The sequence below is a fragment of the Triticum aestivum genome, chromosome 4A, assembly GCF_018294505.1.
Source record: "Triticum aestivum cultivar Chinese Spring chromosome 4A, IWGSC CS RefSeq v2.1, whole genome shotgun sequence".
In the NCBI taxonomy this organism is placed as follows: domain Eukaryota; kingdom Viridiplantae; phylum Streptophyta; class Magnoliopsida; order Poales; family Poaceae; genus Triticum; species Triticum aestivum.
Window position 1 is genome coordinate 510204510 of NC_057803.1, and position 72089 is coordinate 510276598.

The 72089-nt window shown below is 46.2% G+C and overlaps 1 protein-coding gene and 1 long non-coding RNA gene across 7 annotated transcripts; one reads left to right on the plus strand and one right to left on the minus strand.

Annotated features, from left to right (window-relative positions):
• Window positions 1-35193: 35193 nt before the first annotated feature.
• LOC123086634 (F-box/LRR-repeat protein At3g26922) lies at window positions 35194-41064 on the plus strand. Of its 6 annotated transcripts, none has more exons than XM_044508400.1 (5): window positions 35194-35473; window positions 35572-36512; window positions 36997-37152; window positions 37239-37437; window positions 40802-41064. In XM_044508400.1, exons 2-5 carry the CDS (start codon window positions 35607-35609, stop codon window positions 40879-40881), a joined length of 1341 nt encoding a protein of 446 aa, XP_044364335.1. In that variant the 5' UTR covers window positions 35194-35473; window positions 35572-35606; the 3' UTR covers window positions 40882-41064. The 6 variants fall into 6 exon arrangements, with proteins under 6 accessions (XP_044364335.1, XP_044364338.1, XP_044364336.1 ...); XM_044508403.1 differs by lacking the exon at window positions 40802-41064 and adding an exon at window positions 37793-40018; XM_044508401.1 differs by lacking the exon at window positions 40802-41064 and adding an exon at window positions 39892-40018.
• Window positions 37639-40526, minus strand: LOC123086635 (uncharacterized). The gene is made up of 7 exons (XR_006441025.1): window positions 40251-40526; window positions 39869-40077; window positions 39508-39764; window positions 39324-39416; window positions 39088-39237; window positions 38747-38948; window positions 37639-38575 (listed from the first exon to the last, which is right to left on the minus strand). It is a non-coding gene; the product is annotated as an uncharacterized lncRNA (long non-coding RNA).
• Window positions 41065-72089: the final 31025 nt, after the last annotated feature.

The window sequence follows — 72089 nt, forward strand, 5'->3', positions numbered from 1 at the left end:
GTTTGTGTCAAATTTGGTCTTTCGATTTGCTATTGTCACTGTCTCTGTGTCACCTAGGCAGAGTTCGTCCTATAGCCCCACTGATTTTTCTTTTAGTTGGTCTTGCTGTCGTGTGGTCATGTCGTTGTGTTTGGTTCAGCTCTAGGCTAGATGGAGAGCAGTGCGGCTGGTCATGTTTGGCACTGTCGGAAGCGCGCTGGTATACATGATTGTGGCCATAAGGCCTTTTATGTTTCATCCCTTTGTATTCCTGTCAATAAAAAAGGTGAAGCCACACCTTAAATTGTCGTGGTTGTTTCAGGGAAGGAGATTGAACCACACTTGATTCAGTGATCTCAGGCATACATATAGCGTTACAGAGGGAGAGGCACGAGGCCACGATGATGATCGTGGGCTGGCCATGATCGTGAAGGAGGACGTGTGTGCTCAGTGGGAAAACTGCACACACGCTCACTACACTACTCTACCTTATACGTACAGAATACAGTAGTCTAACAATCCCCCCCCCACCCCCCACCCCCGCAGTCTTGGCGTCGATGCTCGAGACGCAAAGGCTGGAACGAAAGTCGTGGAAGACATCAGAGGGCAGCCCCTTCGTCATGACGTCGGCGAGCTGCTGGCGCGTGGGAACGTGCAGGACGCGGAAGTTGCCAAGCGCCACACGTTCGCGCACGAAATGAATGTCCAATTCGATGTGCTTGGTGCGCCGGTGATGCACGGGGTTGCTGGAGAGATACACCGCCGAGATGTTGTCGCAGTAGACGAGCGACGCCGTGTTGACGGTGCAATGAAGCTCGCGAAGAAGTTGGCGCTGCCAGACACACTCCGCGTCGGCATTGGCGTCGGCACGATATTCGGCCTCCGCGCTAGAGCGCGAGACGGTGGCCTGGCGTTTGGGCGACCAGGACACGAGTGCGTCGCCGAGGAAGATGCAGAAGCCGGAAGTAGAGCGGCGGGTGTCCGGGCAGCCAGCCCAGTCCGCGTCGGTGTACGCACGGAGCTCCAGAGTCGACGAAGCACGCAGGGCGAGGCCGAGGGTGACCGTGCCGCGGACGTAGCGGAGCACGCGCTTGAGGAGAGCGCGATGACACTCGCGCGGGTCGTGCATATGGAGGCGGACTTGCTGGACGGCGTAGGCGAGCTCGGGACGGGTGATGGTGAGGTATTGCAGCGCTCCGGCGAGGCTTTTGTAGGAGGTGGGGTCGGAGACGCGGGGCCCGTTGGACGACGGGAGCTTGGCCTTGGTGTCAACTGGTGTAGGCGCAACCTTGCAAGTGTCCATGCCCGCACGCTCGAGGATGTCCTCGGCGTACTGGGCCTGCGAGAGGAAGAAGCCAGCAGCGGTGCGCGTCACCCGTATGCCAAGGAAGTAGTGGAGCGCTCCCAGGTCCTTCATGGAAAACTCGTGCGTGAGTTTGGCGATGATCCTTTGAAGGAAGGCAGCCGAGCTCGCCGTGAGGACGATGTCGTCCACATAGAGCAGTAGATAGGCGGCGTCGGCGCCGGACGCGAGGATGAAGAGGGAGCTGTCCGAGCGTGTGGTGGTGAAGCCGAGGGTGGCGAGGAAGCTGGCGAAGCGAAGGAACCATGCGCGCGGCGCTTGCTTGAGCCCGTAGAGGGACTTGGTGAGCCGGCAGACGTGGTCGGGTTTGCTCGCGTCGACAAAACCTGCAGGCTGCAGACAGAAAACTTCCTCCTGGAGTGTGCCATGCAAGAAGGCGTTCTTGACGTCGAGTTGCCGAACGGGCCACCCACGGGAGGCGGCGAGGGTGAGCACAGTGCGAATGGACGCGGACTTCACGACAGGGGAGAAAGTCTCGCCGTAGTCGACGCCGGCGCGCTGGCGAAACCCGCGGACGACCCACCGCGCTTTGTAGCGCTCGAGGGAGCCATCGGAGCGCGTCTTGTGCTTGAAAACCCATTTGCCGGTGATGTTAGCGCGCGGAGGGCGGGGCACCAGCTCCCACGTGCGGTTGCTGACGAGCGCAGCGAACTCCTCGCGCATGGCGGAGACCCAGTTCGGATCGCGAAGAGCATCGCGAACGGAACGGGGAAGCGGAGAGACGTCCGGCGAGGTGTTGATGGAGGCGACGCAGACGTAGTCGTCGGCGTAGCGCATGTACGGACGGAACACACCAGCCTGAGCGTGCGTGGTGATCCGCGAGCCGCCAGCTGTGGATGAAGAAGAGCTGGCGGGGACGACCGCGCGCTGCACGGGAGCGGCCGGATTTAAATCAGGGCCGCCTGATGCAGATCCGTCGGTGCAGCTTAAACTTGAAGGAGTGGCGCGCGATGAAGGCGAGGCAGAGCCATTGGATGCCGATCCGGCGGCGCAGCTTAAACCTGGAGGAGTCGCGCCCGATGAGGAAGAGGCGGAGCCGCTGGATGATGATCGCGTGGCCGAGCTTGAACCAGGGGCGCCCGCGCGCTGGTGTAAGGCAGGAGGGCCGGACTCAACAGAGTCAGGCGAGCTTGCGTCACAGGGCGGCGTAGGAGCAGCTACGGGAGCCTGCAGGGGCGCGGGGACGTAGCGTGGAGCTGGTGGAGCGCTGATGGCGGGCGGATCAGAAGCGGCAGCAAAGGGGAATTGAGTCTCATGAAAGCGAACATGGCGGGAAGTGAGAACTCGTCGGGTGCGGGGATCGTAACAATGATAACCGCGATGATTTGGTGGATATCCAAAGAACACGCAAGCTACGAACCGGTGATCGAGTTTGTGGCGCGAGGTAGAAGAAGTGTTTGGGTAGCAGAGGCAACCAAACACGCGCAAAGTGGAGTAGTCAGGGGCCGTACCAAGAAGCAGTTCATGTGGTGACCGTGGCGAGGAAGTGGAGCATGGTTTGTAGTTGAGGAGGAGAGTTGCAGTGCCAAGGGCTTCCGCCCAAAAACGCGCCGGCATAGAGGCGTGAAAGAGCAGAGCGCACGCTATCGTTCAAGGTGCGTAGCATGCGCTCGGCCTTGCCATTTTGCTGGCTGGTGTACGGACAGGAGAGACGGAAGACAGTGCCGTGCTTGGAGAGGAGCGATCGAACAGCGAGACTGTCGAATTCCTTGCCATTATCAGTTTGAAAAGCAAGAACAGGCCGCTCGAACTGTGTCTGAACGTAGGCGTAGAAAGCAGTAAGAACAGAGAGCACATCAGACTTATGACGCAAAGGGAAAGTCCAAACGTAATGCGTGCAACTGTCGAGTACAACCAGGTAGTACATGAAGCCAGACACACTAGCTACAGGCGAAGTCCAAACATCTAAATGCAAGAGCTGAAAAGGAAAATAACTAGGACTCTATGAAGAAGAAAACGGCAGACAGGCATGTTTGCCTAGTCTGCAGGCGTGGCAGGTGGCGGAGCCGAGGGCGCGCAGGTGAAGGGGAACTGGTGTAGCACCCGTCGAAGTGCGTCGTCTCCAGGATGGCCGAGCCGCTGATGCCACAACTCCACGGAAGCGACACCGGCGAACGGAGGTGAGGAGGACGGCGCACCGCAGGGCGTGACGGGGTACAAGTCTCCAGTGGAATCACATCGCCGGATCACCTGGCAGGTGCGGATGTCCTTGACAGAGAAGCCAAATTCATCAAACTCGACAGAGACAGGATTCTCACGCGTAAGTTGCCGAACAGACAGCAGATTGGTGATAAGAGAGGGAGAAAGCAAAACATTGCGAAGAACGAGTGGAGAATTGGTGGTGATCAGAGAGCCGTGGCCGGTGTGCGTGATCGGGAGACGACCGCCATTGCCGACCACGATCTGATTGGGAGAGGAATTAGGAGAAAGGGAGTGGAGGGTACCAGGATTGGCGGTCATGTGCGCCGTCGCGCCAGAGTCGAGGTACCAGTCGGAGGTGCTTCCCGCAGACGGAGCTGAGGTGGATGCGGCCTGCAGGGCCGTGTGCAGTGGCCCCATGTCCCAGGGCTGGGGCTGCGCCGGCGGTGGCGCGGTGCTGGAGCTGGCGCCGGGGGAGCCGTAGCCGTAGCCGGGAGGGGCGCCGTAGGCACCGTAGCCGGGCGGGTTCGATGGCGCAGCCGGCCCGGCGAAGAAGGCCTGCTGCGGAGGGATGCCGGGGCGGGGTCCAAGAATGCCGTCGCCGGGCATGCGCCAGGGCATGGGCCAGGCTTGCACCAGGCCAGTCCAGGAGTTGGCGCTGGGGGCCTGTCCCGGAAGAGCAGGCGGGCGGATTGGCGGTGGAGTGGTCGAGGAAGACGCCCCCGGACTGCCACGGCCACGACGCTTGCCGCGGCCACGCCCACGGCCAGCGCTGGAGTCGGCCGGCGGGGCAGCGTTGGGGGCGGACGGGGGCGTGGACGACGTGATGTGCCCGGCCACCATGGCATGGGCGTGCTGAATGCGCGTCGTCTGCTTGGCACGGTGTTCCTCCAGCAGCAAGAACGAGCGGGCCTGCAGAAAACTGGGCAGGGGCACGCGCGAGGTAAGGTGAGGTATGGCGCCGTGGTACTGGCACCCAAGCCCACGGATCATGTTGAAGAGCTGCTGGGTCTCGGAGACGGGCTGGCCGAGATCGCGAAGCTGGTCGGCGAATGTCTTCAGACGTGTGCAATACTGCATGATCGACAGATCGCCCTGCACAAGGGCGTGGTACTCGGCGTCGACGTACACGGCGCGGGAGAGCTGGTTGTCGTGGAAAATTGCCTCGATCACAGCCCAAAGCACGGCCGCCGTATCCTCGGGCTACATGACGGCGTCGAGCAGCTCCGGCGAGATCGTGGCGTAGAGCCAGTGAACCACGCAGTGGTCGATCATGACCCACTCGGGGTCACGGCGGCCCGGCGCAGCATCGGCGAGGATGTGGTCGTGGATGCCGAACATCCCCACAATGGTGTGGAAGAAGGGGCGCCACTGCGCGTAGTTGCCGGCGTGGAGATCGAGAGTGATCGGGACATGGTGGCGAATATCGATGGTCTGAAGAACGGACGCCGGGAAGGCGCGCGGAGGTGGGAGGAGGGCGTTGGGGAGGTCGACGGGGGCGGCGTTCTGGAGGACGCCGGCAGCATGGTCACCGTCGTCGGAGGAGGTGGGAGAGGGGACGGGGTTGCCGTCCATGGCAGCGGAAGGGGGAGGTGGCACAGGTGCAAAGGGGTTGGAGTCCTGCGCATCTGATACCATATTTCAGGGAAGGAGATTGAACCACACTTGATTCAGTGATCTCAGGCATACATATAGCGTTACAGAGGGAGAGGCACGAGGCCACGATGATGATCGTGGGCTGGCCATGATCGTGAAGGAGGACGTGTGTGCTCAGTGGGAAAACTGCACACACGCTCACTACACTACTCTACCTTATACGTACAGAATACAGTAGTCTAACAGTGATGATGTTGGATGGCAGTTGGCCAGCCAGTCAGGTTGATTATTTGAGAAATCAATGTGTGTATATCTGACAAAGAGATAATCACAGTAAACTAAAAAGCTTAGAAGTTGAGTTTAAAAGAAAGTTCAGAAGGACTGGAGGCTCATGCTTCTACGGTCATATTTAAAGCTCCAGTACTGAGTGATGTTTCTAAAGAAGAGATTATCGACATCTGCATATATATCGTGTGTTCATAATAGCATTCATGTCTCATTCTTTGTTTGTCATATTATTTTTCTCTATATATATTGTAGAGCTCCGGTTAAAATTACTGATATTTTCATATAAATTTTATAACTTACTCCTTCCGTCCCATAATATAAGAGTGTTTTTGACACTAGTGTAGTGTAAACAATGCTCTTATATTATGGGACGGAGGGAGTAGCAAACAAGGTCCTAATAAAATAGAGCAACAAGTTTCAGAAATAAGATGTTTATAACTACGCAGACAAGGTTCTGAACTTCTGATAAATAAGATCCAATAGTTTCTGAAATAAAGGTAGGGAAATCAAAGGTAAAACATGCAGGCAAATGACTTTGCATATGAAAGAACAAGAACTATGAATATGAGTAACTTATGCACAATGGTATGAATGTCGCAATTAGACTTTCCTTCTGCTATTACCCCGTGTGTTGCTTCAGTAAATGAAGTTTATATGCTTAGCTTGGTCTACATAATTTGATGTTACTATTTTTAGCCCCGTGAGCAAATTTGCAGGTCAACAATAGGTATGTATAACAGAGTCCAATGTTATTCAGATTCACTCCATGAACAAGCTGAATGTAGCTCCGTGGCACAAAATGCAGTCATGGAAAACACAATTTATATCCATACACGTGGTTTAATAGTGCATTGGTGAACTTCTTATTCTACATGTGCTGTTTTGAAAATTGATTGAGATAGTTTAGTGGCCTTACCATGTTGGACGATCTCTAACTCATGAAGGGAAGTCATGCTTACAATAGTGTTGATTGTAAGGTCGATGAAAATCGGTCATGTATGCTGGACTATGCTACATGTTATTCGTCATTTTGGCAAACATGCTATAAAAGTTTACTATATAGAGTTGCTATTTTAAGTTCTAGCAGAGAAATGTCAACATCTGGTGAAGACGTGCTCATCAGTGAAGCTGTGAATACATATGTCTCCTTTCTGCAATGTTGGGATGGTAGCAGCAAGTAAGTCCTGTATTTCTATGATTTAGGCATATAGTTGGTCGTACAGCAAGCAAGTCCTGTATTTCTATGATTTAGGCATATAGTTTGGTCATACAGAAAAGCTGGTGAGCAACTTCCCTATATACATTCATTGTAATTGTTTCACCATAATTGACTGTTTCTAGCAGGGTGGTTAGGTCCTGCAAAAATAGAATCATTAGATGTGTTGTTTACTGCTAATGTGCTATGAACATTTTGGCATTGTTTATTATTGCCTGTTACCATGAATCTATAAACTGGTTTTTATGTAGCCTTATGAAACATAATGAGTATAAGTCTTTGTAGAGATTTCACTGTGGACCACATACGGATGTATATAGATGCATTTTAAAGTGTAGATTCACTCATTTTGCTTCGCATGTAGTCTATAGTAGAATCTTTAAAAAGACTTATATTTAGAAACGAAGAGAGTATATGGTACATGAGAACCCAATGGCAACACATTCAAAAAAATTAAGGTGGCTACGCTACAAAACAAGCAGCGCAGCAAAGCGCGCCTTACCTTCTAGTTTCCTATTAAATGTACTGCAATTGATTTCTTAGAAAAAAATATCCACAGGATTCATCATACAAATAAAAAACAATATAGGAGAAATTTCTAAAATCATTTAAATCAAAGAGTCCCTAAAACTGATAATAAAAAGATTGTCCAGTTTAACCAAAAAGAAAAAGAAATCCAAGCAGCCAAGGTGAACTAAAAAGAAAAAGAAATCAAGCAGCCAAGGTGATATGCGTGCAGCTCTCCATTGTTTAGCTCCAATCCCTAAGGGCATCTTCAACTTGTCCATCAAAATGCCGCTAATATTCGGGTATGTGGTCCGAACGCTTTGTGTCATCCACTGTCGTACGTCAAACGTCCACAAACCAGTCTGCACGTCTGAATTCTCGCAAACCAGAAGCATAGCTGGCGGAGCATTGCGAATGTCCGAGCAGACGCCACGTAGGTGTCCCACATTCTGGATTTACCCACCTAGAGTCCCGCTTTTCTCGCTTCATCCCTTCCCCTTCCTCTCTGTCTGCATAGTCTTAGACCGATGTCGCCGCTGCACCAACCACTTTGCCGTCCAGACCTTGCCGGACCTCCACCGCCCCCTGAATGTAGACCAAACACATGTCCCGAAGCCAAGGTGTCTAGACTAGAGTACTTGAGAAAACCAACTGCCGAAGACACCGCACGACTCATGGCACTGTCGGAAGTCAGAGGATAGCTAGGTATGCTCGGATCCTTGGATTACATGCACTGCATGGCAATGCAAGAATTTCCCATATGCTCTAAAGGGCAATATTAGGACCATTGCAAGAAGCCCATCATGATTCTTGAAGCAGTTGCATCACAAGACCTCTGGAATTGACACTCTTTCTTTGGGATTTTCGGGTCTCACAATGACATCAATGCGCCACATCCGTCTCCATTGTTTGCGAGGTTGTGTGCGGGAGAAGCTCCTCCATGTAACTATAGTACTATATACCATCGATGGTCATGACTGCAAGGGATGATATTTATCTTTTAAGAGCATCTCCAACAGCCGCGCCAAACTAGTGCCGCGCCGCAAAATTGCCCGTTTTAGTGCGCGCAACCGGTATAGTGGCTCCAGCGGGCGCGCAAAAACAGCGCGCGCGGCATATCTAGTTCAGCGCGCGGGCCAAAACAGGATCATGCACCGCTTATTTGTTGCGCCCGCTCCCGCGCGCTCGACTCTCGCACGCTCGCTCGCAACTCCCACCCTCCATCCAGCCGCGCCGCCGTCGCTGCCCGTGCCACCCGGCGACCGTTCCAGTGCTTTCTCGGCCTATCCCCGCGCCGCGGCGGCTTCTTCGCCCCCCCCCCCATCTAGTCCCGCCGCCCCTCGCACGCGTCCGTCGTCCGACGAACAGCGCCCGAGCGCTCGCTGCCGCTCGGCGCCCCAAGGTGTTCGACAAAACGCCTGCAAGGTATGTATTGCTCAAACGTCATGAATTTGGTGCATGTTGATTCTAGTTTTTATAGCATAGTATTGAACATTATAGATGAGTTCGTCGTGTGATTCTTCCGAAGAAGAATTTGATATGGAAGAGGAGGAGGATCTTGCAATGATCCTAGCTATGCATATCAATAAAAAAACCGAAGCACGGTGGTTCGGTTATGGGTCGACAGAAAATTTGGAGGGATAGGATCGATGCCCATAACAGATTGATGAGGCACTATTTCGTGGAGAATCCCACATACCCGGAGTCGTACTTTCGTCACCGGTTTAGGATGAGCACCGAGTTGTTCAGGCGCATTGCAGAGAAACTAGTGAGCCATGACTGGTTTTTTCAGCAAAGGAGGAATGCCGCTGGTGTTGGGGAACGTAGTAATTTCAAAAAAATTCCTACGCACACGCAAGATCATGGTGATGCATAGCAACGAGAGGGGAGAGTGTTGTCCACATACCCTCGTAGACCGAAAGCGGAAGCGTTAGCACAATGCGGTTGATGTAGTCGTACGTCTTCACGATCCGACCGATCCAAGTACTGAACGCACGGCACCTCCGAGTTCAGCACACGTTCAGCTCGATGACGTCCCGCGAACTCCGATCCAGCAGAGCTTCATGGGAGAGTTCCGTCAGCATGACGGCGTGGTGACGGTGATGATATTGCTACCGATGTAGGGCTTCGCCTAAGCACCGCTACGATATGACCGAGGTGGAATATGGTGGAGGGGGCACCGCACACGGCTGGGAAGATCAACTGATCAACTTGTGTGTTTAGAGGTGGCCCCCTGCCCCTATATATAAAGGAGCAAGGGGGAGGCCGGTCGGCCCTCTATGGGCGCGCCAGGAGGAGGAAAGGAAGGAGGAGAAGGAGAAGGAAGGAGAAGGAGGAAAAGGAGGAAAGGAGGGCCGCCCCCCTAGTCCAATTCGGTTTGGGCTAGGGGGCCCGCGCGCCCTGCCTCCTCTCTTCCACCACTTGGCCCATGAGGCCCATTACTTCTTCCTTGTATTCCCGTAACTCCCCGGTACCCCCGAAAATACCCGAATCACTCGGAACCTTTCCGATGTCCGAATATAGTCGTCCAATATATCGATCTTTACGTCTCGACCATTTCGAGACTCCTCGTCATGTCCCCGATCTCATCCGGGACTTCGAACTACCTTCAGTACATAAAATCACATAAACTCATAATACAATCATCACCGAAACTTTAAACATGCGGACCCTACGGGTTCGAGAACTATGTAGACATGACCGAGACATGTCTCCGGTCAATAACCAATAGCGAAACATGGGTGCTCATATTGGCTCCCACATATTCTACGAAGATCTTTATCGGTCAGACCGCATAACAACATACGTTGTTCCCTTTGTCATCGGTATGTTACTTGCCCGAGATTCGATCGTTGGTATCTCAATACCTAGTTCAATCTCGTTACCGGCAAGTCTCTTTACTCGTTCCGTAACACATCATCCCGTAACTAACTCATTAGTTGCAATGCTTGCAAGGCTTATAGTGATGTGCATTACTGGGTGGGCCCAGAGATACCTCTCTGACAATCGGAGTGACAAATCCTAATCTCGAAATACGCCAACCCAATAAGTACCTTCGGAGACACCTGTAGAGCACCTTTATAATCACCCAGTTACGTTGTGACGTTTGGTAGCACACAAAGTGTTCCTCCGGTAAACGGGAGTTGCATAATCTCATAGTCATAGGAACATGTATAAGTCATGAAGAAAGCAATAGCAACAAACTAAACGATCAAGTGCTATGCTAACAGAATGGGTCAAGTCAATCACATCATTCTCCTAATGATGTGATCCCGTTAATCAAATGAAAACTCATGTCTATGGCTAGGAAACATAACCATCTTCGATTAACGAGCTAGTCAAGTAGAGGCATACTAGTGACACTTTATTTGTCTATGTATTCACACATGTATTATGTTTCCGGTTAATACAATTCTAGCATGAATAATAAACATTTATCATGATATAAGGAAATAAATAATAACTTTATTATTGCCTCTAGGGCATATTTCCTCCAGTCTCCCACTTGCACTAGAGTCAATAATCTAGTTCACATCGCCATGTGATTTAATACCAATAGTTCACATCACCATGTGATTAACACCCATAGTTCACATCGACATGTGACCAACACCCAAAGGGTTTACTAGAGTCAATAATTTAGTTCACATCGCTATGTGATTAACACCCAAAGAGTACTGAGGTGTGATCATGTTTTGCTTGTGAGAAAAGTTTAGTCAATGGGTCTGCCACATTCAGATCCGTAAGTATTTTGCAAATTTCTATGTCAACAATGCTCTGCACACAGCTACTCTAGCTAATTGCTCCCACTTTCAATATGTATCCAGATTGAGATTTAGAGTCATCTAGATCAGTATCAAAATTTGCATCGATGTAACCCTTTATGACGAACCTTTTGTCACTTCCATAATCGAGAAACATATCCTTATTCCACTAAGGATAATTTTGACCAATGTCCAATGATCTACTCCTAGATCACTATTGTACTCCTTTGCCAAACTCAGGGCAGGGTATACAATAGGTCTGGTACACAGCATGGCATACTTTATAGAACCTATGGCTGAGGCATAGGGAATGACTTTCATTCTCTCTCTATCTTCTGTCGTGGTCGGGTTTTGAGTCTTACTCAACTTCACACCTTGTAACACAGGCAAGAACTCCCTCTTTGACTGTTCCATTTTGAACTCCTTCAAAATCTTGTCAAGGTATGTACTCATTGAAAAACTTATCAAGCGTCTTGGTCTATCTCTATAGATCTTGATGCTCAATATGTAAGCAGCTTCACCGAGGTCTTTCTTTGAAAAAAATCCTTTCAAACATTCCTTTATGCTTTGCAGAATAATTCTACATCATCTCCGATCAACAATATGTCATACATATACTTATCAGAAATGTTGTAGTGCTCCCACTCACTTTCTTATAAATACAGGCTTCACTGCAAGTGTGTATAAAACTATATGCTTTGATCAACTTATCAAAGCGTATATTCCAACTCCGAGATGCTTGCACCAGTCCATAGATGGATCGCTGGAGCTTGCATATTTTGTTAGTACCTTTAGGATCGACAAAACCTTCTGGTTGCATTATATACAACTCTTCTTTAATAAATCCTACTAAGGAATGCAGTTTTGTTTATCCATTTGCCAGATTTCATAAAATGCGGCAACAACTAACATGATCCGGACAGACTTAAGCATAGATACGAGTGAGAAATTCTCATCGTGGTCAACACCTTGAACTTGTCGAAAACCTTTTTGCGACAATTCTAGCTTTGTAGATAGTAACACTACTATCAGCGTCCGTCTTCCTCTTGAAGATCCATTTAATCTCAATGGCTCGCCGATCTTTGGGCAAGTCAATCAAAGTCCATACTTTGTTCTTATACATGGATCTCATCTCAGATTTCATGGCCTCAAGCCATTTCGCGGAATCTGGGCTCATCATCGCTTCCTCATAGTTTGTAGGTTCGTCATGGTCAAGTAACATGACCTCCAGAACAGGATTACCGTACCACTCTGGTGCAGATCTCACTCTGGTTTACCTACGAGGTTCGGTAGTAACTTGATCTGAAGTTACATGATCATCATCATTAGCTTCCTCACTAATTGGTGTAGTAGTCACAGGAACAGATTTCTGTGATGAACTACTTTCCAATAAGGGATCAGGTACAGTTACCTCATCAAGTTCTACTTTTCTCCCACTCACTTCTTTCGAGAGAAACTCCTTCTCTAGAAAGGATCCATCCTCAGCAATGAATATCTTGCCTTAGGATTTGTGATAGAAGGTGTACCCAACATTTTCTTTTGGGTATCCTATGAAGACGCACTTCTCCAATTTGGGTTTGAGCTTACCAGGTTGAAACTTTTTCACATAAGCATCGTAGTCCCAAAATTTAAGAAATGACAGCTTAGGTTTCTTGCCAAACCATAGTTCATACGGTGTCGTCTCAACGGATTTAGATGGTGCCCTATTTAACGTGAATGTAGTTGTCTCTAATGCATAACCTCAAAACTATAGTGGTTAATCGGTAATAAACATCATAGATTGCACTATATCCAATAATAGTACGGTTATGACGTTCGGACACACCATTATGCTTTGGTGTTCCAGGTGGCACGATTTTGTGAAACTATTCCACATTGTTTTAATTGAAGACCAAATTCGTAACTCAAATATTTGTCTCCGCGATCAGATCTTAGAAACTTTATTTTCTTGTCACGATGATTTTCCACTTCACTCTGAAATTCTTTGAACTTTTCAAATGTTTCAGACTTATGTTTCATCAAGTAGATATACCCATATCTGCTCAAATCATCTGTGAAGGTCAGAAAATAACGATACCCGCCTCAAGCCTCAACACTCATCAGATTGCATACATCAGTATGTATTATTTCCAATAAGCCAGTTGCTTGCTCCATTGTTCCGGAGAACGGAGTCTTAGTCATCTTGCCCATGAGGCACGGTTCGCAAGCATCAACTGATTCATAATCAAATGATTCCAAAAGCCCACCAGCATGGATTTTCTTCATGCGTTTTACACCAATATGACCTAAACGGCAGTGCCACAAATAAGTTGCACTATCATTATTAACTTTGCATCTTTTGGCTTCAATATTATAAAAATGTGTATCACCACGATCGAGATCCAACAAACCATTTTCATTGGGTGTATGACCATAGAAGGTTTTATTCATGTAAACAGAACAACAATTATTCTCTAACTTACATGAATAACCGTATTGCAATAAACATGATCCAATCATATTCATGCTCAGCGCAAACACTAAATAACATTTATTTTAGGTTTAACACTAATCCCGAAAGTATAGGGAGTGTGCGATGATGATCATATCAATCTTGGAACCATTTCCAATACACATCGTCACTTCACCCGTAACTAGTCTCTGTTCATTCTGCAACTCCCATTTCGAGTTACTACACCTAGCAACCTAACCAGTATCAAATACAAAGGGGTTGCTACGAACACTAGTAAAATAATCTGTATATCAAATATACCTTTTTTCACTTTGCCATCCTTCTTATCCGTCAAATACTTGGGGCAGTTCTGCTTCCAGTGACCAGTCCCTTTGCAGTAGAAGCACTTAGTCTCAGGCTTAGGACCAGACTTGGGCTTCTTCACTTGAGCAGCAACTTGCTTGCCGTTCTTCTTGAAGTTCCCTTTCTTTCCCTTTGCCCTTTTCTTGAAACTAGTGATCTTGTTAATCATCAACACTTGATGCTCTTTCTTGATTTCTACCTTCATCGATTTCATCATCATGAAAAGCTCGGGAATCGTTTTCATCATCCCTTGCATAATATAGTTCATCACGAAGTTCTACTAACTTGGTGATGGTGACTAGAGAATTCTGTCAATCACTATTTTATCTGGAAGATTAACTCCCACTTGATTCAAGCGATTGTAGTACCCAGACAATCTGAACACATGCTCACTGCTTGAGCTATTCTCCTCCATCTTTTAGCTATAGAACTTGTTGGAGACTTCATATCTCTCAACTCGGGTATTTGCTTGAAATATTAACTTCAACTCCTGGAACATCCAAATGATCCATGACGTTCAAAACGTCTTTGAAGTCCCGATTCTAAGCTGTTAAGCATGGTGCACTAAACTATCAAGTAGTCATCATATTGAGCTAGCCAAACGTTCATGACGTCTGCATCTGCTCCTGCAATAGGTCTGTCACCTAGCGGTGCATTAAGGACATAATTCTTCTGTGCAGCAATGAGGATAAACCTCAGATCACGGATCCAATATGCATCATTGCTACTAACATCTTTCAACTTAGTTTTCTCTAGGAACATATCAAAAATAAAACAGGGGAGCTAAATGCGAGCTATTGATCTACAACATAGATATGCTAATACTATCAGGACTAAGTTCATGATAAATTAAAGTTCAATTAATAATATTACTTAACAACTTCCACTTAGAAAGACATCCCTCTAATCTTCTAAGTGATCACGTGATCCAAATCAACTAAACCATAACCGATCATCACGTGAAATGGAGTAGCTTTCAATGGTGAACATTAATATGTTGATCATATCTACTATATGATTCACGCTCGACCTTTCAGTCTCAGTGTTCCGAGGCCATATCTGCATATGCTAGGCTCATCAAGTTTAACCTGAGTATTCTGCATGTGCAAAACTGGCTTGCACCCATTGTAGATGGACGTAGAACTTATCACACCCGGTCATCACGTGGTGTCTGGGCACGACAAACTTTGGCAACGGTGCATACTTAGGGAGAACACTTTTATCTTGAAATTTAGTGAGAGATCATCTTATAATGCTACCGTCAATCAAAGCAAGATAAGATGCATAAAAGATAAACATCACATGCAATCAATATAAGTGATATGATATGGCCATCATCATCTTGTGCTTGTGATCTCCATCTTCGAAGCACCGTCATGATCACCATCGTCACCGGCGCGACACCTTGATCACCATCTTAGCATCGTTGTCGTCTTGCCAATCTTATGCTTCCACGACTATCGCTACCGCTTAGTGATAAAGTAAAGCATTACAGCACAATTGCATTGCATACAATAAAGCGACAACCATATGGCTCCTGCCAGTTGCCGATAGCTCGGTTACAAAACATGATCATCTCATACAATAAAATTTAGCATCATGTCTTGACCATATCACATCACAACATGCCCTGCAAAAACAAGTTAGACGTCCTCTACTTTGTTGTTGCAAGTTTTACGTGGCTGCTACGGGCTTAGCAAGAACCGTTCTTACCTACGCATAAAAACCACAACGATAGTTTGTCAAGTTGGTGTTGTTTTAACCTTCGCAAGGACCAGGCGTAGCCACACTTGGTTCAAATAAAGTTGGAGAAACTGACACCCGCCAGCCACCTGTGTGTAAAGCACGTCGGTAGAACCAGTCTCGCGTAAGTGTACGTGACGGTGTCCTGGACTAGGGGGTACTCACCACGTCGTCTCCCGATCTATTAGATTGGGCCGAGGCCCCCATGGCCGTATACTCATGGGCCAGTTCGGACAGCTGCCGCATACAAGAAAGATTCCACAAAAACTTGCCGATCAAGACAAGGACTTCTAACCACCGGCGTATTTGGCTAGGACTCTTGTTAACCTAGGCCTCTGGTGCATTATATAAACCAGGGCCAGGCTAGTCGATAGAATATACAACTTCATCATACAACAATCATACCATAGGCTAGCTTCTAGGGTTTAGCCTCCTTGATCTCGTGGTAGATCTACTCTAGTACTACCCATATCATCAATATTAATCAAGCAGGAGTAGGGTTTTACCTCCATCGAGAGGGCCCGAACCTGGGTAAAACATCGTGTCCCTTGTCTCCTGTTACCATCCGCCTAGACGCACAGTTCGGGACCCCCTACCCGAGATCCGCCGGTTTTGACACCGACATTGGTGCTTTCATTGAGAGTTCCGCTGTGTGATCGACAAAAGGATCGATGGCTCGCTGCAGATCAACTGCGACTTCGGCGTCTTCGTCACCAGTTCGACTGGTCACCTTGGTTCGACCAAGAATTGCGCCCCGTGTTCGGATCACCATGTTCGGACGAGGGCCTTCATCAAACATCAACTCCGATCTCTATCAAGATCACGGAGGAATCATCTATGGAGCTCGGGGGCTCAACGTCAACATTGCCCTCAAGCGACCGTGCTGTTTTTTTGGACAGCGAACTCGTATCTGCCGCCACCACCTCCTCGAGTATCGCTTTGACGATCGCTTTGGTGGAATTGTGCGGAATTGAGTCTATAACAACCCTGGAAAATTCCGTCGAGTTCCGATGGAGGAATCTCTGGCAATCCGCGATATACCGGAGCCCTGTCAAATCTGGATGGGAATTTGGATGAGTTTAGGGCGTGGTGTCCAGCTTCTAGCTCGGACGTCCTTTGGAAGATCCAACCGTTGATCGGCTGCGGAATTCCTATATCTACCACCTCTCAAAATTTCAACTCGATCCGACTATCCAAACTCCGGGAACCTTCCGATTAGTGCATCACTATCTGTTTTCTGCGCGAAAACGAATCCGACCCGAATTCATCTTTTTTATGAACGGGATTTTGGACATCCCTTTTAAAGGAAGTTTTGTATGTGTTATTGTGTTTTGTTCCCAAACACATCCCACTAACTTTAAACATCTTTTGAACATGATCTTCAACATCATGCTGGTGTCAAACCAGTCCGGCAATATCACTCCATGACTGCCGACCTACGCTAGACACAACGTCACTTTGTTGAGTCGAGCTCAAACTTCTTCGGATCATCATCTCGGCAAGCTAAACAAGAGTCCGGCATCACGAAGGATAAATCATCACCAACATCGCCGCTCCACGGATTACACGGAGCGGGCATACCGGCATCGCCGCACGGTCGCTTCATCAAGCCGGCATCGACCACGTTACGACCTGCATCCGCAGGGCCGCACTATTGCTTCTTCAAGCTGGTGTCCATCACGCCGACCTACTTCGACTCATCAGCTGACATCGAGACTTCGACATCTCGGTTGGACCGGGGGCTTCGTCATCTCTTCATCAACCTACTCCATGACACTTCGGCGTTACTAGCCGACCAGCTCCGTCACGTTAGCTGGGCCGAGGGCTTTGCCTCGGCGAGTCAACCTTACCAGCATTGCCATGCCGTCGCTTTATCGCCCATCAGGCAATGGGTGTGCAGAGCGAGTCTCAATTTTGGAAATCATCTTCCTTCGGATTGCTACAACAAATAAACCAGGTGTTATAAATCCCAGTATTTTTTGCTTGTTTGGGTTCATTTTTCCCAAGAAATTATTACTTTTGTTTGTCCATGATATGTACATAGGTCTATCAAATGGTGACCGCATTAACGACGGTCGCGTGGTGGTTCGGTCAGTTTCCGTACATAGTCCGGCGAACGCCGCATCCGGAGCTCGGACCGACCTGTGAATTCAGACTTTGTCACGCCTTTACTACATCACGCCGACGCCCTGCATCGACATTGACTTCGGCGCCAGGACATATTTCTTCTATTCTCACTTTGCATAAATTATTTATTATGCAACGATTTTTTTAATTATCATTATTACTATTATCTCCGGTTTGCACTATTTTTTGTGCACAGGAAAATGATCAGGGGACTTCGGCGTCACTCTGCTGGTCTGCATTGACCGATCTATGTCACCACTTCGACGTGTCGAGCTCTCCGCTCCGCCACCTCGGGACCGGTTTGGGGGATGGAACCTTGTCCCGCATCAAGCTCGGACCGCGTCATCAATACCGAACACATTAACCAGCTAAGTCGCTTTCATGCTCAAAGCTTTAATTTCTAACTTGTGTTCGGTTCGACCAAGCATTATACTTTTTTGGAAAAAAGTTGCTTGTAAAAAATTTCCTTGTCCAAACTTTGTTTGTGACGCATAAATTCAAATACCCCGTTTACTTGGGGGCTTCCTTTATGAAGCTTTTCCTCTTGCATATGATTATACTTGTACGGCTTCGTTCCTTGTTCGTGTATTACGCCACAATATGCACCATATTGACTTAAGCGATTTGCAAGCTGGGTTGCCTCGCTCCTGTGTTTACCCCTACGTTCCCGATTGTTCGGCTAGGGAGTAAAGGGAGCACCTCTGCGATTGTCACGATCGGGTCACCCGAGCCGGACCTCAGACTGGGTGAAGCCGAAAGCTAGCGCTCTTATAGTTTTCAATGATGGTCGGCACACAACGGAACTCATGAGTACAAAAAATCTATTGCACAAGTCTCATAATAACAATGAGCACCGAAGAAAGGTATCGGTGGGGGTACTATTTTCTTCGAAGATGCTTCTTACACTTCACGGTAATATAGCATAAGTTCCCTGAGCGCGCTTTGTCTGTTACAGCCTTATGGCCTGATTGCCTGGTTATTGGAAACACCGTCGATATTCTCGACCGATGGAGTACATAACACTTTTCGGTCCTTGACCGAAGAGGGAGAAGCCGACGGTCGGTTAAGACGCGTTTAAAGTTCGGTTGAACATAGATATGATATAAGTACTTCGGTACATGCAATCATTCTTCTACCCAAGTCACTTGGGGGCTCTTAAGTTTATTTGAGCCGTTTTATAATAAGTGTTCTTCTTCTTAGTCGTTGCAAAGTTTTATTATTATTATTTATCACTCCTTTTTTCGACACGAGTGTGCGGTCACTAGCCGGGGAGCCTAATTTCTCTCTCAAAGCCGCTAGAGTTTAGTTTGCTAAACTGGCCTGATGAGAAGTACTCCGCCCTCGGGATAGGAGGTTGAAGCCGTAGGCTGACCCGCTCGAAGTCTTGAGATAGGATGTATCATGTTAAAGCACGACAGAAGCACTTCTTTTTTCTAAGACCAACTTTCGGATTGGCACCGAACACTTGATATTGTTCGGACGTCATGTTTTTACTGACGTTTCTTGGTTTTCCAAGCTTTTTGGCACTTTTAAACTATTTGTGCTTTTCCAGCATTAGTCTCGCAGTGCAACGCCGGACACCTTTAGGGATTCGGCAAAAACATTCTCAGATATTGCTATATATGCATCGGTTTCGAATTGTGTCTTCGGTCAATAGTTGGGTTGCCCGGCTCCTGCACTTGCTTCCTACGTTCCGTTTTGTTCGGCTAGGCGTGCAAAGGGAGAACCACTGCGATTGTGCTTCCAGCTCACATGGTTAAGCACCTCAGTGGAGAAAGCCGAAAACTGACTTTCACAATAAGCGTAAACTGGTCAGCGATCCGATGACTATGTTAAATGATGGGCCGTTCATAACATTGGCCGAAGTGTTTACGGCTTGACCCCGACTGTCGCCGAACACTACCGGGGGCTATTAACTGGCCTCCCAAACTAAATCCTCAATATTTTGCTCTTACATTAGAGCTGAGGTTTAATGATCATGCTTAGCATGACAACCCAAAGAAAGGAACCGATAGCGGGACTATTTTCTTTGGAAGACATTTCTTCTGTTAAACAGTAATATAACTCTCTGCGTACCTTTGTTTATAAAACCGTATGGCCAGATTGCCTTGTTTGTCGTAAATCTTTGCCCTCATAAAGGCTTTATAAAGTAGGACAAACACTCCTCGGCTACTGGCCGAGGAGGTGGAAGCCGATGGTCGGTCAACAAAGTTTTGTACAATGCGGATCCGAGCATTAATGACGTAAAGTACTTGGATACATAGAGTCATTACACATAATTTGTGATTTTACTATGGATATTGATCCTTAATTCGGCCACCCGTGCCCGCATTAAGGCTCGGGGGCTACTGGGCTTTGGGCCTATTATTTTACAAATATTAAAGGGGCACATCGATCCCCTGATCTGGTGTTGCCACCCGACCAGTGTCTTGGGGGCTACTGCATTGCTTGACCAATGCAGAAAATTTTATGTGCAATATAGTTTCCGAGGAGATTTTGATCCTCAGGTTGGTCGGCCGCACCCAACCTGAGTCTCGAGGACTGAGCATGCCGCTTTTAGTGTCCCGAAGTATTCTGCCGAGCTTGGACTTGATCCTCAGGCCGATTTTGCAAATCAACCTGAGTCTCAGCGGCTACTGGGATCAGCGGTCTTACGCCATCCTTCAGGTGCATCTCGGGTTTTAGAGTGATACACACCTTGAGGGCTAATGGCTATATATCTCGGCAGAGAATAAATTGCACCAATAAAAAATATTCACAAAAATCGGCCCACATTCGGGGTGGTGCACCACCTTGGAAGCAGCCCAGCATAAAGCTCGGGCGCTAGTGGCTGGCTCCATAGAGGGCATTTCTAGCGTTGAGCTCGGCTAAACTCCTTCAAACTTTTTTGAACCAAGGTGATATGACACCTCGGATATAGTCCGGCGTTGGAGCTCGGATACATAGTCCGGCGTTGGAGCTCGGATATATTCCGGCGTTAGAGCTGGGAAGCGGTCCAGCATTGGTGCTCGGTTGCAAAAGATACCTCGAATACAGTCCGGCGTTAGAGCTCGGACACAAGAGGACACTGCCTCCCGGGAACAACTTCAAACCCGAGGTGTGGCATAAAAATAATAAGGCATTGATAAAGGCCGGAAACTTAAAGGGGCTCCTCGGATGCCCGGCGTATAAACTCGTCGAATGCATTTCGGCGATCCTCAAGATCGAAGATAAAGAAGATTTGTTGAACCAGTTTTCAAGACCGACGACCGAAGATGAAGAACAGTTCGGAAGAATCGAGGAGCGTCCCTAACTTGAAGACCGGTTCAGGGGGCTACTGACGGTGTCCTGGACTAGGGGGTACTCACCACGTCGTCTCCCGATCTATTAGATTGGGCCGAGGCCCCCATGGCCGTATACTCATGGGCCAGTTCGGACAGCTGCCGCATACAAGGAAGATTCCACAAAGACTTGGCGATCAAGACAAGGACTTCTCCCCACCGGCGTATTCGGCTAGGACTCTTGTTAACCTAGGCCTCTGGTGCATTATATAAACCAGGGCCAGGCTAGTCGATAGAATATACAACTTCATAATACAACAATCATACCATAGGCTAGCTTCTAGGGTTTAGCCTCCTTGATCTCGTGATAGATCTACTCTTGTACTACCCATATCATCAATATTAATCAAGCAGGAGTAGGGTTTTACCTCCATCGAGAGGGCCCGAACCTGGGTAAAAACATCGTGTCCCTTCTCTCCTGTTACCATCCGCCTAGACGCACAGTTCGGGACCCCCTACCCGAGATCCGCCGGTTTTGACACCGACAGTACGCGTAATGTCGGTCCGGGCCGCTTCATCCAACAATACCGCCGAACCAAAGTATGACATGCTGGTAAGCAGTATGACTTATATCGCCCACAACTCACTTGTGTTCTACTCGTGCACAACATCAACACATAAAACCCAGGCTCGGATGCCCCTGTTGGGGAACGTAGTAATTTCAAAAAAATTCCTACGCACACGCAAGATCATGGTGATGCATAGCAACGAGAGGGGAGAGTGTTGTCCACGTACCCTCGTAGACCAAAAACGGAAGCGTTAGCACAACGCGGTTGATGTAGTCGTACGTCTTCACGATCCGACCGATCCAAGTACCGAACGCACGGCACCTCCGAGCTCAGCACACGGTCAGCTCGATGACGTCCTGCGAACTCCGATCCAGCAGAGCTTCACGGGAGAGTTCCGTCAGCATGACGGCGTGGTGACGGTGATGATGTTGCTACCGACGTAGGGCTTCGCCTAAGCACCGCTACGATATGACCGAGGTGGAATATGATGCAGGGGGGCACCGCACACGGCTGGGAGAGATCAACTGATCAACTTGTGTGTTTAAAGGTGCCCCCTGCCCCTGTATATAAAGGAGCAAGGGGGGGGGGCGGCCGGCCCTCTATGGGCGCACCAGGAGGAGGAGTCCTCCTAGTAGGAGTAGGACTCCCCTTTCCTACTCCTAGTAGGAGGAGGAAAGGAAGGAGGAGAAGAAGAAGGAAGGAGAAGGAGGAAAAGGAGGAAAGGGGGGCCGACCCCCTAGTCCAATTCGGTTTGGGCTAGGGGTGTTGGGGAACGTAGCAGAAATTCAAAAATTTTCCTACGTGTCACCAAGATCTATCTATGGAGAAACCAGCTATGAGTAGAAGGAGAGTGCATCTACATACCCTTGTAGATCGCTAAGCGGAAGCGTTCAAGTGAACGGGGTTGATGGAGTCGTACTCGTCGTGATTCAAATCACCGATGATCCTAGTGCCGAACGGACGGCACCTCCGCGTTCAACACACGTACAGCCCGGTGACGTCTCCCACGCCTTGATCCAGCAAGGAGAGAGGGAGAGGTTGAGGAAGACTCCATCCAACAGCAGCACAACGGCGTGGTGGTGGTGGAGGAGCGTGGCAATCCAGCAGGGCTTCGCCAAGCACCATGGAGAGGAGGAGTAGGAAGAGAGGTAGGGCTGTGCCAGAACTTCCTGTATAGCTCCCATGCGCCTCCCCACTATATATAGGGGTGGAGGGGATGGTTTCTTGCCCTCCAAGTCCATTGGGGCGTTGGCCAAGGTGGGAGGAAAGGAATCTCATTATTTCCTTCCCCACCGATTGTTATCCCCCCTTTTTAGGGATCTTGATCTTATCCCTTCGGGATATGATCTTATTCCTTCTAAGGGGGGATCTTGGTGCGCCTTGACCAGGGGTGTGGGGCCTTGCCCTCACTACCCACGTCCATGTGGGTCCCCCCATGCAGGTGGGCCCCACTCCGGAACCTTCTAGAACCTTCCCGGTACAATACCGAAAAATCCCGAACATTTTCCGGTGGCCAAAATAGGACTTCCCATATATAAATCTTTACCTCCGGACCATTCCGGAACTCCTCGTGACGTCCGGGATCTCATCCGGGACTCCGAACAACATTCGGTAACCACATACAAACTTCCTTTATAACCCTAGCGTCATCGAACCTTAAGTGTGTAGACCCTACGGGTTCGGGAGACATGTAGACATGACCGAGACGTTCTCCGGTCAATAACCAACAGCGGGATCTGGATACCCATGATGGCTCCCACATGTTCCACGATGATCTCATCGGATGAACCACGATGTCAAGGACTTAATCAATCCCGTATTCAATTCCAGGAGTTACACGCTCTCATGGTCGAAGGAAGAGATACTTGACATTGGCAAAGCTCTAGCAAATGAACTACATGATCTTTTGTGCTAGTCTTAGGATTGGGTCTTGTCCATCACATCATTCTTCTAATGATGTGATCCCGTTATCAACGACATCCAATGTCCATAGCCAGGAAACCATGACTATCTGTTGATCACAACGAGCTAGTCAACTAGAGGCTCACTAGGGACATATTGTGGTCTATGTATTCACACGTGTATTACGATTTCCGGATAATACAATTATAGCATGAATAAAAGACAATTATCATGAACAAGGAAATATAATAATAATACTTTTATTATTGCCTCTAGGGCATATTTCCAATAGTCTCCCACTTGCACTAGAGTCAATAATCTAGTTCACATCGCCATGTGATTAACACTCACAGGTCACATCGCCATGTGACTAATACCCAAGAGTTTACTAGAGTCAGTAGTCTAGTTCACATCACTATGTGATTAACACTCAATGAGTTTTATGTTTGATCATGTTGCTTGTGAGAGAGGTTTTAGTCAACGGGTCTGAACCTTTCAGATCCGTGTGTGCTTTACAAATCTCTATGTCATCTCCTAGATGCAGCTACCACGCTCTATTTGGAGCTATTCCAAACAACTGTTCTACTTGGAGCTATTCTAAATTATTGCTCCATTATATGTATCCGGTCTCTCTACTCAGAGCTGTCCGGATAGGTGTCAAGCTTGCATCGTCGTAACCTTTACGACGAACTCTTTTACCACCTCCATAATCGAGAAAATTCCTTAGTCCACTAGTTACTAAGGATAACTTTGACCGCTGTCCTGTGAGCCATTCTTGGATCACTCTTGTACCCCTTGACTGACTCATGGCAAGGCACACTTCAGGTGCGGTACACAGCATAGCATACTGAAGAGCCTACGTCTTAAGCATAGGGGACGACCTTCGTCCTTTCTCTCTATTCTGCCGTGGTCGAGCTTTAAGTCTTAACTTCGTACCTTACAACTCAGGCAAGAACTCCTTCTTTGACTGGTCCATCTTGAACACCTTCAAGATCATGTCAAGGTATGTGCTCATTTGAAAGTATTACTAAGCATTTTGATCTATCCTTATAGATCTTGATGCTCAATGTTCAAGTAGCTTAATCCAGGCTTTCCATTGAAAAACACTTTCAAAATAACCCTATATGCTTTCCAGAAATTCTACGTCATTTCTGATCAACAATATGTCAACAACATATACTCATCAGAAATTCTATAGTGCTCCCACTCACTTCTTTGGAAATACAAGTTTCTCATAAACTTTGTACAAACCCAAAAATTTTGATCATCATCAAAGCATACATTCCAACTCCGAGATGCTCACTCCAGTCCTTAGAAGGATTGCTGGAGCTTTGCATACTTATTAGCATCTTTCGGGATTGACAAAACCTTCCGGTTGTATCACATACAACCTTTCCTCATTAAAATCGTCGAGGAAACAATGTTTTGACATCCTATCTGCAAGATTTCATAAATAATGCAATAATCGCTAATATAATTCCAACAGACTCTTAGCATCGCTACGAGTGAGAAAATCTCATCGTAGTCAACTCCTTGAACTTGTCGGAAAACATCTTAACGACAAGTCGAGCTTTCTTAATGGTGACATTTACCATCATTGTCCGTCTTCCTTTTGAAATCCATCTGTACTCATTAGCCTTACGACCATCGAGTCGTTCTGCCAAAGTCTACACTTTGTTTTCATACATGGATCCTCTCTCGGATTTTATGGCCTCAAGCCATTTATCGGAATCCGGGCCCACCATCGCTTCTCCATAGCTCGTAGGTTCATTGTTGTCTAGCAACATGACCTTCAAGACAGGATTACGTACCACTCTGAAGTAGTACGCATCCTTGTCATCCTACGAGGTTTGGGAGTGACTTGATCCGAAGTTTCATGATCAATATCATAAGCTTCCACTTCAATTGGTGTAGGTGCCACAGGAACAACTCCCTGTGCCCTGTCACACACTAGTCGAAGAGACGGTTCAATAACCTCATCAAGTCTCCACCATCCTCCCACTCAATTCTTTCGAGAGAAACTTTTCCTCGAGAAAGGACCCGATTCTAGAAACAATCCATATTGCTTTCGGATCTGAATTAGGAGGTATACCCAACTGTTTTGTGTTTCCTATGAAGATGCATTTTATCCGCTTTGGGTTCGAGCTTATCAACCTGAAACTTTTTCATATAAGCGTCGCAGCCCCAAACTTTTAAGAAACGACAACTTAGGTTTCTCTAAACCATAATTCATACGGTGTCATCTCATCGGAATTACGTGGTGCCCTATTTAAAGTGAATGTGGTTGTCTCTAATGCCTAACCCATGAATGATAGTGGTAATTCGATAAGAGACATCATGGTACGCACCATATCCAATAGGGTGCAACTATGATGTTCGGACACACCATCACATTATGGTGTTCCAGGCGGTATTAATTGCGAAACAATTTCCACAATGTCTTAATTGTGTGCCAAAACTCGTAACTTAGATATTCATCTCTATGATCATATCATAGACATTTTATCCTCTTGTCACTATGATCTGCTACTTCACTCTGAAATTACTTGAACCATTCAATAATTCAGACTTGTGTTTCATCAAGTAAATATACTCAACATTTACTCGAATCATCTGTGAAGTAAGAACATAATGATATTCACTGCATGCCTCAGCACTCATTTGACTGCACACATCAAAATGTGTTACTTCCAACAAGTTGCTATCTTGTTCCATCTTACTGAAAATGAGGCTTTTCAGTCATCTTGCCCATGTGGTATGATTTGCATATCTCAAGTGATTCAAAATCAAGTGAGTCCGAACGATCCATTTGCATGGAGTTTCTTCATGCATATACACCAATAGACATGGTTCGCATGTCTCAAACTTTTCAAAAACGAGTGAGTCCAAAGATCCATCAACATGGAGCTTCTTCATGCGTTTTATACCATTATGACTTACATGGCAGTGCCACAAGTAAGTGGTACTATCATTACTATCTTATATCTTTTGGCATGAAAATGTGTATCACTACGACCGAGATTCAGTAAACCATTCCTTTAGGTGCAAGACCATTGAAGGTATTATTCAAAAATAGAGTAACCATTATTCTCCTTAAATGAATAACCGTATTGCGATAGACATAATCCAATCATGTCTATGCTCAACGCAAACACCAATCTCGGTGGTAGAGGGAGCGTGCGATGCTTGATCATATCAACCTTGGAAACACTTCCAACATATATCGTCAGCTCACCTTTAGCTAGTCTCCGTTTATTCCGTAGCTTTTATTTCGAGTTACTAACACTTAGCAACCGAACCGGTATCCAATACCCTGGTGCTACTAGGAGTACTAGTAAAGTACACATTAACATAATGTATATCCAATATACTTCTATCGACCTTGCCAGCCTTCTCATCTACCAAGTATCTAGGGTAATGCTGCTCCAGTGGTTGTTCCCCTTATTACAGAAGCACTTAGTCTCGGGTTTGGGTTCAACCTTGGGTTTCTTCACTAGAGCAGCAGCTGAATTGCCGTTTCATGAAGTATCCCTTTGTTCCCTTGCCCTTCTTGAAACTAGTGGTTTCACCAACCATCAACAATTGATGCTCCTTCTTGATTTCTACTTTCGCGGTGTCAAACATCATGAATATTTCAAGGGTCATCATATCTATCCCTGATATGTTATAGTTAATCACGAAGCTCTAGCAGCTTGGTGGCAATGACTTTGGGGAAACATCACTATCTCATCTGGAGGATCAACTCCCACTCGATTCAAGTGATTGTTGTGCTCAGACAATCTGAGCACAAGCTCAACGATTGAGCTTTTCTCCCTTAGTTTGCAGGCTAAGAAAATCGTCGGAGGTCTTATAACTCTTGACGTGGGCACGAGCCTGAAATCCCAATTTCAGCCCTTGAAATATCTCATATGTTCCGCGACGTTTCGAAAACGTCTTTGGTGCCTCTACTTAAACCATTTAATTGAACTATCACGTAGTTATCAAAACGTGTATGTCCGATGTTCGCAACATCGACAAACGACGTTGGGGTTCAGCACACTGAGCGGTGCATTAAGGACATAAGCTTTCTACTGATCGCATAATCGCTACTATCAACTTTCAACTATATTTTCTCTAGGAACATATCTAAACAGTGGAACTAAAGCGCGAGCTTACGACATAATTTGCAAAAGGTATTTTGACTATGTTCAGGATAATTAAGTTCATCTTATGAACTCCCACTTAGATAGACATCCCTCTGGTCATCTAAGTGATCACATGATCCGAGTCAACTAGGCCGTGTCCGATCATCACGTGAGACGGACTAGTCATCATCGGTGAACATCTTCATGTTGATCGTATCTACCATACGACTCATGCTCGACCTTTCGGTCTCCGTGTTCCGAGGCCATGTCTGCACATGCTAGGCTCGTCAAGTTAACCCTAACTGTTTTCACTGTGTAAAACTGTCTTACACCCGTTGTATGTGAACGTAAGAATCCATCACACCCGATCATCACGTGGTGCTTAGAAGCGACGAACTGTAGCAACGGTGCACAGTTAGGGGAGAACACTTCTTGAAATTTTGTAAGGGATCATCTTATTTACTACCGTCGTCTAAGTAAACAAGATGCATAAACATGATAAACATCACATGCAATCAAATAGAGTAGTGACATGATATGGCCAATATCATATAGCTCCTTTGATCTTCATCTTCGGGGCTCCATGATCATCTTGTCACCGGCATGACACCATGATCTCCATCATCATGATCTCCATCATCGTGTCTTCATGAAGTTGTCACGCCAACGACTACTTCTACTTCTATGACTAACGCGTTTAGCAATAAAGTAAAGTAGTTTACATGGCGTTCTTCAATGACACGCAGGTCATACAATAAATAAAGACAACTCCTATGGCTCCTGCCGGTTGTCATACTCATCGACATGCAAGTCGTGAATCCTATTACAAGAACATGATCAATCTCATACATCACATATATCATTCATCACATCCTTTTGGCCATATCACATCACATAGCATACCCTGCAAAAACAAGTTAGACGTCCTCTAATTGTTGTTTGCATGTTTTACGTGGCTGCTATGGGTTTCTAGCAAGAACGTTTCTTACCTACGCAAAACCACAACGTGATATGCCAATTGCTATTTACCCTTCATAAGGACCCTTTTCATCGAATCCGTTCCGACTAAAGTGGGAGAGACTGGCACCTGCTAGCCACCTTATGCACAAAGTGCATGTCAATCGGTGGAACCTGTCTCACGTAAGAGTACGTGTAAGGTCGGTCCGGGCCGCTTCATCCCACAATACCGTCGAAACAAGATTGGATTAGTAACGGTAAGCATATTGAACAAAATCAACGCCCACAACTACTTTGTGTTCTACTCGTGCAAAGAATCTACGCAATAGACCTAGCTCATGATGCCACTGTTGGGGAACGTAGCAGAAATTCAAAAATTTTCCTACGTGTCACCAAGATCTATCTATGGAGAAACCAGCTACGAGTAGAAGGAGAGTGCATCTACATACCCTTGTAGATCGCTAAGCGGAAGCGTTCAAGTGAACGGGGTTGATGGAGTCGTACTCGTCGTGATTCAAATCACCGATGATCCTAGTGCCGAACGGACGGCACCTCCGCGTTCAACACACGTACAGCCCGGTGACGTCTCCCACGCCTTGATCCAGCAAGGAGAGAGGGAGAGGTTGAGGAAGACTCCATCCAACAGCAGCACAACGGCGTGGTGGTGGTGGAGGAGCATGGCAATCCAGCAGGGCTTCGCCAAGCACCATGGAGAGGAGGAGTAGGAAGAGAGGTAGGGCTGTGCCAGAACTTCGTGTATAGCTCCCATGCGCCTCCCCACTATATATAGGGGTGGAGGGGATGGTTTCTTGCCCTCCAAGTCCATTGGGGCGTTGGCCAAGGTGGGAGGAAAGGAATCTCATTATTTCCTTCCCCACCGATTGTTATCCCCCCTTTTTAGGGATCTTGATCTTATCCCTTCGGGATATGATCTTATTCCTTCTAAGGGGGGATCTTGGTGCGCCTTGACCAGGGGTGTGGGGCCTTGCCCTCACTACCCACGTCCATGTGGGTCCCCCCATGCAGGTGGGCCCCACTCCGGAACCTTCTAGAACCTTCCCGGTACAATACCGAAAAATCCCGAACATTTTCCGGTGGCCAAAATAGGACTTCCCATATATAAATCTTTACCTCCGGACCATTCCGGAACTCCTCGTGACGTCCGGGATCTCATCCGGGACTCCGAACAACATTCGGTAACCACATACAAACTTCCTTTATAACCCTAGCGTCATCGAACCTTAAGTGTGTAGACCCTACGGGTTCGGGAGACATGTAGACATGACCGAGACGTTCTCCGGTCAATAACCAACAGCGGGATCTGGATACCCATGATGGCTCCCACATGTTCCACGATGATCTCATCGGATGAACCACGATGTCAAGGACTTAATCAATCCCGTATTCAATTCCCTTTGTCTATCGGTATGTTACTTGCCCGAGATTCGATCGTCGGTATCCAATACCTTGTTCAATCTCGTTACCGGCAAGTCACTTTACTCGTTCCGTAACACATCATCCCGTGATCAACTCCTTGGTCACATTGCGCATATGATGATGTCCTACCGAGTGGGCCCAGAGATACCTCTCCGTTTACACGGAGTGACAAATCCCAGTCTCGATCCGCATAAAACAATAGATACTTTCGGAGATACCTGTAGTGCACCTTTATAGTCACCCAGTTACGTTGTGACGTTTGATACACCCAAAGCACTCCTACGGAATCCAGGAGTTACACGCTCTCATGGTCGAAGGAAGAGATACTTGACATTGGCAAAGCTCTAGCAAATGAACTACACGATCTTTTGTGCTAGTCTTAGGATTGGGTCTTGTCCATCACATCATTCTCCTAATGATGTGATCCCGTTATCAACGACATCCAATGTCCATAGCCAGGAAACCATGACTATCTGTTGATCACAACGAGCTAGTCAACTAGAGGCTCACTAGGGACATATTGTGGTCTATGTATTCACACGTGTATTACGATTTCCGGATAATACAGTTATAGCATGAATAAAAGACAATTATCATGAACAAGGAAATATAATAATAATACTTTTATTATTGCCTCTAGGGCATATTTCCAACAAGGGGGGCCGCGCGCCGTGCCTCCTCTCTTCCACCACTTGGCCCATGAGGCCCATTACTTCTTCCTCGTATTCCCGTAACTCCCCGATACCCCCGAAAATACCCCAATCACTCGGAACCTTTATGATATCCGAATATTGTCGTCCAATATATCGATCTTTACGTCTCGACCATTTCGAGACTCCTCGTCATGTCCCCGATCTCATCCGGGACTCCGAACTACCTTTGGTACATCAAATCACATAAACTCATAATATAATCGTCACTGAAACTTTAAGCATGCGGACCCTACAGGTTCGAGAGCTATGTAGACATGACCGAGACATGTCTCCGGTCAATAACCAATAGTGGAACCTGGATGCTCATATTGTCTCCCACATATTCTACGAAGATTTTTATCGGTCAGACCGCATAACAACATACGTTGTTCCCTTTGTCATCGGTATGTTACTTGCCTGAGATTAGATCGTTGGTATCTCAATACCTAGTTCAATCTCGTTACCGGCAAGTCTCTTTACTCGTTCCGTAACACATCATCCCGTAACTAACTCATTAGTTGCAATGTTTGCAAGGCTTATAGTGATGTGCATTACCGAGTGGGCCTAGAGATACCTCTCCGACAATCGGAGTGACAAATCCTAATCTCGAAATACGCCAACCCAACAAGTACCTTCGGAGACACCTGTAGAGCACCTTTATAATCACCCAGTTACGTTGTGACGTTTGGTAGCACACAAAGTGTTCCTCCGGTAAACGGGAGTTGCATAATCTCATAGTTATAGGAACATGTATAAGTCATGAAGAAAGCAATAGCAACAAACTAAACGATCAAGTGCTATGCTAACGGAATGGGTCAAGTCAATCACATCATTCTCCTAATGATGTGATCCCGTTAATCAAATGACAACTCATGTCTATGGCTAGGAAACATAACCATCTTCGATTAATGAGCTAGTCAAGTAGAGGCATACTAGTGACAATTTGTTTGTCTATGTATTCACACATGTATTATGTTTCCGATTAATACAATTCTAGCATGAATAATAAACATTTATCATGATATAAGGAAATAAATAATAACTTTATTATTGCCTCTAGGGCATATTTCCTTCAGCCGGAGAGCTCGGGCATAGCACCTTTCAGAAGGTGACAGCCGCTTTGCGTATGTTGGCATACGGTATCCCGACTGATTTAGTTGATGATCACTTGGCTATGGGTGAGAGTCAAGCCATCATGCGTGTCAAGCGCTTCGCAGTCGGAATTGTGCAAGTGTTTGGCGAGGAGTATTTGAGATCTCCCAATGCTGAAGACGCCGCAAGGCTATTGGCGATGAACAAAGCTCGCGGCTTTCCTGGCATGCTTGGCTCAATAGATTGCATGCATTGGAGTTGGAAGAATTGTCCAAAGGCATGGCATGGGCAATTCCACGGGCAAAAAAAAAAGGTTCCACTATAATCCTTGAAGCGGTGGCCGGTCAAGAGACTTGGATTTGGCATGCATTTTTTGGAATGCCTGGATCTTTGAATGACACCAATGTTGTCAACCGGTCACCACTGATGAGTAAGATTGCAAATGGTGAGTTGCCACCGGTGCAGTTTGTAGCAAATGGTCGTACATACAACTATGGCTATTATCTAGCGGATGGCATCTATCCAAAGTGGCAAACCTTCGTGAAGCCGTTGAGAAAGCCGGAAGGTAAGAAAAATCTTGATTTCCACAATACTCAGGCGGCGGCTAGAAAAGATGGGGAGAGAGCTTTTGGGATTTTGCAAGCCCAATTTGCTATTGCGAGAGGACCGGCTAGATTTTTAGATCAAAAAATGCTTTGATACATCATGCACGCTTGTGTGATCATGCACAACATGATCATCGAGAATGAGCGTGGCCAAGATTTAGACTACTCATAGTATGAGCTCTTGGGACATCCCGTGCGAGTGCGACGGAGGGCTGAAAGGGTGGCCCGTTTTGTTTCCTCCTATCATGCCATTCGGCGTCCCGCGGCGCACAATGATCTTCAGAAGGATCTCATTGAGGAGTGGTAGGCATGGCATGGACGACAAAGAGCATAATTTGTCCGTTCGACATTGTATTGTTCATGAACTATTTGTTGTGTTTATTTCACTATTTGTTGTACTGAACGATAAACTATTTGTTTGGGTTGTAATAACGAAAGTGAACTATTTATTGTTGATTTTTTGTTTATAGTTTGATCATTTTTGCTTCTATTTGAAATGCATATGTTGTTTGTGCGAGTCGCGCGTGCTGCATTTTTTGCGCACTGCTGAAGCTGCGCGTGCTGCATTTTAGCGTGGCTGCTGGAGCCAGCGCTGCCCGCCGCGCCAAATCAGGAGATGAGCGCGCGACAAAGTAGGTTTTAGCGCGTGGCGCGTTCGGCGGCTGTTGGAGATGCTCTAAGTGCTTAGATAGGCGGTTTGAAGAAAGTAAACATGGGTCAAAATAGTGTTGGAGATGACGTAACCCTCAGAAATCCTCACCGCCTCTCCACTTCCTCTTCCTCTTCCTCCCTTCCTCACTTACCAAGCATTCCAGGCCCCAGAAGCATCTAGACCTAAGAATTTACGCAGCCCGGTCCACCGTCGAGGGTCTTCTGGCCAGCCGGCGATGGCTGGATGCCGACGATTCTCCTGGGAGGAAGCTTGGAACAATGTACCAGACAAAAACTTTAATGTGTGGGGAACAGAACACGTGTACTTTACGTCAGCTATACTCAACAGGGGAAAGATAAATACTACATAATAAAGACATGAATACAATGGGGCTATTATAGTGGGTGAGAATTCCAAAACGATTTGATACGCATGATTTCAGTGAGCGTCGTCGTCGAGTGCTCCTGCACAATTTTGACGAGCACTTCCCTATATACATTCATTGTAAGTGTTTCACCATATTTGACTGTTTCTAGCAGAGTGGTTAGGTCCTGCAAAAATATAATCATTAGATGTGTTGTTTATTGCTAATGTGCTATGAACATTTTGGCATTGTTAATTATTGCCTGTTATCATGAATCTATAAACTGGTTCTTATGTAGCCTTATGAAACACAACGGTGTGGGAAACAAATCTATATTATACGGTACATGAGAACCCAATGACACCACATTCAAAAAATTGAGGTGGCTATGCTACAAAACAAGCAACACAACAAAGTGCGCCTTACCTTCTAGTTTCATGTTAAATGTACCGTAATTGATTTCTTAGAAAAATATCCACATGGTTCATCATACAAATCAAAAAACCAATACAGGAAAAATTTCTAAAATCTTTTAAATCAAAGAGTCCCTAAAACTGATAATAGAAAGGTTGTCCAGTTTAACCAAAAAGAAAAAGAAATCCAAACAGCCAAGGTGAACTAAAAAGAAAAGAAATCCAAGCAGCCAAGGTGATATGCGTGTAGTTCTTCATTGTTTAGCTCCAATCCCTAAGGGCATCTCCAACGTTGCCCATCAAAATGCCACTAATCATTCAGGCGTGTGGTCCGAACACTTTGTGTCATCCACCGTCGTACGTCAAACATCCACAGACCAGTCTGGACGTCTGAATTTCCACAAACCGGAAGCAAACCTGGCGGAGCTTTGCAGATGTCCGAACAGACGCCACGCAGGTGTCTGACACTCCGGATCTAGTCAAAAACCCATCTAGAGCCCCGTTTTTCTCACTCCGTCTCTTCCCCTTCCTCTCTATCTGGATAGTCTGAGACCGATGTCGCCGCTACACCAACCACTTTGCCGTCCAGACATTGCCGGACCTCCGCCACCCCCTGGATGTAGACCAAACACATGTCTCGAAGCCAAGGTGTCTGGACTAGAGTACTTGAGAGAACCAACTGCCGAAGACACCGCACGACTCATGGCACTGTCGGAAGTCAGAGGGTAGCTAGGTATGCTCGGATCCTTGGATTACATGCACTGCATGGCAATGAAAGAATTTCCCATATGCTCTAAAGGGCAATATCAGGACCATTGCAAGAAGCCCATCATGATTCTTGAAGCAGTTGCATCACAAGACCTCTGGATATGACACTCTTTCTTTGGGATTTTCAGGTCTCACAATGACATTAATGTGCCACATCCGTCTCCATTGTTTGCGAGGTTGTGTGCAGGAGAAGCTCTTCCATGTAACTATAGTACTATATACCATCGATGGTCATGACTGCAACATGAGCTATTATCTTTGTGATGGTATCAATTCTTCATGGGCGACCTCCGTCAGGACCATCTATGATTCAAGGGGCGAGAAAAGATCTAATTTTTCCCAAAGAAAAGGAGTCGGAAAGGATGATGAGAGGGCATTTAGAGTGCTCGAGCTCATTTTGCAGTTGTTCGAGGACCTGCAAAAATATGGGATACAGAGACGTTGTGGGAGGTGATGGCAGTTTGTGTCATACACAACATTATTGTGGCGGATGAGGGTGACGGAGTTCGCCACGGTTTGGAATTTGAGCGCATGAGTGATCCTATCCAACTTTTAGATCAAAATCCGACAAAGTTTGATGATTTTATCCAAATGCATCGGCAAATTCACTATAGAACAATTCATGAGCAGCTTCAGAATGATCTAGTTTGCATATTTGTGGACGCTTCAAAGGAAAAAATTAAAAAATGTGTCTGAACAATGAACTTTAGATTTGAACTATTTTATTGAATTTGAATTTATTTTGTATCGAAATATTTGCATAATATGATTATGAGAAAAGGATGATATTTATCTTTCAAGTGCTTAGATAGGCGGTTTGGAGAAAGTAAACATGGGTCAAAACAGTGTTGGAGATGACGTAACCCTCAGAAATCCCCATCGCCTCTCCACTTCCTCTTCCTCTTCCTCCCTTGCTCACTCACCAAGCATTCCAGGCCCCAGAAGCATCAAGACCCAAGAATTCACGCAGCCCGGTCCACCGTCGAGGGTTTTCTGGCCAGCCGGCCATGGCCGGATGCTGACGGTTCTCCTGGGAGGAAGCTCGGCTTCAAAATCTGGCGACAGCAGCTCGCTAGGGTGCCACGCAATTCCACCCCTGCTCCACCTCCACAAGATCTACAGGTAAACGATCAACGAGCTCATAATTTTCACTCCGAGGTGCCAGTTGATGCAGCGAAGGGTCCGTCCATGCCTGATCTTCGTCGGGTTCTGTTTTTCAGCGGCCAGAGCCGGCGCTCCCCACCTGTTCGGCGTAATGCCTAAGGAGCAAGCAACGGTCTCCCGCCGTTGGAAGGCGGCGCCCGAGGCGCGTGGCGGCGAGGGGATCGACGCGCTGCCGGGCGAGGTCCTGCAGCACGTACTGTCCTTCTTGCCGGTGGCGGAGGCCGTGCAGACCTGCGTGCTGGCTCGGCGCTGGCGCGACCTCTGGAAGTCCATGCCGGTCCTGCGCATCACCTGCGAGGGCAGGATTCTGAACCGGCGGGGCGTCAGGAGGCTCAACAAGTTTGTGAACCATCTGCTGCTCCTCCGTGACCGCAGCGCGCCCCTGCATGCGTGTGAGATAGAGCTCAGCACTTTCCATAGCCAGGATGAACCGCAGGTCAACTTATGGATCCGGCATGCTCTCTTGTGCCAAGCTCGAGTCCTCAGTGTTCATTTAGGCCGTGATAACAATAGCTTCGAGCTGCTGGAGGACCTGCCTCTCGTCTCTCTGCACTTGACGAGGTTGGAGCTTTGCAACGTAGTGTTAAATGATAGCATTCTGTATTTTTCGAGCTGCCCAGCGCTGGAAGAACTGTGGATGAGGGGTTGCTACGTCCAAGCTGATATGATCATGTCCCAGTCCCTAAAACGCCTGACCATCCTTGACTGCATATTTTATCCAAATGAACGGACTCGGATTTCTGTCCCAAGTCTAGTTACACTGGAATTAATTGAGTGCTGGGGGAGGACTCCTTTGCTTGAAAGCATGCCATCATTAGTAACAGGATCTATTAAGCTTGCCGACTGTGATGATTGTTGTGGTAAAGAAGCTGGTGGTTCGTGTGTCGATGTTACCTGTGAAAATTGCAGTTCCATTGATGATGACACTGGAGATTGTGTGCTTCTCAATGGTTTGTCAGAGGCTAAAAGCTTGGAGTTGATAGCTGAACCTTGTGTGGTATGTTTGCATCTACTTCTTTTCTCAGCTTTCATTGTTATTTGTGAACCCTGATACATTATGTCTCTTACATTATATCATCATTTGACATCTGTGAAGTAACCGCTATGCAAGTGGTTTGCTTGCACCTGTACATTATATGGATTTAATTTCCCGTGACTGTATTCATATTTTGTATTGTATTACTTCTGAAACTGCAAGCACAGGTTTAATGTTTGTATTGGAATAAATCTGTCAAATCTATTTTTATATGGCCAATTATACATATTCACATTGAGAAATATTATGTACAATTTTATATGTTATGCAAGGAGGTAAAAGCAAACTTATAAAATCTGATATGGGTTACAAGCCTCTTTTCGCTTTGGCCAAATCAGATTTTGCTTTTCAATACTTGTGGGAGCTTCATTTACTTCAGTAGCATCACACCTTGTACTTAAAAAAAAAATCTTGAGATATTCTTACCCATTTGCATTTTCTGTAGTTTATCCTCAAAAGAGATTTGATGTGGTGCCCTACCTTTAGCAAGTTAAAAACCTTGTTACTCAATGATTGGTGTATGAAGGCCAATCTTGGTGCACTCATGTGCTTTCTCCAACATACACCTGTTCTCGAGAAGCTTACCATCCAGCTTTGTCAGGTATATACTTCGTAAATCTGATATATGTTCCAATTTAGGTTATCATGCATGATTTAATGTAGTATTTTTGCTCCATACACATACAGGCACCCAGCAGTCGGATGGGGACTGAAGGAAGCTACAATCTGACGGGACAACCGTTTGTTTTATCTAACAAGCTTAAGGTACTTGAAATCAAGTGTGAGAACATTGATGAGAGGGTTCACAGAATTTTAACGTTCTTGAGTACCTATAGCATACATGTTGAGCAAATCAATATCCAGCAGAGTATTGGATCTTCTGAAGGTTAGTAGGTTCTTGACGCTCGTACCATCTAGGCCCCAATTGCACTTCTATTGATTAGTAACTAGGGGCAGGGTCGCGCCCGTGGCGCGCCTCTTGAGATGCTCCTCTGCACTTATAGGCTGTCTACTGACTTTATTGTCCCTGCTTTAATCAAATAGATACTAACCAAAATAAACACTGGACAATAGTTTCATGTGAGTATGTTAAAAGAATAGAAGCCACACTCTTTATATTGATCTGATCATACCATAGGAGGTCAAGAATTTGGCAAGTCAATAATACACATACGAATAACAATATGCCATTTCATAACAAATAAGGTCCTTGCACCCATGTAAATCTCATGCTGCAACAGCCGCCAAGATTCCGACGTGTTGAGCTTCTGCGCGTTCACGATGGCCGAGATGATGCCGGGGAAGGCTTTGGTACCCCACCAGTCGTCCTGGTCCGACGAGGCATAAATCTGCCGAAGGAGAAAAACCATTACTGTGGTTAGTTTCAGACTAACTTCGGAGTTCAGACAACTACAGTACTATGTAACAAGCCTGCAGCTTTGATGCTCATCATATGTTTGGACCACGGTCTCCCTCCGAGCCACTCTTGGTTGGTGAAGGCTCGCTCCGCCATCGTCCATCGGTCGTTGATCTCTTTGACTTTCAGCATGCGTACCCTCGTGTTATGGCCCTTCTTTTGTGCTTGCAACATCTGTTGTCATGAGGACGGCAGATAGTCCATGTTTCAAGTAATTGTTGGAGCTACTTCTACATGCCACACTTAACGATAATTTCATGAAAAAAATGTGTGTACCAATCAATAAGAAGCGAGTCTATCATGAATTCATGATTCTGTTTCAGTTTCCTTGATGAAACTGAATTAGGGGATTACCCTGTGTGTCTATCTCAGTTGCCAGAAGAGAAAATACCTCCAGTTCAGACACGTAGGGGACATAATTGAAGGGAATGATCTCATCATCTGCAAGTCTCAGTAAAATGGGTTAGTCAGCGCTATAGTGAACTTTCTGAATTTGAAAAGATAGCTCGCTCAGTACATACTACATGTCTGTGGAACAAAGGGTCTCCAAACTGCTCCATCCAATCAAAATCATCGTATAGCGAGTGGTAGACAGGGTATTCTGAAACTGCAAGAGCAACAATATTTACGGCAGATGCTAGAGGAATAATAATAAAGCGAGCAGTAAATATATGGTTTGATAGTCCACTGTTCTGTTTTTCTAAATGAATCAGAACAATACTATAGAAAGGGAGCACGGATTTTCAGGCTTATACACCACCAAAAGCGTTTCACTTACATAATCCATAAGAGATGTCAAGTGAAGGGACTCCAATGTGCTCGACAAAAGCTGCAAAATCTGTTCCTGCACCGGCCACTCTTGCAGTATGAAAATAGGAGCTTAATACTTCAGTATGTTTCAATCAAATGAAGCTCTCATGATCGCTCATTTGTGCCATGTAGTCATACAAGGTATGAGACGGATCATCAGGATCGGGTACCTTCAATGAAGGAAAAAAAAGGATCAAATAATTAAATAAATTTGGAATCTATGTAGACAAGTCTCTAATATGTACTCAATGCTGCTCATGAAGTTTAAATTCTATGCTTATAAAGGCTTTAGGTGCAGAACTAAAATACCATTCTGCTTGCTTCATTGATTAATTCATAGTTGTCGTGTTGCACGGGGCATAAGACTTCCAGGCCCAAACATTGACATGTCTACATTCAGATAAGCAACACCTCTTGAAGCAAGCATATCCATGTCCTCCTCGGTCCATTCCGTAGACCCTATCCGAGGCATTGGAATTTTCAACGCTTTAGAGCTTACACTTGCGGATGAGAAAGCATCTGAGAGCATGCGAGCAAGAACATACCAGCGCAAACTCTTCTGCATCCCAATTGCAGACGATGATTGTTCGCCTTGGCCTCCATCCTTTATTTTCTAGCTTGGACAGCCTCCCTGCTATCTACAAACAAAGATAGGGTATTGGCATTATCCTCAATTTATCAAAGATGCCTTGCATTCAGAACAGCTTAGTATTCGGTAAGGTTGATTACCTCGAGCATAGTTGCTGTTCTGCTGTTGGGATCGACTGCCTCAAATGTTTTTAGTACATTTTTTCATATGCTGGCTACAGAAAGCGAATATAACCAATGTACCAGCAGACTTTCAACAGAACAAGTACATCACGATTGTTTGGTTGCAACTGATTTACCTCGTTTTGTGTTTGCCGTTTCGTGAGCTTATGCCGTACAGATTGATCAGCATCATTTATAACAATTTCTCGTGCTATAAGCTCAGCCACTAGTTTTGCCTGAGGCAACAACACAGAGATAGTAAATATGAATACTTAGTCCCAATAATACATAGGCTAGCTTGCTCATATGGGGGGTAGGGACTGTATCATGGAGCACAGACCTGACTTAGTTTCTGAATTGCAGCAGCAGCAGCAGCAGCACTCTGAAGCACCGGTGGAACGAGCGATGGCGGCAGGATATGCAGTAGTGCCACGGAATTGAAAGATGGGCAGTCTCGCCGCCGCAGCCGCGGCGACCAAATCCTCTGCAGGTTGATCCCACTTCCTCTCTTTTACAGAAAAAAAGACGGAAACATCGGGCCTAGCATTCCTTTTTCGCAGATCAATCCACCATTAGAGGATAAGAGCGTTGATCTCACTTCCTCTTTTTTACAGAAACAAAGACGGAAAAAATCGGCCCTAGCATTCCTTTTTCGCAGACCAATCCGCAATTATAGAGGACAAAAGCGAGCGGGGAAGGAGGGGAGGTGGGGAGGGGCGCACCAGATCGACCATCTTGATGAGGCCCTCCAGGCCAGAGTTGTTCTTGACGTTCAGGAGGTGGAAGTTGCTGCAGCGGGCGAGGTGGGGCGGGGGTGGGTCGACGAGGCGGCGGATCTTGTAGCAGTAGACGTCGACGGCGAGGACGGAGTCCGGGGTCTCGGCCATGAGGTGCTCGCAGATGAATCCACCGCCCCGCTCATGCAGATGGTGAGAGGCGCTACGAGCACACCGTCCAGATCCAACCTGTCGTCGCTGGCGGGCGCCGGCCTCGGCAGCGACATGGTCCTGGCGGTCGAGCGGGCGAGCCGATCCAGTCAAAGGAGAGAGATCTTTGGAGAGGGAAAAAGAGGTTGTGTGCTCGAGAGAGAAGGTGCGTGTGGCTCGAGGGGCACGAAGGAACGAGGGAAAAAGAGGTTTCTTTTTTCATCGATGAAACTCGCCAACCCCTTCTGTCTACGTGGACGTCGCGAGGAGGCGCCCTTTGCGCCACTGTTAAAGGGTTGTACTAGAACGATCATGTTGAGGTTACAGGGCCCAAGGATTTTCCTCAGGAACCCAGAGCTGGACCTTCTCAAGCGCGAACTCCGCGTGTGTTGCCCTCGCAGAATGCTCAGTTGAGGAGCATGGCTGAGCAGATTGTAGTCAGGCAGGAGCAGATCGAAGTTGAGCAACAACAGATCCTAGCGCATCTGGGGCAGATCCAAGTTGAACAATTGTTACGGCATATCTCTCTCAAGGTAGTTTTGGTGATTGATGACAACATGTTTGCGGACTAATCTTGTGCTTTGAATAATTCACAGATTCTTCCCTGGTACGAGACGCCTTCTTCCCTTGAAGTGTATTTCAAGACGGTGTAGCTCTTTTGTTTTTTTTCTCGGTGGACTAGTTGCGTAGAGGGCACCGTACTATCAAGAGGGGATCCGCTGGGGTTTTGCATGGATAAAATCATCACATACACATCAGCTTCTCACCCTCCGAGCATCCTTTCCATTGAAGAGATCTCTCCTCTCTCTTCCTTGTCCTGTCTGGGTCAAAGCGGTAGTACCGCGCACCCAGCGGTAGTACCGCTGAGAAACCACAAGCGGCAGTACCGCTCCGCAGCGGTAGTACCGCCCGTGGCTCCTCAGCAGTAGTACCGCTGGGGGCCTGGCACCTCCGCCTTGTCCTCAGCTCCTTTGAGAGATTTCTTCTCTCTCTCGCGCCCCAGCGGTAGTACCGCACTGCCTGCGGTACTACGGCCGAAGGGTCACAAGCGGCAGTACCGCTCCACAGCGGTACTACCGCCCTTGACCCCACTGCTGAAGTACCGCTGGGCAGTCTGGTTCCTACCGCCTCGATTCGAGAGGTCTTTTTCTCGTGTCGGGTTTTGCGGCACTAGTCACGGTTGTAGTGGCAGTAGTACCGTTCCAGGAGCGGTAGTATCGCCCTACCACCGCGGTAGTACCGCATTTGGGTCCGTTCCCTACTAGTCTCCTCAGCGCGGCAGTACCGGTGGCTGGCGCGGCAGTACTGTTGTCTTGGCGGTAGTACCGCTCCCTTTCAGCGGTAGTACCGCCCTGTGCGGGGCTGGTTGGTGGGGGGCAACGGGATTGTTGCCCCCACTATAAAAAGGAGTCCCCTTCTTTCTTCCCACCTACCTCTTACTCCCCCAAACTCCATTAAATACTTCAAGCTTCATTTTCGCCCGATCTATCTCTCTAGCCAATCAAATTTGTTGATTTGCTCGGGAGTGGTTGAGAAGGCTCCGATCTACACTTCCACCTAGGGATTTTCGATTCCCCCACTCATCCCTAGCGGATCTTGTTACTCTTGGGTGTTTGAGCACCTTAGACGGTTGAGGTCACCTCGAAGCCATATTCCATTGTGGTGAAGCTTCGTGGTCTTGTTGGGAGCCTTCGATTAAGTTGTGGAGATTGTCCCAACCTTGTTTGTAAAGGTTCGGTCGCCGCCTTCAAGGGCACCAATAGTGGAATCACGGCATCTCGCATTGTGTGAGGGCGTGAGGAGAATACGGTGGCCCTAGTGGCTTCTTGGGGAGCATTGTGCCTCCACACCACTCCAACGAAGACGTACTTTCCCTCAAAAGGAAGGAACTTCGGTAACACATCCTCGTCTTCACCGGATCCATTCTTGGTTATCTCTTACCTTTACTTGTGCAAACTCTTTAGTGTTTCTACCCTTACTTGCTTGTATGCTTGTTGTTATTGCATCATATAGGTTGCTCACCTAGTTGCACATCTAGACAACCTGTTTTGATGCAAAGTTTAATTTGGTAAAGAAAAGCCAAAAAATTGGTAGTTGCCTATTCACCCCCCCTCTAGTCAACCATATCGATCCTTTCAATTGGTATCAGAGCCTCGTCTCTTTATTAAGGGCTTTATCGTCCAAAGAGTATGGTTGATACCGTAGACGGTGTGGAGGAACACTCCGATGTGAATCCGATCTCGTCTACAGGAGATGGGGGAACTTCGGTCTCTCGTGAGGAGTTCAATGTGGCCTTGGAGACATTGAAAACCTCCATGACGACCGAAGTTGAAAGCATGTTTACTAAATTTCTTGAGGGGCTTAAACTATCCACCGCACCGTTGAAAGTGGGTGATCCCGCCAACAAGGTGTCGGATGCTATCCCCGACAAGGGGGAAGCTAGTAGTGAAAAGACTCCTTCTTCTAGTGGCAAGAATGGCACCGACATCTTTGCCCATGTGGAACCACCACTTGTTTATGGTGGACCGGTTCCTTCCACTCATTTGAATCATGCCGGTCCTCCCCCTAAGATTGTGAAAAACGAGGATTTTGATTCTTGGGTTTACCACTTTAAACGTCATTTAAATCATGTGAACACTAACCTTTGGAGAATCATTGAAGAAGGTTTCTATCCACACGATCCAAGCAACTTCACTCCTCGAGAAGCCGCAGACAATCAATTCAATGAGAATGCTCTCTTCATCATTCAAGATGCAATTCCACCCGAAGACTTACTTCATCTTCGTCCCTTCGCCTTGGCCAAAGATGCATGGCATTGTGTCGTGTCTCTCTACCGGGGACGCGCAAGCATTCAACGCTCCAACTATGAAGTGGTACAAGATGAGGCCAATGAGTTTGTAATGAAGGAAGATGAAGAACCTCGTGAGCTTTATTGGAGAGTAACCAAACTCGCGGTCTCACTACGAGATCACGGGAGCAAGGACACGGATGACAATTGGATCAAGCGCAAATTCCTCAAGGCAATGATGCCCTACCACAAGGCCATGTCCTCCGTCATTCGTCAAAGACCGGACTTCCACACTTTGACCTCAAGCGAAGTGTTGGATGAGTTTGTGGCCATGAACATTTTGGACGAGACCGCCGACAATGCGGTGCTCCGTTCTTAATGGGCAAAGAAGCCTAACCTTGCATTGAAGGCCAAGCTCACCGTGGAAGAAGAAGAGGAAGAAGAGGAGAGCAACCCCGAAGATACGAAGTATGCATATCATGAACACATGTGTAACGCCCCGAGACCGATGTGCCAGGTGTCGTCCAGTTATTCGCGGTTGTTGCATTGTCATTGCTTGCGTGTCATGCATTGCATATCATGTCATCATGTGCATTTCATTTGCATACGTGTTCGTCTCGTGCATCCGAGCATTTTCCTCGTTGTCCGTTTTGCATTCCGGCGCTCCGTTCTCCTCCGGTGTCCCTTTCTACCTTTCTTTCGTGTGTGGTGATTAAACATTTCCGGATTGGACCGACACATGCCAAGCGGCCTTGGTTTAATACCGGTAGACCGCTTGTCAAGTTTCGTACCATTTGGACTTCGTTTGATACTCCAATGGTTAACCGAGGGACCGTAAAGGCCTCGTGTGTGTTGCAGCGCAACACCCTTCCAATTTGGCCCAAAACCCTCCTAAACCTCCTCCATCATCTCGGTCGTTCGATCACGATCGCGTGGCCGAAAACCGCACCTCATTTGGACTCTCCTAGCTCCCTCTACCTATATATATATGGCCATCCCCGAAATTTTCGCGGATGAACCCTAGCCTCCCTCTTCCTCGCGCCGCCGAACATGTCCGCCCGGCGACCGGACGTGTCCGCCCTCACCCTCAGCCAATCCGGCCTCGCCACCTCACCCCGCCGCCCTCTCTCTCCTCCAGCCCCGCCGCCGGCCCGCGCGGCTCGGATCATGCCCGCGGGGCCCATATCCTCGTGCCGCCGCCCGGGAGACGCCGCCGCCTTCGTCCGAGCTCCTCCTGCCCGCTCCGCGTCGCCTCTCCAACAACCGCCGCCGCCGCCGCCATGCTCGAGCACCGCCACCGCGCCGACGCCTCGCCTTCTTCCCGCGGGCGCCGCCCTTCGCCGGCGTGGCCCCGCCGCCGCGGGCCTCCTCCACGGCGCCCCGGCCGGCCGGACTTGGCCATCCCCGCCGCCGCACGCCTACTCCGGCGCCCTGCTCCGGCGAGCCCGGTCCCACCTCGATCCGCGTGCGATCTGGATCTCAGATCCAAACATCTCTAGGGTTGACTTTTTCCGTAAGTCCCCGAGATTTCCATGTTTCATATGCCCATCTTCATCGTGCCGTAATTTTGCATCCGTAGCTCCGATTCATGCATATAGCATATCAAAATGTTTGTCTCAGAGAGCACATTATTTCATCTCATTGCATCATTGTCATTTGAGTTCATCTTGATGCCCGAAATGCTGTTGGAAGTATGCTAGTTGAGATAATTGTCAGATCTGCTGCTCCATTTAGATATTTGTCATTTTTGCCATGATTATTGTGTGCATGTTATGCCCATGAGCTCTACATATGTTTTGTTATAGGTTTTGCCATCTTTTCAGTGGTGCCATCCATGTATTTTTGTGATGTGTGTGGCGACTAACACAAGCTTGCAAAGTGGTGCACTTGTTAATGCTGATTTCAGGGACTTAGCATTTCCACTAAATCTTTGGTCTGTTTATCTCATTATGCCATATGTTCATGTTGTTTTCTAGTGATTCGTGCCTCTTTTGAGGATGATCAGTAAGGATGTTTTGTTAATCTTGTAGTGCTCTATCCATCCATGTCTTTGTTTGCAATTATGGAGCACCCTAGCTTGAGTCAATCGAGCTCCACTTTTGTCATTTCGTGAATCTGGGCAGATTGTCTACTTGTTAGCGATTTTGCCGATGATGTTGTAGTTGATCCGTGCATGCTATGTTATTGTTCTTGCCATGTCTAGCTTGTATTTTGTGTATTCTTGATGGGTGTATGCTTAGATTGTCATGACATGCTCTGTAGTGAGTGCATCGAGCTCGTAAACATGCCTACTTAATATCTGTTTCAGCATTCTCCAGTTTTCACTAAGTCTGAGAACTGATTATGCTTTTGACATGTTCACATGCTTGCAAATGCATTTTCTGACCCTTTTGGCTCAATGTCACTAAGGGACTTTTGTTAAGCTCTTTGAGTAGCTCTATGCCATGCTTTACTTTTCCATGTTCAGGTCCTGTATCATATAGTTTTCATGCTCCGAAGTGTGCTACCCGATCTGAAATTCCAGACAAGTGTTAATTTCACTAAGTCTGAGATCTGTTTACCGTTTTCTCTTTTGCCATGCTTGTTTGAACCTGTTAATGGATGAATTGGCCGTAGCTCAGTGTTCATCTTTTGTTAAGCATCATGAATGGATCCCTGCCATGTATTTTGCTGCCATGTTTGAGTGCTGTAGTATGTTTATCTCGTTGCATTTAGTTGGCCACTTGCTGTAAATTGCAGACCGTTGCCATATTTGAATTGCTTGCCATTTCCAAACCGTGACTCCGATTCCGGCGTTCTTTATATCGTTTTCAAGCGATTTCATCTCACCTTTCCAGTGGCACACTTGGATTTCCAAGTTGAGGCCAGGTTCATTCATCTCTTGTCAAATCATGCATATGCATCGCATGCCGCATCCCGCATATCATATCATGTTCATGTGTTGGTTGTTTACTATGTTGTGTGCTTCTTTCCGGTGTTTGCTTCTTCGGGTTGGTTCCGATAACGTCGCATTTGTGAGGATTCGTTCAACTACGTCCGTTTGTCTTCTTCATGGACTCATTCTTCTTCCTTGCGGGATTTCAGGCAAGATGACCATACCCTCGAAATCACTTCTATCTTTGCTTGCTAGTTGCTCGCTCTTTTGCTATGCCTATGCTGCGATACCTACCATTTGTTTATCATCCCTCCCATATTGTTGAACCAAGCCTCTAACCCACCTTGTCCTAGCAATCCGTTGTTTGGCTATGTTACCGCTTTGCTCAGCCCCTCTTATAGCGTTGTTAGTTGCAGGGGAAGATTGAAGTTTGTTCCCTGTTGGAACATGGAGATGTTGTTCCTTGTTGGAACATGTTTACTTGTTGGGATATCACAATATCTCTTATTTTAATTAATGCATCTATATACTTGGTAAAGGGTGGAAGGCTCGGCCTTATGCCTGGTGTTTTGTTCCACTCTTGCCGCCCTAGTTTCCATCATATCGGTGTTATGTTCCCGGATTTTGCGTTCCTTACGCGGTTGGGTTATAATGGGAACCCCTTGATAGTTCGCCTTGAATAAAGCTTTTCCAGCAATGCCCAACCTTGGTTTTACCATTCGCCACCTAGCCTTTTCTTTCCCTTGGGTCGGTCAGCCCGAGGGTCATCTTATTTAACCCCCCCCCCCCGGGCCAGTGCTCCTCTGAGTGTTGGTCCGACCGAGTAGACTGCGGGGCCACCTCGGGGCAACTTGAGGTTTGGTTTTACTCGTAGGATGTCTCATCTGAGTGTGCCCTGAGAACGAGATATGTGCAGCTCCTATCAGGATTTGTCGGCACATTCGCGCGGTGTTGCTGGATTTGTTTTAACTTGTCGAAGTGTCTTGTAGAACCGGGATACCGAGCCTGATCGGAATGTCTCGGGAGAAGGTATATTCCTTCGTTGACCGTGAGAGCTTGTCATGGGCTAAGTTGGGACCCCCTGCAGGGATTTGAACTTTCAAAAGCCGTGCCCGCGGTTATGGGCAGATGGGAATTTGTTAACGTCCGGTTGTAGAAAACCTGAAGTCGACCTTAATTAAAATACATCAACCGCGTGTGTAACCGTGATGGTCTCTTTTCGGCGGAGTCCGGGAAGTGAACACGGTGTTGGAGTTATGCTTGACGTAGGTTGTTCTAGGATCACTTCTTGATCATAGATTTCTCGAACGTGCTTTGCCTTCTCTTCTCGCTCTCATTTGCGTATGTTAGCCACCATATATGCTAGTCGCTTGCTGCAGCTCCACATATTTACCTTGCCTTACCTATAAGCTTAAATAGTCTTGATCGCGAGGGTGCGAGATTGCTGAGTCCCCTGACTCACAAATTACTTCAAAACCTAGTTTGCAGGTGCCGATGTTACCGAGCAGGTGACGCAACCAAGCTCAAGGAGGAGCTCGATGAAGATCTTGTCCTTTGTGTTGTTTCGTTCTAGTTGATCAGTAGTGGAGCCCAGTTGGGGTCGATCGGGGACCTTGTCGTTTTTGGGGTTCTTCTTTTATTTTGGTTTCATAGTCGGGCCTTGATTGTATTTGGATGATGTAATGCTTTATTCATGTAATTGTGTGAAGTGGCGATTGTAAGCCAACTATGTATCTCTTTCCCTTATGTATTACATGGGTTGTGTGAAGATTATCTCACTTGCGACATTGCTTTCAATGCGGTTATGCCTCTAAGTCGTGCTTCGACACGTGGGAGATATAGCTGTTGGGTTTCGTAGTAATTTCAAAAAATTTCCTACGCACACGCAAGATCATGTGATGCATAGCAACGAGGGGAGAGTGTTGTCTACGTACCCAACGCAGACCGACTGCGGAAGCGATGACACGACGTAGAGGAAGTAGTCGTACGTCTTCACGATCCAACCGATCAAGCACCGAAACTACGGCACCTCCGAGTTCGAGCACACGTTCAGCTCGATGACGATCCCCGGACTCCGATCCAGCAAAGTGTTGGGGAAGAGTTCCGTCAGCACGACGGCGTGGTGACGATCTTGATGAACTACAGCAGCAGGGCTTCGCCTAAACTCCGCTACAGTATTATTGAGGAATATGGTGGCAGGGGGCACCGCACACGGCTAAAGAATTGATCACGTGGATCAACTTGTGTCAACTTGTGTGTTTAGAGGTGCCCCTGCCTCCGTATATAAAGGAGCCAAGGGGGGAGGGTGCGCCGGCCAAGAGGGAGAGGCGCAGGAGGAGTCCTACTCCTACCGGGAGTAGGACTCCCCCCCAATCCTATTCCAACTAGGATTCCCAAGGGGGAAAGAGGGAGAGGGGTGGCCGGCCACCTCTCCTAGTCCTAATAGGACTAGGGGAAGGGGGGAGGTGCGCAGCCCCCTTGGGCTGCCCCTTTCTCCTTTCCACTAAGGCCCATGATGGCCCATATGGCTCCCGGGGGGTTCCGGTAACCTCCCGGTAACCCGGTAAAATCCCGATTTCACCCGGAACACTTCCGATGTCCAAACATAGGCTTCCAATATATCAATCTTTATGTCTCGACCATTTCGAGACTCCTCGTCATGTCCGTGATCACATCCGGGACTCCGAACAACCTTCGGTACATCAAAATGCATAAACTCATAATATAACTGTCATCGTAACCTTAAGCGTGCGGACCCTACGGGTTCGAGAACAATGTAGACATGACCGAGACACGTCTCTGGTCAATAACCAATAGCGGGACCTGGATGCCCATATTGGCTCCTACATATTCTACGAAGATCTTTATCGGTCAGACCGCATAACAACATACGTTGTTCCCTTTGTCATCGGTATGTTACTTGTCCGAGATTCGATCGTCGGTATCCAATACCTAGTTCAATCTCGTTACCGGCAAGTCTCTTTACTCGTTCCGTAATACATCATCTCACAACTAACATATTAGTTGTAATGCTTGCAAGGCTTATGTGATGTGTATTACCGAGAGGGCCCAGAGATACCTCTCCGACAATCGGAGTGACAAATCCTAATCTCGAAATACGCCAACCCAACATCGACCATTGGAGACACCTGTAGTACTCCTTTATAATCACCCAGTTACGTTGTGACGTTTGGTAGTACCCAAAGTGTTCCTCCGGTAAACGGGAGTTGCATAATCTCATAGTTATAGGAACATGTATAAGTCATGAAGAAAGCAATAGCAACATACTAAACGATCGGGTGCTAAGCTAATGGAATGGGTCATGTCAATCAGATCATTCTACTAATGATGTGACCTTGTTAATCAAATAACAACTCATTGTTCATGGTCAGGAAACATAACCATCTTTGATTAACGAGCTAGTCAAGTAGAGGCATACTAGTGACACTTTGTTTGTCTATGTATTCACACATGTATTATGTTTCCGGTTAATACAATTCTAGCATGAATAATAAACATTTATCATGATTATAAGGAAATAAATAATAACTTTATTATTGCCTCTAGGGCATATTTCCTTCAATAGCCGCATCGAGCGCGGATCTTACTCTGGTTGATCTACGTGGTTCAGTAGTATCTTGATCTGAAGTTTCATGATCATTATCATTGGCTTCCTCACTAACCGGTGTAGGTGTCACTGAAACAGTTTTCTGTGATGAACTACTCTCCAGTAAGGGAGCAGGTACAGTTACCTCGTCAAGTTCTACTTTCCTCCCACTCACTTCTTTCGAGAGAAACTCCTTCTCTAGAAATGATCCATTCTTTGCAACGAATGTTTTGCCTTCGGATCTGTGATAGAAGGTGTACCCAACAGTTTCCTTTGGGTATCCTATGAATACACATTTCTCCGATTTGGGTTCGAGCTTATCAGGTTGAAGCTTTTTCACATAAGCATCGCAGCCCCAAACTTTAAGAAATGACAACTTTGGTTTCTTGCCAAACCATAGTTCATAAGGCGTCGTCTCAACGGATTTTGATGGTGCCCTTTTAATGTGAATGCAGCTGTCTCTAATGCATAACCCCAAAACAATATTGGTAAATCAGTAAGAGACATCATAGATTGCACCATATCTAATAAAGTGCGGTTACGACGTTCGGACACACCATAACGTTGTGGTGTTCCAGGTGGCGTGAGCTGTGAAACTATTCCACATTGTTTTAATTGAAGACCAAACTCGTAACTCAAATATTCATCTCTACGATCAGATCGCAGAAACTTTATTTTCTTGTTACGATGATTTTCAACTTCACTCTGAAATTCTTTGAACCTTTCAACTATTTCAGACTTATATTTCATCAAGTAGATATACCCATATCTGCTCAAATCATCTTGTGAAGGTCAGAAAATAATGATACTTGCCACGAGCCTTCATACTCATTGGTCTGCATACATCAGTATGTATTATTTCCAACAAGTCAGTAACTCGTTCTATTGTTCCGAAGAACGGAGTTTTAGTCATCTTGCCCAAAAGGCACGGTTCGCAAGCATCAAATGATTCATAACCAAGTGATTCCGAAAATCCATCTTTATGGAGTTTCTTCATGCGCTTTACACCGATATGACCCAAACGGCAGTGCCACAAATAAGTTGCACTATCATTATTAACTTTGCATCTTTTGGCATCAATATTATGAATATGTGTATCACTACGATCGAGATCCAATGAACCATTTTCATTGGGTGTGTAGCCATATAAGGTTTTATTCATGTAAACAGAACAACAGTTTATTCTCTTACTTAAATGAATAACCGTATTGCAATAAACACGATCAAATCATATTCATGCTCAACGCAAACATCAAATAACATTTATTTAGGTTCAACACTAATCCCGAAAAAATAGGGAGTGTGCGATGATGATCATATCAATCTTGAAACTACTTTCAACACACATCATCACTTCACCCTTAACTAGTTTCTGTTTATTCTGCAACTCCCGTTTCGAGTTACTACTCTTAGCAACTGAACCAGTACCAAATACCGAGGGGTTGCTATAAACACTAGTAAAGCACACATCAAACACCTGTATATCAAATATACCCTTTTTCACTTTGCCATCCTTTTTATCCACCAAATATTTAGGGTAGTTCCGCTTCCAGTGACCATTTCCTTTGCAGTGTAAGCACTCAGTTTCTGGCTTTGGTTCAGCTTTGGGCTTCTTCGTGGGAGTGACAACTTGCTTGTCAATCTACTTGAAGTTCCCCTTTCTTTCCCTTTGCCCTTTTCTTGAAACTAGTGATCTTGTCAACCATCAACACTTGATGCTCTTTCTTGATTTCTACCTTCGTTGATTTCAACATCACGAAGAGATCGGGAATCATTTTCATCATCCCTTGCATACTATAGTTCATCACGAAGTTCTACTAACTTGGTGATGGTGACTAGAGAATTCTGTCAATCACTATCTTATCTGGAAGATTAACTCCCACTTGATTCAAGCGATTGAAGTACCCAGACAATCTGAGCACATGCTCACTAGTTGAGCGATTCTCCTCCATCTTTTAGCTATAGAACTTGTTGGAGACTTCATATCTCTCAACTCGGGTATTTGCTTGAAATATTAACTTCAATTCCTGGAACATCTCATATGGTCCATGACGTTCAAAACGTCTTTGAAGTCCCGATTCTAAGCCGTTAAGCATGGTGCACTAAACTATCAAGTAGTCATCATATTGAGCTAGCCAGACGTTCATAACTTCTGCATCTGCTCCTGCAATAGGTTTGTCACCTAGCGGTGCATTAAGGACATAATTCTTCTGTGCAGCAATGAGGATAAACCTCAGATCACGGATCGAATCCGCATCATTGCTACTAACATTTTTCAACACAATATTCTCTAGGAACATATCAAAATAAACATATGAAAGCAACAACGCAAGCTATTGATCTACAACATAATTTGCAAAATACTAACAGGACTAAGTTCATGATAAATTTAAGTTCAATTAATCATATTACTTAAGAACTCCCACTTAGACAGACATCTCTCTAGTCATCTAAGTGATCACGTGATCCATATCAACTAAACCATAACCGATCATCACGTGAGATGGAGTAGTTTTCAATGGTGAACATCGTTATGTTGATCATATCTACTATATGATTCACGCTCGACCTTTCGGTCTTCGTGTTCCGAGGCCATATCTGCATATGCTAGGCTCGTCAAGTTTAACCTGAGTATTCTGCGTGTGCAAAACTGGCTTGCACCCGTTGTAGATGGACGTAGAGCTTATCACACCCGATCATCACGTGGTGTCTGGGCACGACGAACTTTGGCAACGGTGCATACTCAGGGAGAACACTTCTTGATAATTTAGTGAGAGATCATCTTATAATGCTACCGTCAATCAAAGCAAGATAAGATGCATAAAAGATAAACATCACATGCAATCAATATAAGTGATATGATATGGCCATCATCATCTTGTGCTTGTGATCTCCATCTCCGAAGCACCGTCATGATCACCATCGTCACCGGCGCGACACCTTGATCTCCATCGTAGCATCGTTGTCGTCTCGCCAATCTTATGCTTCCACGACTATCACTACCGTTTAGTAATAAAGTAAAGCATTACATCGCGATTGCATTGCATACAATAAAGCGACAACCATATGGCTCCTGCCAGTTGCCGATAACTTGGTTACAAAACATGATCATCTCATACAATAAAATTCAGCATCATGCCTTGACCATATCACATCACAACATGCCCTGCAAAAACAAGTTAGACGTCCTCTACTTTGTTGTTGCATGTTTTACGTGGCTGCTACGGGCTTAAGTAAGAACCAATCTCACCTACGCATCAAAACCACAACGATAGTTTGTCAAATAGACTCCGTTTTAACCTTCGCAAGGACCGGGCGTAGCCATACTTGGTTCAACTAAAGTTGGAGAGGCAGTCGCCCGCAAGCCATCTCTGTGCAAAGCACGTCGAGGGAACCGGTCTCGCGTAAGCGTACGCGTAAGGTTGGTCCGGGTCGTCTCGTCCAACAATACCGCCGAACCAAAGTATGACATGCTGGTAGGCAGTATGACTTGTATCGTCCACAACTTACTTGTGTTCTACTCGTGCATATAACATCAACATTAATAACCTAGGCTCGGATGCCACTGTTGGGTTTCGTAGTAATTTCAAAAATTTCCTACGCACACGCAAGATCATGTGATGCATAGCAACGAGGGGAGAGTGTTGTCTACGTACCCAACGCAGACCGACTGCGGAAGCGATGACACGACGTAGAGGAAGTAGTCGTACGTCTTCACGATCCAACCGATCAAGCACCGAAACTACGACACCTCCAAGTTCGAGCACACGTTCAGCTCGATGACGATCCCCGGACTCCGATCCAGCAAAGTGTCGGGGAAGAGTTCCGTCAGCACGACGGCGTGGTGACGATCTTGATGAACTACAGCAGCAGGGCTTCGCCTAAACTCCGCTACAGTATTATTGAGGAATATGGTGGCAGGGGGCACCGCACACGGCTAAAGAATTGATCACGTGGATCAACTTGTGTCAACTTGTGTGTTTAGAGGTGCCCCTGCCTCCGTATATAAAGGAGCCAAGGGGGGAGGGTGCGCCGGCCAAGAGGGAGAGGCGCAGGAGGAGTCCTACTCCTACCGGGAGTAGGACTCCCCCCCAATCCTATTCCAACTAGGATTCCCAAGGGGGAAAGAGGGAGAGGGGTGGCCGGCCACCTCTCCTAGTCCTAATAGGACTAGGGGAAGGGGGGAGGTGCGCAGCCCCCTTGGGCTGCCCCTTTCTCCTTTCCACTAAGGCCCATGATGGCCCATATGGCTCCCGGGGGGTTCCGGTAACCTCCCGGTAACCCGGTAAAATCCCGATTTCACCCGGAACACTTCCGATGTCCAAACATAGGCTTCCAATATATCAATCTTTATGTCTCGACCATTTCGAGACTCCTCGTCATGTCCGTGATCACATCCGGGACTCCGAACAACCTTCGGTACATCAAAATGCATAAACTCATAATATAACTGTCATCGTAACCTTAAGCGTGCGGACCCTACGGGTTCGAGAACAATGTAGACATGACCGAGACACGTCTCTGGTCAATAACCAATAGCGGGACCTGGATGCCCATATTGGCTCCTACATATTCTACGAAGATCTTTATCGGTCAGACCGCATAACAACATACGTTGTTCCCTTTGTCATCGGTATGTTACTTGTCCGAGATTCGATCGTCGGTATCCAATACCTAGTTCAATCTCGTTACCGGCAAGTCTCTTTACTCGTTCCGTAATACATCATCTCACAACTAACATATTAGTTGTAATGCTTGCAAGGCTTATGTGATGTGTATTACCGAGAGGGCCCAGAGATACCTCTCCGACAATCGGAGTGACAAATCCTAATCTCGAAATACGCCAACCCAACATCGACCATTGGAGACACCTGTAGTACTCCTTTATAATCACCCAGTTACGTTGTGACGTTTGGTAGTACCCAAAGTGTTCCTCCGGTAAACGGGAGTTGCATAATCTCATAGTTATAGGAACATGTATAAGTCATGAAGAAAGCAATAGCAACATACTAAACGATCGGGTGCTAAGCTAATGGAATGGGTCATGTCAATCAGATCATTCTACTAATGATGTGACCTTGTTAATCAAATAACAACTCATTGTTCATGGTCAGGAAACATAACCATCTTTGATTAACGAGCTAGTCAAGTAGAGGCATACTAGTGACACTTTGTTTGTCTATGTATTCACACATGTATTATGTTTCCGGTTAATACAATTCTAGCATGAATAATAAACATTTATCATGATTATAAGGAAATAAATAATAACTTTATTATTGCCTCTAGGGCATATTTCCTTCAATAGCCGCATCGAGGGCATTACAAGTTGGTAATCAGAGCCATCCCGACCTTAGGAGCCCCATTGCTTGATCGTTATTAGCGGCCGAGTTGAGTCTAGAAAAATGTTTTGAGTCTTTTAGGAATTATATATCGGAGAGTTTAGGAATTCTTTTTACTTCCCAGTCTCCTCATCGCTCTGGTAAGGCATCCTGACATAGAGTTTTGACTCTTCTCTTCTCAAATTTCACTAAAAAAAATTTTGGATCACGCGGGTATCTTGGAATCGTTCCGATGGTTTTATGACGAGAACATTGTCTTGGTGCCTCCTGTCAGGGGTTTTGTGGAAGTGTCCCGGGGAGTTGAGCTCCGAGGTGTTGTCGTCATAATTTTATCGTTGCAGTTCTGGAATACCTGAGTTTAGTACGCCGACATCAAAAATCTTTTTTATGCAGTTCGTTGGTGAGATAACCTCGACGCCACCCAGTACTGGGGCGGGAGTTCAGGAGTATTGCCATAAATTGTATAACGGATGCTTTTCGAAGGTTGAGGTAGACAATTTGCGAAGGTTTCTTAGTTATGTGTTGAAGCATGGATACAGTTGGATGTAGGATTTGCTAGTTTTGGGTGAGATATTATGCTTCCCCTGTATCCCAACACCTGATTGCATAACCGGAAATTTTTTGGGAGTTTATAAGTGGGAATTCAAGTAGCTCTTAGGATATCTTCCCCTGTATCCCAACGTCTAGTGGTCCGCTGTAGGATCGAAAGTATGTCTAGAGGGGGGGGGGTGATTAGACTACTTGACCAAATAAAAACTTAACCTTTTCCCAATTTTAGTTCTTGGCAGATTTTAGCTATTGTAGGACAAGTCAAGCAATCATCACACAATTCAAGCAAGCATGCAAAGAGTATATTGGCAGCGGAAAGTAAAGCATGCAACTTGCAAGAATGTAAAGGGAAGGGTTTGGAGAATTCAAACGCAATTGAAGACACGGATGTTTTTCCTGTGGTTCGGATAGGTGGTGCTATTCTACATCCACGTTGATGGAGACTTCAACCCACGAAGGGTAACGGTTGCGCGAGTCCACGGAGGGCTCCACCCACGAAGGGTAATGGTTGCGCGAGTCCACGGAGGGCTCCACCCATGAAGGGTCCACGAAGAAGCAACCACCCACGAAGGGTCCACAAAGAAGCAACCTTGTCTATCCCACCATGGCCATCGCTCACGAAGGACTTGCCTCACTAGCGGTAGATGTTCACGAAGTAGGCGATCTCCTTGCCCTTACAAACTCCTTGGTTCAACTCCACAATCTTGTCGGAGGCTCCCAAGTGACACCTAGCCAATCTAGGAGACACCACTCTCCAAGAAGTAACAAATGGTGTGTTGATGATGAACTCCTTGCTCTTGTGCTTCAAATGATAGTCTCCCCAACACTCAACTCTCTCTCATAGGATTTGGATTTTGTGGAAAGAAGATTTGAGTGGAAAGCAACTTGGGGAAGGCTACAGATCAAGATTCATATGGTAGGAATGAAATATCTTGGTCTCAACACATGAGTAGGTGGTTCTCTCTCAGAACATATGAGTTGGAATTGTGTATGTGTTCTGATGGCTCTCTCCACGAATGAAGAGGAGGTGGAGGGGTATATATAGCCTCCACACAAAATCCAACCGTTACACACAGTTTTCCAATCTCGGTGGGACCGAATCAACAAACTCGGTCGGACCGAAAAGGTAAACCTAGTGACCGTTAGAGATTTTCGGTGGGACTGACATGCAACTCGGTAGGACCGATATGGTTAGGGTTTGGGCATAACGTAATCTCGGTGAGACCGATTACACAAACTCGGTGAGACCGAGTTTGGTAATAAGCTAACCAGAGAGTTGGTCAGGCAAACTCGGTGGGACCGATTTGCTCTTTCGGTGAGACCGAAAAGTTACAAAAGGGAAACAAAGAGTTTACATTGCAATCTCGGTGGGACCGATTCGCTCTTTCGGTGAGACCGAAAAGTTACAAAAGGGAAATAGAGAGTTTGCAATCCCATCTCGGTGAGACCGAGATCCCTATTGGTAGAACCGAATTGCTAGGGTTTGGCAGTGGCTTATGACAAGTGAAACTCGGTGGCGCCGAATAGAAAGAATCGGTAGGACCGAGTTTGGCTTAGGGTTTAGGTCATATGTGGATATGGGAAAGTAGTTGAGGGTTTTGGAGCATATCACTAAGCACATGAAGCAAGAGGCTCATTAAGCAACACCTCATCCCTCCTTCATAGTATTGACTTTTCCTAAAGACTCATTGTGATCTTGGATCACTAAAATATAAAATGAAGAGCCTTGAGCTTTTGAGCTTGAGCCAATCCTTTGTCCTTAGCATTTTGAGGGTTCCACTTTCACATCCATGCCATGCTAATCATTGAGCTTTCCTGAAATAGTCATCTTGGAATAGCATTAGCTCAATGAGCTATATGTTGTTATGAATTACCAAAACCACCTAGGGATAGTTGCACTTTCAATCTCCCCCTTTTTGGTAATTGATGACAACATATAGATCAAAGCTTCGACAAATGATAATAAGCATGAAATATATCGTCCTTTGAGAAGTATGTGACAAGTAAGAGCTCCCCCTAAATTTGTGCATATTTAAATTTTGCTTTGGACTGCAAATGCACAAAGAGTTAGAGTCATGGGTTACTCTTCCATGTCACATACATCTTGGTGGAGCGCTTAAAATGAAAAGAATGAAATACATGCACTCATCACCAAGAATAGTGAATGATCACATAATATAGATAAGATGATAATATTAAGCAAATATTAAGTGTAGCTTATGATCAAACACATGATCATCAATGTCTCACGAGCAATGACGTAGTATCTCACACAAAAGCAAACAAAGTTCGAAAAACCACCAAATAAAACAAGAGAGAATAAAAGCAACACTCTCTCTCGAAGCCTATGATCTATACATTTTCTCCCCCTTTGGCAACAAGTTACCAAAAAGTTCCTAGAAAATGCATAGTGCTAAGTCGACACTCAGGCTTGATCTTCAGGTGGTGGTGGAGTCCCGAGCACTCCAAGGACGAAGCCTTCTGTAGACATGGTCGGAGTCGAGGCTGAAATGGACGCTGGAGCTGGTGGAACTGAGGCTGTAGCTGGTGCAGACGTGGTGGCTCTGGGGTCAGCAACTGGCACTGCAGACGACCTCGGACCTCGTGGCACTCTGGCAAAGGCATCAGTTGTAGTCTTGCCTCTCCTCTCCTGCATGTCATGCTGGAGCTGCTCCACTGTAGTCTGAATCTCTGTCACTTTGACATCCAAGTCATAGAACTTTTGTTTCATGATCCTCTCTAAGCTTGCCTGGTTCTGAGTTAGGGTGGCTAGTCCTTGCTCAATCCGCAGGGTGGATGCAATCAAGTAACCAAGCTGCTCTTGTTTGGTTTTTAGGAAATATTCAGATGCCTCCTCTTGAGTAGGCATCTTGGCAGCTTTCTCCTTCCTCGCCTTCTCCTTCTTGGCTTGTGCTTGGGCAGATGATGGCTCATTCTCAGTCATGACCACTTGATTATCTTCAAAGTCTGGACGGATGGGCAGGTGTTCCTTGTCCAATAAGTATATGCCCGTGCCCATCTTAGAGTTGATGAGCTCCTGAATCTGTGGGGCATATCCACAGCTCCTCTTCTGGTCTGCTGCTGTCCTCTTGATTGTTTCAATCATAAGGCTCATGACTTTGAATTTCTGTGGCACGTCAAAGATATGAAGCAAGTTGATCGCGTGGCCCCTGATCATCTTGTGATCTCCAGACTTGGGCAATAGGGTGTGCCTAAGAATCCAGTTGATGGTTGGCAGCCCTGACAGAAGATAGTGTACTGAGCCAAACTTGAACGTATCAAGTGCTTCATTTGGAATCTCCATGTACATGTTTGACATTGAGTTGTGGTCCATCTTCTTCTTGGCATAAATGTCCAAGTCATCGTCATGCTCTTCTGGGGCATTAATCAGCTGAGCCCATTCAGCAACTGTAGACTGGTACCTCGTACCCTCTAACATCCATACAATCCTGCCATCTGGACAGAAATGGGCTGTGGAGTAGAACTGCATGATGAGTTCCTCGTTCCACTTTGTGAGCTTCTGCCCAACAAAGTCCTCTACTCCACATGCCTTGAAGCTGTCCTGCACTCCAGGGTAGTACTCTTCGTTATCCTTGATGTATTGCCAATCAACCCATCTCATATCACAGACAATTGGCTTCTTGTCTAGCAGCACTGTCTCATAAAAGTCTTGCTGCTCCTTGGTGTGAAACCTGTAGTCAACTGCAGTCCTTCTCCTTGAAGCATACGGGTCTGCTTCTCTCCACTTCCGGAGCCCTGAATCTCTCTTGAGTTTCATATCCTCAGCCACAGGATGAGCATCATTGTGGCCTGGGATCTTGGGCTTGAGCTTTCTAAGAACGTTCTCTTCTTCTTCTGCAGCTTCAGACACTGGGGCCTTGTTCTTCTCAGTAGCTGGGATGCTTCTTGTGTTCCTCTTTGACTTTGGCTTTGGAGCTGGCTTGGCCTTGGAAGCAGTTACCCCTGATCTTATGGCATCACCCATCAGCTTGGGTGCCTTAGGTGCTGGTGCAGCTACCTCTTCTTCTTCCTCCTCATCTTCCATGATGGAAGCCTTGCCAAGCACTCTGGCTACAGTTTTCTTCACCCTTTCTTTCCTCTTCTTGCCTTCAGCAGCAACTGGTTCAATGGGAGTGGGCTTCTCAGTTGAAGCTCTGGCCTTTGACATAGGCTGCCTGCCTGCTGGCCTTTTGATCTTCATCCCTGGTTTTATGCCCTGTGCTGGCTCAACTCTCTTGGAAGTTACTTCCTCTTCTGCCACATAATCCTCATCTTCCGAGTCTGAGGTTCTCTTCTTTCTCTGTCTTGTGGCAGCTTTAGGCAGATTGCTAGGGGTGCTCCTGCTGCCATCATCTGAGGAACTTGAGGGACTAGTGCCCTCACTCATCTACACTTGCTGCTCTGACAAGTTCTGGCTATCACTTTGGTCTGACATGATGCAAACTCTGACTGCTGACCCTGTGAATAGGTTATAGATGAGATAGAGTGTATAAGCATCACAAAATGCAGAGATTTTTGCAAAAGAATATTTCAAAAACTTAGTTTTAGTTTCCCACTGAAAGCATCTCGGATCTACCGATTTCTAAACTCGGTGATACCGAAGCAGTTTCGGCACCTAAACTAGTGAACTTGGTCAGACCGAGTCACGGTTCGGTGGCACCGAGACTGCTAGGGTTTCACAGAGTTCCAAAATCGGTCACACCGATAAGTAATTCTCGGTCAGACCGAGTCTCACTTGTGCAATGGCATAAGCCAAATCGGTGGGACCGAGTTTTTCAACTCGGTGGGTCCGAGATGGTTTCGACGGAAACCTAACCCTAAAATTTTCGAATTAAACCTAATCTACGAGTTCATTGACTGGATAGAAGTTTAACAAACGTGGCAAGAATCATGATGATCACAATGTGCTAAGAATCGGATTGGGGAATAGCACAAAGATCGAGTCCATACCCTAGTTCGGCGGAGACTCGCTACGGCGGCAATGGCGGGGTTGAATTTCCGTTGACGGCGACGGAGACCAGCGACTGGAGGCAGCTGGCGGCGAGGAGACGATCCGGAGACCAAGTTGGCAGAGCAGGCTATCGCGCGGGCGAAGGGGTTCGGAGAAATTTCCAAATATTTGCCCGTGACTATATATAGCCCGACCCTGTCGGTGTGACCGAGTGGAACAACTCGGTGGCACCGAGATGCAAAACTATATACAGTTGTTGCAACTCGGTGTGACCGAATGGTTCAAATCGGTTGCACCGAGATCGAAAACCTAGATCAACTTAATGATCTCGGTAGGACCGAAAGTAGGGTATCGGTCAGACCGAGAATCATAAAGAGGTTTTGGAAGTTTAAGTCTATGACGAATCGGGGACTCCGAGCGCTCCTCACACAGAGTGGTTCGAATCTGACTTGATCAAATTTTGTGATGCAGCATGAATAGAGTTTGAGACGAGAAAAGCATAGATAGCTAGAGGAGGTTCTTAGGCATTCTTGTCCATCCACTTGGCAAAAGGAAATAAAACCAAACAATCAAAACAACAAGTGGATGTCCTCGAATGAGTAAAATATGCAACCAGCATGCTCACACAATAAGATGGCAAATGAAATATGTGACAAGGCATGCACAACCAATTCTAGCATCTATCAAGCAATTTGCGATGACAAGGTCATCTATATATGAGTATATTGACTTAGGAGTCAAGTGAGAACACTTGATCATAGGTCATACTCATCATTTAAGCTCAAGTGGGGTTACCACTTTTACATAAAGCACTGTTGTGTTCACATCTTTAGAGTTGCTTTAGTTCAAGTCTTAGAGTAAAGCTCCCCCTAGATGTGATATCCCCCCTTAGAGGGATGAACTAACCTCGGGTTTTGTCGATGATGACTTCATGTAGATGTTGAAGATGTGGATGCTCAATGTTGATGTAGATCACTTGGAGCTATCCATTTGAGTGAATTGCACTTTCAATACCTACATGGGTTAGTCCCACAAGGAACAAACAAGGATATCCATAGACATAGAGTGATGCACACACAAGATGATGTCCATGAAAACTTTTAGGTTACCTTGTCCCTTGTCTTACCAACAAGAGGGTTTGTGACTCCTTGAACTAGTGCAAGATGTGGAAGTTGATTGCACTTGTTCTTGCCAAAATGATAAGAGTGAAGTATGTTGGCGGAGTCACCCTCAAGAACTCTCTAGTTCTTCTTCTTTTGGATCCACACCATCTTGATGGGAATCCTTGGAGTTGTAGTCGTACTTGATGAAGTGGAACTTGAAGTAGTCTTGGGAATCCACTTGACTAAGGTCTTAGGAGCTTCTTCAAATGCATCAATTTCCTCTTGAAGCTTGTCCTTGCCTTTTTGCTTGTAGTCTTGTGGTGGAAGATCATCTTGAGCTTGTGTCCCCTTGAAAGAAGTATCATACTTCTCTTGTTGAGGAACAAACTTTGTCTTGGGGTATTGATCTTCTTCCCACTCAACTCCATTGGCATTGAACTTTCGTTCAAAACCAACACCTTGATTCTTCCGGTGCATTCCTTGCTTGCGCACAATTTCCTCGAATTGCTTACTCCCGGCAAGGCTTTTGTACACTCCTTTCTCTATAATTCCCTTCAATAAGCTATTTTCTTGCTCAAGTGTAACTTGGCTAAGAGAATCATTAGTGGAATCAAGAGAACTACTAGAAGCAACAATATTGGATTTAGCATGATCATTGTTACTGCTAGAGGAAGAATCTTTCTTGTTCTTGTTACTAGACTTGACTTGAGGCATGTAAATGGATAAGAGTAAACGCTTGGCAATGTAAGAAGAACTTTTCTTGCGGAGATCATCATTGATTGCTTTTAAGAACTCATGCTCTTGCTCAAGATTGAGCTTTTCAAAGCGTAATTTCTCATGAGCTCTTAAAAGTTCTCGATGATCTTCGAAGATAGTTTCATGAGCTAACTTAAGAGTGTTTAGTTCTTTAGTTAGAGCCTCAATTTTCTCCTTATCATTGTCATTCGTTTTATCTTGATTAGCATGATTAATTGACGTTTCATCATAGTATTCATCACTAGAGTTGTCAACAAGCAAATCATCACCTAACAAGTCATCTTCATCACTATTGAAATCAACATACTCGGGGTGTGTTACCTTAGGACCTTTGGCCATGAAGCATCTTCCAATTCCTTCAATTGGTGAGTCAAATATGTCGTAGGAGTTGGTTGACACAAGTGCTAGACCGGCAACACCTTCATCTTGAGTATCTTCGGAGTCGGAGTGATAACTTCTCTCGGAGTGGCTGTTGGAGTCGGAGCCGGATACCCATTCACCAACATGAGCTTGATGTCTTTGTTTTGTGTAGCTCCTTGATGATTTTTCCTTCCTTTCCGAATCCTTGCTTCTCCGTGAGTATCTTCGTTCATAACGATCATCTCTATTCCTTCTCTCTCTTGGTGGTGATTCTTTGCTTCTTCTTTTTGGAGAATCTTCTCTTCTCTTGTAGGGAGCCGTACACTCATTGGAATAGTGTCCGGGTCTTCCACAACTATAGCAGTTTCGCTCTCGACTAGAAGATCTTTTGTCATTGTAGGACCCTGACTTGAAGCTTCTATCTTTGCTTCTACTCTTGTAGAACTTGTTGAAGTTCTTCACCATTAAGCTCAATTCTTCATTGAAGTTTTATTTCTCACTTGATGATGTAGGGGCTTCACATGAGGCTTTGTAGGCACCACTTGATTTGTTGTGAAGTTCCTATTTATCCTTAAGTGACATCTCATGAGCAACAATTCTTCCAATCACTTCCGTTGGCTTGAGATCTTTGTAATTGGGCATCATTTGGATCAATGTGCACACGGTATCATATTTTCCATCCAAGGCTCTTAGAATCTTCTTGATGATGAATCTATCGGTCATCTCTTCACTTCCTAAGCCGGCAATCTCATTTGTGATGAGAGCAAGCCTAGAGTACATTTTAGCGACACCTTCACCATCCTTCATTTTGAACTTGTCAAGTTGACTTTGAAGCACATCCAACTTGGATTCCTTGACGGAGTCGGTACCTTCGTGCATATCAATCAAAGTGTCCCAAATTTCCTTTGCATTCTCAAGACGGCTGATTTTGTTGAATTCTTCGGGGCACAATCCGTTGAAGAGAATATCACAAGCTTGAGCATTGTATTGCAACATCTTCAACTCATCCGCGGTAGCTTCACGGTTTGGTTCTTTCCCATCAAAGAAGTCACCTTGCAAACCAACACACACAATAGCCCAAACGGCGGGGTTATGTCCAAGAATATGCATTTTCATTTTATGCTTCCAACTAGCAAAATTAGTACCATCAAAGTAAGGACCTCTACGGTGATAATTTCCCTCGCTAGACGCCATACTCTCCTAGGTTGTGAAACCAAGGCTATGACCACCAAAAGCTATGGAGATCAAAGTTAATGGAGACCAAAGCTCTGATACCACTTGTAGGATCGAAAGTATGTCTAGAGGGGGGGGGTGATTAGACTACTTGACCAAATAAAAACTTAACCTTTTCCCAATTTTAGTTCTTGGCAGATTTTAGCTATTGTAGGACAAGTCAAGCAATCATCACACAATTCAAGCAAGCATGCAAAGAGTATATTGGCAGCGGAAAGTAAAGCATGCAACTTGCAAGAATGTAAAGGGAAGGGTTTGGAGAATTCAAACGCAATTGGAGACACGGATGTTTTTCCCGTGGTTCGGATAGGTGGTGCTATCCTACATCCACGTTGATGGAGACTTCAACTCACAAAGGGTAACGGTTGCGCGAGTCCACGGAGGGCTCCACCCACGAAGGGTAATGGTTGTGCGAGTCCACGGAGGGCTCCACCCACGAAGGGTCCACGAAGAAGCAACCACCCACAAAGGGTCCACGAAGAAGCAACCTTGTCTATCCCACCATGGCCATCGCCCACGAAGGACTTGCCTCACTAGCGGTAGATCTTCACGAAGTAGGCGATCTCCTTGCCCTTACAAACTCCTTGGTTCAACTCCACAATCTTGTCGGAGGCTCCCAAGTGACACCTAGCCAATCTAGGAGACACCACTCTCCAAGAAGTAACAAATGGTGTGTTGATGATGAACTCCTTGCTCTTGTGCTTCAAATGATAGTCTCCCCAACACTCAACTCTCTCTCATAGGATTTGGATTTTGTGGAAAGAAGATTTGAGTGGAAAGCAACTTGGGGAAGGCTAGAGATCAAGATTCATATGGTAGGAATGGAATATCTTGGTCTCAACACATGAGTAGGTGGTTCTCTCTCAAAACATATGAGTTGGAATTGTGTATGTGTTCTGATGGCTCTCTCCACGAATGAAGAGGAGGTGGAGGGGTATATATAGCCTCCACACAAAATCCAACCGTTACACACAGTTTTCCAATCTCGGTGGGACCGAATCAACAAACTCGGTCGGACCATAAAGGTAAACCTAGTGACCGTTAGAGATTTTTGGTTGGACTGACATGCAACTCGGTAGGACCGATATGGTTAGGGTTTGGGCATAACGCAATCTCGGTGAGACCGATTGCACAAACTCGGTGAGACCGAGTTTGGTAATAAGCTAACCAGAGAGTTGGTCAGGCAAACTCGGTGGGACCGATTTGCTCTTTCGGTGAGACCGAAAAGTTACAAAAGGGAAACAAAGAGTTTACATTGCAATCTCGGTGGGACCGATTTGCTCTTTCGGTGAGACCAAAAAGTTACGAAAGGGAAAATGGAGAGTTTGCAATCCCATCTCGGTGAGATCGAGATCCCTATTGGTAGAACCGAATTGCTAGGGTTTGGCAGTGGCTTATGACAAGTGAAACTCGGTGGCGCCGGATAGAAAGAATCGGTAGGACCGAGTTTGGCTTAGGGTTTAGGTCATATGTGGATATGGGAAAGTAGTTGAGGGTTTTGGAGCATATCACTAAGCACATGAAGCAAGAGGCTCATTAAGCAACACCTCATCCCTCCTTGATAGTATTGGCTTTTCCTAAAGACTCAATGTGATCTTGGATCACTAAAATATAAAATGAAGAGTCTTGAGCTTTTGAGCTTGAGCCAATCCTTTGTCCTTAGCATTTTGAGGGTTCCACTTTCACATCCATGCCATGCCAATCATTGAGCTTTCCTGAAATAGTCATCTTCGAATAGCATTAGCTCAATGAGCTATATGTTGTTATGAATTACCAAAACCACCTAGGGATAGTTGCACTTTCATTCGCCTATTCACGGTCGGTTTTACAGTGGTCTCGTTGTGTCTTAAAGAGTCGTTGGCTATGCCGACTCGGGGACGCTTCGTATGTCATGTGCACTGCCTTGTACATGATGGTGTTGTACGATCGAGCCCGTGTAGGCCCCACCACGAAAACTTCAGACGAAATCTCTATCATATGTTTGTTCCGACTTATTTTGCAAGCCAATCCATTGTTTTGTTTTGAGTTGTGGTATTCGAGTTGCTTCGAAGTCAAATGTTGATTCCATACCTTTTCCAAGCGGTGTTATCATATTTCTATGTGAATACAAATCCTTCGTGATCATGGAGATTGTCATCTAAATTTCTTCTCCACCGGCAAGTGAATCCGATCACTTCAACATTCGCAAGATCAATTATCAGTTCTTCTCAACGGTGTTCATTTCATCCATCCCAAATTGCCTTTGTTTTCCCGCCCACCCACCCCTTTTTCTTGAAGGACTCGGAATTCTTAATCAAATATCCATTTTATTCATGTGAAGTCTCTTCGTTCTTTTCAGTCAATGTTCTTATCCGGTGATTCTCATGAAGATTCTAACGGAGCTTCAAGCTCATCATTCTTCGTTCTTTTCCTTCTCCGGTGGTTTCAAGTCAAGCTTTGTTGATCATACCCTTTCCTCATGTCAATGTTTTCTCATGCCGGTGCAATTCTTAATCATTCACCTATCGCTAGTCAATTGTTCCGGAGTGCCGAAGATATCTCAGAAGGATCGTCTTGTCATTCAAGATCCGTTAATCCTATTTTGAGGATGTTTATCTCATTCAAGCCTTTTAATTCAACCGGTGCAACCTCTCTTTCAAATCATTCAACGGTGTTTTATTTTGAGTGGGCTCTAACCCACAGGTCTTTTCCCAGGATCTTACCTGACTCTTCTTATTCTCCCGGAGCTACCATCAAATTTTCTTTTCGAAGTTTGATGTAAGAATGATTCATCATCTGTCATATGTTTTTCTCCAAGATCTGTCAAATTCTTTTCATCGTTGGCTAAACCTTTTCCATTCTTTATTCCGGAGTATCTCAACAATTCAGGGTGGTGTTTCTCGTCGTCATTCTCGGAATTTTGAAGACCGAAGAAGATTTTTCTCTCAATCTAGCTCCATTCTCTTCAAGATTCGTGATTCTAGCTTGTTGCCATCCTCTCGTAATTATTTGTGATTGTGAGATTATTTTCACCCATCCGGAGTAATTCAGAGTATTTTCAGTTTGATTTTCCGGAGCCCATCATCTCATAATTATTCATTCCCAGCTTTCAGTTATCGTTCTCCTAATCTTACCGGTGCATCATTCAAGTATTTCTCCAATCAGCTCGTGATCTCTTCGTTTTCATATATTTATTTTACCTCAAGTATCTTCATTCGTTCTCCAATTCTTTCCGGTGAATTGTGCCTTTGCTACTTTCATTTTCAACTCTTACGGTGGTTCGCTCAAGATCTCTTCCTTGGTTGTCATACTAATTCTTTCGTTGTTTTCTATCCTACCGGTGACTTGTGGAAGACTTTCTCAAGTTGGCTCTATATCTATCATAATCCTTTCTACGAGAATAAGTACTATGCCAAATCCGTTGATTGTCATCAATTTAATTGGTGAGGGATAAACATAATGTAATTCTTATTTCATCCAAGTGGTTAATTCCTTATTCCGGAGCCTCATTAAAATTCTTGATCTCAATTGTTCATCTTCTCTTTTTCCCGGAGTTCCAATTTTTTTCAAACTATATCACCACGGAGATTCATCTAAATCATTACAAGGTTTCACCTTGTGTTTTCAACTTCTCTTTCCTTTTGTTTGATCATCCTTTTGTTACCGGAGTTCTTTACGGAGGCTACATGTTGCTTCATCTAAGAAATAATTCCTTCTCCAAGTGTTCATTGAGATTCTTTTCAGAGGAGCTCAAGCTTTCTTCATATTGTAATCCGGAGTGCGATTCTTTCTTCCGTATCAGTGGAGATGGTATTTTGTCATTCTTGATAATCTGAGTTCATGTTTCATGATTCGAATGTTGTTAAGAATGAGATATTTTAAATCCATCAACCTCTTCGTCGGAATTAACTTGGGTTATATTTCACCTGAAGCCTTCCCTAAGGATTGTTGCTATCTATGGTGATTATAAATGATCCAAGTTCTTCATTTATCCTCCCGGCGAAATACTTTCTCGTCAATTTGTTCATATCAATCCAACTCTTTTTCCGTGAGTGGCAGTTTGTCACCTCATAATTCGAGATGTATTCCATAAGACCATAACAAGCTTATTCTTTTCGTTGTTGGTTTTCCAACAACTCCGTTCTAGCTTTTGCTATAAGCGTGCTCTCGTTTTTCCCTTCGTTCATTCCATTCTTACTTTTGTTGCGGAGGCATTATGTTGTTGCTCTATTCAAACCTTCTTCTTGTCCTCGTCATGCTTATCCTCTTAACCGGAGTGTTCTCTCCTTTTTGCTCAAGTTCTTTTCATCTTATCAAGTCTTTCATCTCTTTTCAACCGAAGTGCTGTCTGAATTTATTCTTCCTTCTTACTCTTCCCTACCGGAGTGTTTTCAACTTGGTTCTTCTTCGTTGCATTCTTTCTTTATATGGTTTAATCATTCCAAGGTTCTTTGGTTTCACTCGTTTGTCAAAGAAGCAACCTAGTTTTACCTCTTCTCTTTTCTCTTCCGTCGTTCCTCTGGTGCCATTCTAGATCTCGGGACGAGATCCTCTCGTAGTGGTGGAGTGTTGTAACGCCCCGAGACCGATGTGCCAGGTGTCGTCTAGTTATTCGCGGTTGTTGCGTTGTCATTGCTTGTGTGTCATGCATTGCATATCATGTCATCATGTGCATTTCATTTGCATACGTGTTCGTCTCGTGCATCCGAGCATTTTCCCCATTGTCCATTTTGCATTCCGGCGCTCCGTTCTCCTCCGGTGTCCCTTTCTACCTTTATTTCATGTGTGGTGATTAAACATTTCCGGATTGGACCGAGACTTGCCAAGCGGCCTTGGTTTACTACCGGTAGACCGCCTGTCAAGTTTCGTACCATTTGGACTTCGTTTGATACTCCAACGGTTAACCGAGGGACCGAAAAGGTCTCGTGAGTGTTGCAGCCCAACACCCCTCTAATTTGGCCCAAAACCCACCAAAACCCTCTCCATCATCTAGAGCGTTCAATCACGATCGCGTGGCCGAAAACCGCACCTCATTTGGACTCTCCCAGCTCCCTCTACCTATATATATGTGGCCATCCCCGAAATTTTCGCGGATGAACCCTAGCCTCCCTCTTCCTCGCGCCGCCGGACATGTCCGCCCGGTGACCGGACGTGTCCGCCCTCACCCTCAGCCAATCCGGCCTCGCCACCTCACCCCTCCGCCCTCTCTCTCCTCCAGCCCCGCTGCCGGCCCGCGCGGCCCGGATCAGGCCCGCGGGGCCCATCTCCTCGCGCCGCCGCCCGGAAGACGCCGCCGCCTTCGTCCGAGCCCCTCCTGCCCGCGCCGTGCCGCCTCTCCAACGACCGCCGCCGCCGCCATGCTCGAGTGCCGCCACCGCGCCGACGCCTCGCCTTCTTCCCGGGGGCGCCGCCCTTCGCCGGCGTGGCCCCGCCGCCACCAGGCGCCCCGCCGCCGCGGGCCTCCTCCACGGCGCCCCGGCCGGCCGGACTTGGCCATCCCCGCCGCCGCACGCCTACTCCAGCGCCCTGCTCCGGCGAGCCCAGTCCCGCCTCGATCCGTGTGCGATCTGAATCTCAGATCCAAACATCTCTAGGGTTGACTTTTTCCGTAAGTCCCCGAGATTTCCATGTTTCATATGCCCATCTTCATCATGCCGTAACTTTGCATCGGTAGCTCCGATTCATGCATATAGCATATCAAAATGTTTGTCTCAGAGAGCACATTATTTCATCTCATTGCATCATTGTCATTTGAGTTCATCTTGATGCCCGAAATGCTGTTGGAAGTATGCTAGTTGAGATAATTGTCAGATCTGCTGCTCCATTTAGATATTTGTCATTTTTGCCATGATTATTGTGTGCACGTTATGCCCATGAGCTCTACATATGTTTTGTTATAGGTTTCGCCATCTTTCCAGTGGTGCCATCCATGTATTTTTGTGATGTGTGTGGCGACTAGCACAAGCTTGCAAAGTGGTGCACTTGTTAATGCTGATTTCAGGGACTTAGCATTTCCACTAAGTCTTTGGTCTGTTTATCTCATTATGCCATATGTTCATGTTGTTTCCTAGTGATCCGTGCCTCTTTTGAGGATGATCAGTAAGGATGTTTTGTTAATCTTGTAGTGCTCTATCCATCCATGTCTTTGTTTGCAATTATGGAGCACCCTAGCTTGAGTCAATCGAGCTCCACTTTTGTCATTTCGTGAATCTGGGCAGATTGTCTACTTGTTAGCGATTTTGCCGATGATGTTGTAGTTGATCCGTGCATGCTATGTTATTGTTCTTGCCATGTCTAGCTTGTATTTTGTGTATTCTTGATGGGTGTATGCTTAGATTGTCATGACATGCTCTGTAGTGAGTGCATCGAGCTCGTAAACATGCCTACTTGATATTTGTTTCAGCATGCTCCAGTTTTCACCAAGTCTGAGAACTGATTATGCTTTTGACATGTTCACATGCTTGCAAATGCATTTTCTGATCCCTTTTGGCTCAAGGTCACTAAGGGACTTTTGTTAAGCTCTTTGAGTAGCTCCATGCCATGCTTTACTTTTCCATGTTCAGGTCCTGTATCATATAGTTTTCATGCTCCGAAGTGTGCTACCTGATCTGAAATTCCAGACAAGTGTTAATTTCACTAAGTCTGAGATCTGTTTACCGTTTTCTCTTTTGCCATGCTTGTTTGAACCTGTTAATGGATGAATTGGCCGTAGCTCAGTGTTCATCTTTTGTTAAGCATCATGAATGGATCCCTGCCATGTATTTTGCTGCCATGTTTGAGTGTTGTAGTATGTTTATCTCGTTGCATTTAGTTGGCTACTTGCTGTAAATTGCAGACCGTTGCCATATTTGAATTGCTTGCCATTTCCAAACCGTGACTCCGATTCCGGCGTTCTTTATATCGTTTTCAAGCGATTTCATCTCACCTTTCTAGTGGCACACTTGGATTTCCAAGTTGAGGCCAGGTTCATTCATCTCTTGTCAAATCATGCATATGCATCGCATACCGCATCCCGCATATCATATCATGTTCATGTGTTGGTTGTTTACTATGTTGTGTGCTTCTTTCCGGTGTTTGCTTCTTCGGGTTGGTTCCGATAATGTCACATTTGTGAGGATTCGTTCAACTACGTCCGTTTGTCTTCTTCATGGACTCATTCTTCTTCCTTGCGGGACTTCAGGCAAGATGACCATACCCTCGAAATCACTTCTATCTTTGCTTGCTAGTTGCTCGCTCTTTTGCTATGCCTATGCTGCGATACCTACCACTTGTTTATCATGCCTCCCATATTGTTGAACCAAGCCTCTAACCCACCTTGTCCTAGCAAACCGTTGTTTGGCTATGTTACTACTTTGCTCAACCCCTCTTATAGCGTTGTTAGTTGCAGGTGAAGATTGAAGTTTGTTCCCTGTTGGAACATGGAGATGTTGTTCCTTGTTGGAACATGTTTACTTGTTGGGATATCACAATATTCCTTATTTTAATTAATGCATCTATATACTTGGTAAAGGGTGGAAGGCTCGGCCTTATGCCTGGTGTTTTGTTCCATTCTTGCCGCCCTAGTTTCCGTCATATCGGTGTTATGTTCCCGGATTTTGCGTTCCTTACGCGGTTGGGTTATAATGGGAACCCCTTGATAGTTCGCCTTGAATAAAGCTTTTCCAGCAATGGCCAACCTTGGTTTTACCATTCGCCACCTAGCCTTTTCTTTCCCTTGGGTCGGCCAGCCCGAGGGTCATCTTATTTAACCCCCCCCCCCGGGCCAGTGCTCCTCTGAGTGTTGGTCCGACCGAGTAGACTGCGGGGCCACCTCGGGGAAACTTGAGGTTTGGTTTTACTCGTAGGATGTCTCATCTGAGTGCGCCCTGAGAACGAGATATGTGCAGCTCCTATCGGGATTTGTCGGCACATTCGGGCGGTGTTGCTGGATTTGTTTTAACTTGTCGAAGTGTCTTGTAGAACCGGGATACCAAGCCTGATCGGAATGTCTCGGGAGAAGGTCTATTCCTTCGTTGACCGTGAGAGCTTGTCATGGGCTAAGTTGGGACCCCCTACAGGGATTTGAACTTTCGAAAGCCGTGCCCGTGGTTAT

Bases quoted from the DNA above. Each gene is read 5' to 3' on its own strand.
- LOC123086634 (XM_044508400.1), top strand. From the start codon at position 35,607: ATGCCTAAGGAGCAAGCAACGGTCTCCCGCCGTTGGAAGGCGGCGCCC. The intron at 36,513-36,996 runs GTATGTTTGCAT...CATTTTCTGTAG, and splicing joins TGATAGCTGAACCTTGTGTG to TTTATCCTCAAAAGAGATTT. The intron at 37,438-40,801 runs GTTAGTAGGTTC...GATTTTCCTCAG, and splicing joins GAGTATTGGATCTTCTGAAG to GAACCCAGAGCTGGACCTTC.